The sequence below is a fragment of the Bos grunniens genome, chromosome 8 (assembly GCF_055505025.1).
Source record: "Bos grunniens cultivar Pamir isolate PY7600 chromosome 8, Bosgru_T2T1.0, whole genome shotgun sequence".
NCBI lineage: Eukaryota > Metazoa > Chordata > Mammalia > Artiodactyla > Bovidae > Bos > Bos grunniens.
This window is the reverse complement of record NC_141172.1, coordinates 106712178-106784266: the sequence shown is the minus strand read 5'-3', so window position 1 is coordinate 106784266 and position 72089 is coordinate 106712178. Positions and strand designations below refer to the sequence as shown.

Below are 72089 nucleotides of genomic sequence, written 5' to 3'. Positions count from 1 at the left end.
CATGTACATGTCTGTAAATTCCAAGTTGGTGGGTTTCTCTGATGGCAATAACGGTGTCATGATCAACTTTTGATTTCCTATGATGATTAACAGCTTGTCATTTTAAAGGCAGCAGCCACTCCAGTTTTGTTTTTGTTTTCTGAAGGTCAAAAGAGTGGGAGGAAACATTTCAAGCATGAAAGGGAGAGGAAGAGGAAAATATAAAAGATAGGAAGAAAGGGAGAGAAATGTTTAAAAGTGGTTTTTTATCATATTATAGGACTCCATTAAGACATCGGAGAAGGCGATGGCACCCCACTCCAGTACTCTTGCCTGGAAAATCCCATGGACAGAGGAGCCTGGTGGGCTGCAGTCCATGGCGTCACGAAGAGTCAGACATGACTGAGCGACTTCCCTTTCCCTTTCCCTAAGACATAGAGAGCACTTGATTATTGGTTTCCTTATTGTGTCTAAGCAATGATTACCTTTCCATATTACAAAAATATGGAAAGGTAAAGAACAAAGAGCCAAGTGAATATCAAATTGGAAGTGAAATTTTAAAATTTCTCACAATAGAAAGTAATCCAGTAAGAAAGCAGGACTTGCTTTACAGGAGAACACCTTTTGTAGGTGTACCTTTCTCCCGTAGAGCAGAGATGCCTTCGTGGCCCACATACATTCTTTTCTTTCTGCAGCATCAGGGGAACGACTCAGCATGCAGGCACCCCTGGTAGTGCTGTTCTTACTATTACCATCACTTTCCCCACAGCACAGCCTCCCCAGGACAGGTCCTGGCAATCGACACCAAACACCTCACACTTAAATCCATCAATGAAAAGGCTGTTACAGTAACAGCAGCAATTTTATGTGGCTACTGATTTCTTTGGGGCCTCCCAGACCCAAAGGTAGGAAATAATAACTGGTCATTTTTCATCAAGACAGACAACACAAGGAGACAGTTGGAGCAGAGGTGCTTCCTGTGAGCTGTGCTGCCCATGCAAGCGCTGCCCGGAGAAAAGATAAAAACCCACCTCCTGCTGGGTTTCTAATGCTTGTGTTGACGAAGAGCAGCAGTAGGCATCCTCCCCCACACAGCAATCAAAGAAGCCCCGTCCTGCGTCCCTGGGCAGACTCATCGCTATGGTTTAACATGAGCCTCCAGACGACGCAGTGTGGCTGGTAAAAGGAGAACCATCATCCTCGTTTCACAGATGGGCAGAGACTCGCAGGGGAGGGGGCTGTTAAGTGGCAGAACCCAGGCAAGAACACAGAGCTTCTTTCTCTTCACCCAGTGTTTTGTTCCCCCTTTGCCGCCTCACATGGAGCAACAAGGAGATGACCTAGTGATTCAGATCCAGACATTGATGGAGTCACACCAAATCGTGGCTTTGAGGAATATGTAAAGACCTGGGGAAATGTGTATGGTATAAAATGAGGTAAAAGGGGACCTATGTATGAATTACAATCCTGATTTTGTGAAAAGTTTATATAGATACACCACACTTTATATATTAGCCAAAATTATCTCCGGATGGTGACATAATGAGCGACTTCAGCTTCTTTCTTGTGTTTTATACATTTCTTATAGCATGCGTATGCATGCCTGCTAAGTCGCCTCCGTTGTACCCAACTCTTTGTGACGCCATGGATGCTCACCCACCAGGCTTCTCTGTCCGTGGATTCTCCAGGCAAGAATACTGGAGTCAGCTGTCATACCCTCCTCCAGGGGATCTTCCTGACCCAGGGATCAAACCAGCGTCTCTGTGTCTCCTCCATGGGCAAGTGGATTCTTTACCATCTGAGCCACCAGGGCAGCCCACTATGCATATAGTCCTTATGTTTCTGAAAGTTAATTTGAATGTATAATTTGAATTTATCATGTATCTTACACACACACACACAAATCAAAAGCAGATAATCTCAAGAAAAACAGAAAACAGTCTTTTTTTTTTTTTTTTTTTACCATTTTCTTTTGTTTTATCCTACAGCAGCAATAAAACCAGCAGTAGAATGCAATGACTGTGCTGGAACACATTCCCAGTTATCTCCATAATCCAAAAGTCGAAGGCTTTCTCTCTCTGAGCTTCACAGTCTTCACCTATCCGAAAAGCCATATTTCAATTTCTGGCCTAATTTATATGGTTTTTGAAAAGCAAATGAAGAACTAAGATTCTGTGGCTGGAGCCCAAGTGTGCAGGCAGACAGAAACAGGGGTGTGATGTAAGAGGGGGATCCCTGCTCTCGAAACCAAAAATGTATTCGGAATTTCTGTCTTCGCCAAGCTGTAATACGCAGCGGCCCCCATGATTATCTCCTCATAATCAAATGGGTGCAAATCTAGGGCGGCAGATGTAGCTCTACTGGAGGGGGTGGGAGCCTCTAATTGCAGGATTTACATGAGATGAGATTTCCCCAGAGGCAGAGGAACCTGCTGCCGTGGAGACAGCCGGAGCTATCTTTCATAACACAGAAGGATAGGGAGGCTTTGAGAAGAGGCTGTGTTAGGATCGGCCCTCCATGTTCTCAGAGGAAGGAAAGGAAGTTAAAACTGAGACTGAGTGGTGAGCAATTGAATTAAATTTAAGGAAAGTTTATTGAACAGCTAGTTTCTGCGAGGCACTATGAAACCAGGAGACAAATCAAGCCGTGGGGAAGAAATGAGAATTGAGAAGTAATATTTGTCTGGTGCTTTTTGTGGGTCAGGCCCTCTGTTAAACTCTTTATTTAAATTGTCCTATTGACTCATTACAATCAAGGAGGTAGAGATGAAGCTCAGTAACTGGCTCAATGCCTCAAGTGCTCCTTCAGCAAGAGCCTCCTAGAACCTTTGGGGTCTGTATAGATGCCAGGCTCTCCCGCACTTGGCTTCCTTTTCAGGGGCTGTTCCTTTTACCCAGGAAGGAAGCCCTTCTTACCTTCCCCACTTGAACTAATACACCTTCAAGAATTAGTTCAACTGTGACCTTTTCCAAGAAGCCTTCTTCCCCCTGCCTACTCTTAGGCCATTTGAGAGTCCCAACTCTTCTACTGCAGTTTCCACAGAATCATGTACGTGCTTGGGCTTTCCTTGGTGGTACAGTGGTGAAGAATCCATCTGCATTGCAGGGTGCAATCCCTGGGTTGGAAAGATCCCCTGGAGAAGGAAATGACAATCTACTCCTGTATTCTTACCTGGGAAATCCCATGGACCGAGGAGCTTGGTGGGCTATAGCCCATGGGGTTGCAAAGAGTCAGACAAGATTTAGTGACTAAACACACACACATGTGTACTCACTTGTCTGTATCCCTCACTACACTGCATGCATTTTTTTTCTTAATTCTGTTAGAATTCTGGTGCCTAACAGAAAACCAGAGGAAAAGCAGGTGCTCAATAAATGTTTGTTTTCTAAGACCTCGTGGAAAGAAAGGAAAAAGAAAAACAGATGGATAAATGGATGGGTAAATAAACGAGGATGTGAATTAAGCCATCAGTGAAAGACAGCATGAATGTTTCTGATACAGCTCTGACTGGTGCAGAATGTAGATGGTGAAAGGAGGTAACAGTGACTGGAAAGCCGCAGAGATGGCAAAGACAGAGGGGTCACAGATCCCAACATCAAAACAATGCCACATCCAGGAGAACCATGACTAGCTTTAGCTTGCCATTTCCCAAAAGTAGCGTCAGATTTCTTGCAATTGACTTGTGCAGTTTGGGAACGTCCTGCCATCCTGCCAATTTCTTATCTGGTGCATCCTTTGAGGTTCATGTAAAAGCTTCAGGCCCCGAAATCTGGACGAGGGGCAGATATCTGCCCCCAGCCTTCTGACTCGGACTGTGCATGTGAGTAATTTCCCAGCTGATTTTGACAGTCATGTTTGGGATTTTCTATAATGGAAATTCTTGCTGGAGATAAAACTATACCTCAGATAGTTTTTATACCTCATAAATCAGGCATTTCATGGTTTTGTAGTAAGGCAACCACCAATTATTAAAACCCTATTCTATTCTTTAAAAAGTCTTGCCATTCTATGAGAAGGAAGTACTGACACATGCTCCAACACTGATGAACTTGACAACATGATCCATATGATTCCATTTATATGAAAAGCCCAGAATATGCAAATCCATAGAGAGAGAAAGCAGATTAGTAGTCACCTAGGACTAAGGGAGGGGATGCGGGAGGGAGAAATAGGGAGTGACTCCTAATGGGTAAGTGGTTCCATTTTGGGGTGATGAGAATAAACCACAATTAGTAGTGATGCCTGTACAACTTTGTGAATATGCTAGAAATCACTGGATTGCCCACTTCAAAAGCATACTGTTTATGTACATGAATTATAGTTCAATAAAGTTGTTTAAAAAAAGTTTGCCATTGACAAAGCGTTAAGCTTATGTGTATTTTCTTTTCTTTTTTAAAAATTAATTTATTTTAACTGGAGAACAATTACTTTACATCTCATGGTGGTTTTTGCCATCCATCGACATGAAGCAGCCATGGGTGTACATATGTCCCACCATCCTGAACCCCCCTCCCACTTCCTTCCCTATATCCCTCTGGGTTGTCCCAGAGCACCAGCTTTGGGTGCCCTGCTTCATGCATCGAATTTGTGCTGGTCATCTATTTCACATATGGTAATATACATGGTTCAATGCTATTCTCTCATATAGTCCCATTCTCACCTTCTCCCACATAGGCCAAAAGTCTGTTCTTTACATTTGTGTCTCTTTTGCTGTCTTGCATATAGGGTTATTGTTACCATCTTTCTAAATTTCATATATATGCATTCAGTTCAGTTCAGTCACTCAGTCGTGTCCAACTCTTTGCAACCCCATGAATTGCAGCACACCAGGCCTCCCTGTCCATCATCAACTCCCGGAGTTCACCCAAACTCATGTGCATCGAGTTGGTGATGCCATCCAGCCATCTCATCCTCTGTCATCCCCTTCTCCTCCTGCCCCCAATCCCTCCCAGCATCAAGGTCTTTTCCAGTGAGTCAACTCTTTACATGAGGTGGCCAAGGTATTGGAGTTTCAGTCTCAGCATCGGTCCTTCCAATGAACACCCAGGACTGGTCTCCTTTAGGATGGACTGGTTGGATCTCCTTGCAGTCCAAAGAACTCTCAAGAGTCTTCTCCAACACCACAGTTCAAAAGCATCAATTCTTCAATGCTCAGCTTTCTTTACAGTGCAACTCTCACATCCATACATGACCACTGGAAAAACCATAGCCTTGACTAGACAGACCTTTGTTGGCAAAGTAATATCTCTGCTTTTTAATATGCTGCCTAGGTTGGTCATAACTTTCCTTCCAAGGAGTAAGTGTCTTTTATTTTTATATATATATTTTTCCATTTGCTTTTTATTTTTATTTATTTTTTAAATTTTATTTTATTTAACTTTACAATATTGTATTGATTTTGCCATATATAAAAATGAATCTGCCACAGGTATACATGTGTTCCCCATCCTGAACCCTCCTCCCTCCTCCCTCCCCATACTATCCCTCTGGGTCGTCCCAGTGCACCAGCCCCAAGCATCCAGTATCATGCATCGAACCTGGACTGGCGACTCATTTCATATATGATATTGTAAGCATCTTTTAATTTCATGGCTGCAATCACCATCTACAGTGATTTTGGAGCCCCCAAAAATAAAATCTGACACTGTTTCCACTGTTTTCCCATCTATATCCCATGAAGTGATGGGACCAGATGCCATGATCTTTGTTTTCTGGATATTGAGCTTTAAGCCAACTTTTTCACTCTCCTCTTTCACTTTCATCAAGAGGCTTTTGAGTTCCTCTTCACTTTCTGTCATAAGGGTGGTGTCATCTGCATATCTGAGGTTATTGATATTTCTCCCAGCAATCTTGATTCCAGCTTGTGCTTCTTCCAGCCTGTGCTTCTTCCAGCCCAGTGATTCTCTTGATGTACTCTGCATAGAAGTTAAATAAGCAGAGTGACAATATACAGCCTTGACGTACTCCTTTTCCTATTTGGAACCAGTCTGTTGTTCCATGTCCAGTTCTATCTGTTGCTTCCTGATCTGCATACAGGTTTCTCAAGAGGCAGGTCAGGTGGTCTGGTATTCCCATCTCTTTCAGAATTTTCCACAGTTTATTGTGATCCACACAGTCAAAGGCTTTGGCATAGTCAATAAAGAAGAAATAAATGTTTTTCTGGAACTCTCTTGCTTTTTTGATGATCCAGCAGATGTTGGCAATTTGATCTCTGGTACCTCTGCCTTTTTAAAAACCAGCTTGAACATCTGGAAGTTCACAGTTCACGTATTGCTGAAGGCTGGCTTGGGGAATTTTGAGCATTACTTAACTTACATGTGAGATGAGTGCAATTGTGTGGTAGTATGAGCATTCTTTGGCATTACTTTTCTTTGGGATTGGAATGAAAACTGACCTTTTCCAGTCCTGTGGCCACTGCTGAGTTTTCCACATTTGCTGGCATATTGAGTGCAGCACTTTCACAGCATCATCTTCAGGATTTGAAATAGCTCAACTGGAATTCCATCACCTCCACTAGCTTTGTTCGTAGTGATGCTTTCTAAGGCCCATTTGACTTCACATTCCAGGATGTCTGGCTCTAGGTGAATGATCACACCGTTGTGATTATCTGGGTCATGAAGATCTTTTTTGTACAGTTCTCCTATGTATTCTTGCCACCTCTTCTTAATATCTTCTGCTTCTGTTAGGTCCATACCATTTCTGTCCTTTATTGAGCCCATATTTGCATGAAATGTTCCCTTGGTATCGCTTATTTTCTCGAAGAGATCTCTATTCTTTCCCATTCTGTTGTTTTCCTCTATTTCTTTGCAATGATTGCTGAAGAAGGCTTTCTTATCTCTCCTTGCTATTCTTTGGAACTCTGCATTCAAATGGGACTATCTTTCCTTTATTCCTTTGCTCTTGGCTTCTCTTCTTTTCACAGCTATTTGTAAGGCGTCCTCAGACTGCCATATTGCTTTTTTGCATCTCTTTTCCATGGGGATGGTCTTGATCCCTGTCTCCTGTACAATGTCACGAACCTCTGTCCATAGTTCATCAGGCACTCTGTCTATCAGATCTAGTCCCTTATATCTATTTCTCACTTCCACTGTATAATCATAAGGGATTTGATTTAGGTCATACCTGAATGGTCTAGTGGTTTTCCCTACTTTCTTCAATTTAAGTCTGAATTTGTCAATAAGGAGTTCATGATCTGAGCCACAGTCAGCTCCCGGTCTTGTTTTTGCTGACTGTATAGAGCTTCTCCATCTTTGGCTGCAAAGAATATAATCAATCTGATTTCGGTGTTGACCCTCTGATGATGTCTATGTGTAGAGTCTTTTCTTGTGTTGATGGAAGAGGGTGTTTGCTATGATCAGTGCATTCTCTTGGCAAAACTCTATTAGCCTTTGCCCTGCTTCATTCTGTACTTCAAGGCCAAATTTGCCTGTTACTTCAGGTGTTTCTTGACTTCCTACTTTTTCATTCCAGTCCCCTATAATGAAAAGGACATCTTTTCTGGGTGTTAGTTCTAAAAGGTCTTGTAGGTCTTCATAGAACAGTTCAACTTCAGCTTCTTCAGCGTTACTGGTTGGGGCATAGACTTGGATTACTGTGATATTGAATGGTTTGCCTTGGAAACGAACAGAGATCATTTTGTCGTTTTGAGATTGCATCCAAGTACTGCATTTCAGACTCTTTTGTTGACCATGATGGCTACTCCATTTCTTCTAAGGGATTCCTGCCCACAGTAGTAGATATAATGGTCATCTGAGTTAAATTCACCCATTCCAGTCCATTTTAGTTTGCTGATTCCTAGAATGTCGACGTTCACTCTTGCCATCTCCTGTTTGACCACTTCCAATCTGCCTTGATTCATGGACCTAACATTCCAGGTTCCTCGCAATCTTGCTCTTTACAGCATTGGACCTTGCTTCTATCACCAGTCACAACCACAACTGGGTGTTGTTTTTGCTTTGGCTCCATCCCTTCATTCTTTCTGGAGTTATTTCTCCACTGATCTCCTGTAGCATAGCATATTGGGCACCTACAGACCTGGGGAGTTCCTCTTTCAGTATCCTATCATTTTGCCTTTTCATACTGTTCATGGGGTTCTCAAGGCAAGAATACTGAAGTGGTTTGCCATTCCCTTCTCCAGTGGACCACATTGTGTCAGACCTCTCCACCATGACCCGCCTGTCCTGGGTGGCTCCACACGGCGTGGCTTAGTTTCATTGAGTTAGACAAGGCTGTGGTCTGTGTGATCAGATTGGCTAGTTGTCTGTGATTATGGTTTCAGTGTGTCTGCCCTCTGATACTGTCTTGCAACACCTACCGTCTTACTTGGGTTTTTCTTACCTTGGACGTGGGATATCTCTTCACGGCTGCTCCAGCAAAGCGCAGTCACTGCTCCTTACCTTGAACAAGGTCACCCCTCCTGACCTTGAACGTGGAGTAGCTCCTCTCAGCCCTCCTGCACCCACGCAGCTGCTGCTCCTTGGACGTGGGGCTGCCTCTCACGTATATATATGTGTTAATATACTATATTGGTGTTTTTCTTTCTGACTTACTTCACTCTGTATAATAGGCTCCAGTTTCACCCACCTCATTAAAACTGACTCAAATGCATTATTTTTTATAGCTGAGTAATATTCCATTGCATATATGTACCACAACTTCCTTATCCATTTGTCTGCCAATGGTCATCTAGGTTTCTTCCATATCCTGGCTATTGTAAACAGTGCTGCGATGAACACGGGGGTACATGTGTCTCTTTCAATTCTGGTTTCCTCAGTGTGTATGCCCAGCAGTGGCATTGCTGGGTCGTATGGCAGTTCTATTTCCAGTTTTTTAAGGAGTCTCCACACTGTTCTCCATAGTGGCTGTACTAGTTTGCATTCCCACCAACAGTGTAAGTGGGTTCCCTTTTGTCCACACCCTCTCCAGCATGCATTGTGTATAGACTTTGTGATGGCAGCCATTCTGACAAGCGTGAGATGGTCCCTCACTGTGGTTTTGATTTGCGTGTCTTCAATAATGAGTGATGTTGAGCATCCTTTCCTGTGTTTGCTCACCATCAGTCTTCACGACACCATTAGCGCGGTAGGTGAGACCCTTCCTTGGAGAGATGAGAAAACTGAAACTGAGTGAGATCGCTTAGTTTTCCTTTGTCCTTGCCCTTCAAAAAGGTTGTGTTTCCTCTCCTTTCTCTTTCCTCTTCACTTTCCTCTGAAACTATTAGTACTAACACAAAGCTGATCCTCTCCACTTTCTGGATACATGGAAGGGCCGACCCTTCCTAGCTCTTTATACTTAGGATGAGCCATGTGACTGCTTCTGAGCAATGAGCTGTGAGCAGAAGTACATATGGCATTTGCAGACATAAAGCATTTTCATTGCTGGTGCAGTATTCTTCATCATCCCATCCCTCTGTCAAAGATCCATGCTCCCTATGCAGCCCACACTTAGTGAACACAGAGCAGACTGATTTCAGGACCAACTCTATTACACGCTCTTGTTCACTGAACAGCCTGCCCATCTGGAAGGGGCAACCCTATTCAGAAATAAGGAGTCCGCCATCTTGTTTAACTAAACCATTATAGTGATTATTAAAAAAAAAAAAAATGCTCCCATCTTTCTCTGTTGAAGCTTCACGTTGATAAAATAGTCATAAGACTAAAGCTGCCTGGATAGCTTAGCTTTTGCCCTAAAGAGAAGCATGGATTTTATATAACTGAGAATTAAACTTTATCAGTGTTAATCCTAAAACCTTTGGAGGTTGTCTGTTCACCCCTTTACACCTAATAAATGTAGAAGCTCCTATGAAGAATAGCAAACCTAACTTCTGCCCTCTAAGCACCCCCCACTCAACCCTGCTAGATCAGAATTTCTGTGCCCACACTTTCCAGAGCTTTTTCCTGTTCTCTACACATAGTGCTCCCCTGGTGAGCTTCTACAGACCATTAATCATGACCCTGTAATCATCTCTGAAAGAGCACTTAAGTTCAGTCCCTGATCAATATTCCTCCCCATTTCTCCCCGCTGACTGCCCCCCTCCTACTCCCTTCTCCTGCATCACTGAAATAAACAAGTTAGGCTATCCCCAGATGGCCCACCTTCCAGGTGGCTTTGCTTGCCAGATCCCCACCTGCACCACTGCAGACCCACTGACCTAGGAATTGCGAAAGATCACAGTCTAGAAAGATCTTTTGCAAATGTGAACACCTTTGGAGCTGGAAGATGTCACCCAGGGGTAGAATTAAGAATATGGGGAATGAAATCTACATGCTTGCCTGCCCTTTACAGCAGAGCTGCAAGGAAACATTCAGTCTCCCACAATAACACCTCTAGGGGCAAGGCATTCACTAATATCACAAGACATCCTCTTTAACCTTTGGGCATTTCTGATTCTTCAGATATTCTTCATTGTCTTGTGCTTGTGTATGCCATCCAGGGCCCTGAATGTACCACTGTAGAGTCAAGTAGGTAGATCTGTTCTTCTTCCTCACAACAGTTCTTTAAGAATTTGAGAAAAGATGTAGGCTCTTCTCCATCTGGCCACAGTAGCCCCCCTCCTTTGAATTTAAGCCTTCTCATTTATACATCGGGCTTCCCAAGTGCCACTAGTAGTAAAGAACCTGCCTGCCAATGCAGAAGATGTAAGAGGCATGGGTTCAATCTATGGGTAGGGAAAATCTTCTGGAGGAGGGCATGGCAACCCATTCCAGTGTTCTTGCCTGGAGAATCCCATGGACAGAGGAGCCTGGCAGGCCATAGTCCATAGGGTCTCAAAGAGTCTGACATGACTGAAATGACTCAGCACTCACATTTACACATGAGAAAAATAACCCCGAGAGAGAGAAAGTACTTAACCAAGATCACATGGCTCCCAATCCAGTGATCTTTGTATTTATATATCTGTTTAATAAACATTTTTAAATAATGCAGGACTTTCAACTTGAATATGAGTCAAGCCCCGCCATAGAAGAGCAAAAATTCTGGTAAGATATGTGGACAGTTAAAACTTCTGTAGTTAAATGAGGTGGCAGAAATTATATTTATTAAATGTCTTCTAAATGTCAGGCATTGTCAGGTACCTCTCATTGATTATTTCATCTAATTTTTCAACTACACTCCAAGGCTGGCACTATTGCCCAATCTTGCTGATTTAAAAACTTTAACACTGTTCTAGTTATCTTTTGCTGCAGAACAGACCATCCAATATTGGTGGCATAAAGCCATTTTATTCTGGTCATGGATTCTGTGGGCCAGGAATTAGGACAGAGTACAGAAGAGATAGCTTGTCTCCAGAAAAGCTGAAGTGAGTTGAGGTTGGTTCAGCTGGGACTATCAAACACCTACATGCAGCCTTGGGCTTCTGATGGCAGCTGTGTTTTACTGACCTAGCGCTGGAAGTCATGCAACATCACTTCTATTGGTGTCTAAAAGGCAAGCATGGATTAATTTAGAAATTAGACTTCAGTTTATAATTGGCAAATGGCAAAATCACCTGCAGAAGAAGGTATAGGAATGGAAGATATCACTATGACATATGAAAAAGTTAAAATGTTAGTTGCTCAGTTTTTGTGACCTCATGGACTGTAGCTCGCCAGGTTCCTCTGTCCAAGGAATTCTCCAGGCAAGAACACTGGAGTGGGTAGCCATTCCCTTCTCCAGGGGATCTTCCCAGCCCAGGGACTGAACCCAGGCATCCCACATTGCAGGCAGATTCTTTACCATCTGAACCATATATGTATGGTTTAGGCTGTATAACTGGCAATTGGTAGAAGCAGGGTGTGATCCAGGCCAATCCAGTTCTGGCAGGTTTTGCTATGAGACTTCAGAAAATTGGTAGATCGCTGTGTTGTCAAAGATGTCTCCATGGAGCAGATGTCATTTGGAATGGACTTCGAAGGAAAGGAGAGATTTGCGTGTGAAGACAATATGCATTCTGGATTTGGAGTAAAGCATGGCTAAAGACAAAGGCAGCTATCATGTACTTCCCTGACCATCTCTGGGCTATTTCTATCCCCAAAGTGGAGTCATGGATAATTACCCTCCCCCACCAGCGACCAGGAACACTCGGCACTGCAGAGTTCTTGCAACTAAGAGCTGGCCTCATTTGTCAGGTGGCAAGCTCCCCACACGGCTACTGTCCATTGCACGGGCAACTGAGCGTTGACAGCATCCAGCTATAGACAGAGGATAGGTCTAAATGGAAGAAAAGAAGGAAAATAGTTGGATTTTGGAGGCTCGGGGCAAGCTGAAATCCTACATGATGAGGCAGGTTTTGATGACAACTACAGCCCCTTGTTCTGCGGCAGTAACTTCCTGAGCCTCTAAGTAACCAAAATTAGCTCAAAAGCATTTGGAATGAGAACCTTAGAAAATTTTATGAGTTAATGGTCTCCTCATACTCAGGAAGTAAGACAAAATTTCTTTTCAAACCTAAATTATAGAGGAAGAGACTTTCAAGAAGATTCTATAAGAATCAAAATTATAATTTCCAATGTCTGCTTTTAGCAATCCCTCACCTACTCCAGACTTTCCTGTAGCTGACAAACCAGTATCTGAGTCCATTATACCATACACATATTTCATCATTCCTTTACTGACTATTAACCTCATGAGAATGTGAGTTTTATATGGAGGGTCTCTTGATTCTGTATCCTTAGCATCCAGGAACATGCCTGCATATAATCACTCAATGTTTAAGTCAATGAGTCCCCAGGGAGGGGAAAGGGGGCTGACAAGTTTGTGGCTACAACCTTCCTTTTTGGTCTTGAGGGGACACATGTGACCCTGTAACACTGTCAATAGTCAAGATTGGCTTGTCACCCACACACCCATTCTAGATTTTGACATCAGGCATATTTAGGATGCAACCTCAGATCTTCTATTTCATGTCTATGTGTTCTTGGCTCATCTCTGAACTTTTTGGAGCTTTAATTTTCTCACACACACTTGCATCACCAGGTCAGTGTGAAGATCAAATCGTGAAGGTGTTTTGAAGGTCACAATAAGGCAGGAGGCTCAGCCGTCTAGTCCAGCCAACCCCAGGTTACTTCCTGCCAAGCTTGGATGATGAAAGGAAAAGGAGAAAGAAGAGAAGAAGCAAAGAGGGGAAAAAAAAGGGAACAAAGAGGAATAGGAAGAAGGTGAAGAGAAAGAGGCCAGGGCGTAGGAAACAGAGAAACACACACACACAAGAAAGAAATGGGAGAAGAAGAGAGAAAGGGGAGAGGAGTCGGAAGATGAGCAGTGAGGAGGAAGCAGGTAAGGGAAAAAGGAAGAAAAGAGACAGGAGAGAGGGAAGATGAGCGGAAGAAGCAGAGGGAGATAACCAGGCTGACAGGCTGAAAGAAAAGAAAAAGGGGGGAACAGAGAAAGGGAAAGAGAAACAGGAGGGAAAAGGATGTTGGAAAAGATTGAGGAGAGAGGAAAACATGGGCCAAAGAGAGGGGGAAGAAGAACTGGAGAAGCCTCCTGGGGTTCCCACACTGACTGCAGGGCTCAGGGGTCAGTCGCTGGAACCAGAACCCAGGCTGCACCCCGCCATGCAGGAGCACTGCCCCTCTCTCTGACTGTCCCTGTCGCCATCAACCCTGCTGCTGAGGAGCTCCAGCCAGCCCGGAGGCAGAGCCAGGACCCCCAGAGAGGCTGGGGGCTCACCTCCCAGAACTAATCCTTCATTTCATGCTCCCCAGCCCCTCTGATTGGCTCTGACAATTAGCACAGCCTTGGCTTCCTGTCGAGGGCATGATGTGGGCTCCAGCAGACACCATTAGTCCTGACTTGATGGGGATTTATGCAGACTGTTACCATGACTCAGACTTTAGTAATGAGGTCTCTCATCCAGGGGCTCAGTGCTCTGCTGCTGGCGTCCCGCCCCCTGCCTTCCCACAGTGACATCCTTTTCCATCTTTCCTCTGAGATTTTCCTAGCTTCCCTCCCAGGTTTTCAGCCAGACTTTTTCAGCCAGGCTTCAGGGGTGGGGAAAGAGAGTGGTTTCTGTAACTCCTGCTTGGCAAAGAATCAGAACCTCGAAGGGCTGCCCAGCCAGTCCAACAAGCAGTGAGAAAACACACAGTGTAAAGAGTTGGTTTATTCTTTTTTTTCTAGAGAGACGGGAGACTTTTCTGTTTTTATAAATTACTGATTTATTTTGGTTTGTGCCGGGTCTTGGTCGCTGTGTGCAGGCTTCCTCTAGTTGTGGTGTGGGGGCTTCTCCCTGCAGTGGTGTCTCTTGTGTTTGGAGCACAGGCTCTAAGCCTCAGGCTTCAGTAGTTGCGGCGCTCAGCGGCAGAGTGCAGGCTCAGTAGTGTCGGCATGTGGGCTGGGTTGCTCCGTGGCACGTAGAATCTTCCTTGACCAAGAACGGGACCCGTATCCTCTGCATTAGCAGGCAGATCCACTGTGCCACCAGGAAGTCCAGAAGTAAAGAACCTACTACCAAAAGCCCAGGTCGTGGAAAATGTTTCTGTCCCTTTACTCTGCTTGATGCAATTTGGAATGGCCTTGCCCATGAGACAGACAGGTCTGTCTCAGTGCAGAGACAGGGAAACTAAGGTCCAGGGCGGGGAGAAGACCTGCCTGAGATCTCACAAGGAGTAGTACTTAGACCTTGAACTTGTAACGTCTGACTTTCTTCACTGTGCTTTCAGCTTATTAATTCAATCTATTCAAGCAAATACCCGAATCAAGGATCAAGGACCAGCTTTGTTCTGAAGCCTTCCAAGACAATTAGGGCTGGCTTGGTATTACCTCCGTTTGTATCTCCTGAACCCTGAATACACAGACCAACATGATGGGCTTCAGTGCTGCATTTACAATGTTGTGTCTCAGGGGGCTAGAATCTTCAGGGTGGAGTGCTGGTCTTATTCACGTGTGTAGCCCTGTCACTGACCCCAGGCCTGCCTGGCACAAAGTAGATGCTGCGTACATGTTCCACGAAGGAACGAATGAACAAGCTTCAGTCTCCTGGTCACCAGCAGTGTGTCAGAAAGAGCTGTAGATTCAGATCAACCCCCGTCCCAACTGTCCCCTGGATGGAGTTCCTTACCCTTCTGTGGGAAGCCATCACCCTTTCTCTTGTCCCCCTGCTTCTTAAACTTGCCAAACTCCCTGGGCAATGTGCACCACCTTCCTCTTGAGAGACCCATTAGTACCGATTTAGACGTTTATAGAGATTTATTTGCGGAGAAGGCAATGGCAACCCACTCCAGTACTCTTGCCTGGAAAATCCCATGGACAGAGGATCCTCGTAGGCTGCAGTCCATGGAGTTGCTAGGAGTCAGACATGACTGAGCGACTTCACTTTCACTTTTCACTTTCACTTTTCACTTTCATCCATTGGAGAAGGAAATGGCAACCCACTCCAGTGTCCTTGCCTGGAGAATCCCAGGGATGGGGGAGCCTGGTGGGCTGCCATCTCTGGGGTCACACAGAGTCGGACACGACTAAAGTGACTTAGCAGCAGCAGAGATTTATTTGAACCTGAAAGGGGAAGCAATAAGCCTTTGACCAGCCCAAAAGCTGATATGACCATCTTCAAAGTTCAAAGTTCCCTTTGCCTACTTCAGTGAATCACTGAGGGCTTTCCTAGGCAAACTGAGACAAATAATAGCTTTTAAAGCTGGGTTATTAAATCCCAGAGGGGAAAACAATGAGGGAAAGGAAGGAACTAGAAGGAAGTTTAAAACACCTGGCTATCTGATTTGTATGCTCTCAGAGCTACCTGATGCCTCTTTAGTCCAAGGTGGGGAAATGACCCAGGGGAAATGAACCCACTCCCAAGACAAAGACTCTTGGTGGGCTGTGAATGGGCAAGATACAAACAGGCAGCCGTATCCGCCAGGTAGGCTATAAATCCAACCTTTATTACCTTTTATTATGTTGTTTCAACAGACTCTTAAAGACAGCACCACAGTCGGTTGATAGCTGCACTAAATCTCTTTCATTTTCTCCCCATATTACTTTTCGCCTCCTGGATTTTTTTCTTCTCTCTCTCTCTCTCTCCATGAGTCAAATTTTATCGGTCTTCTCTAGAGGATGGTAGTAGAATAGAAACATTGTTTATGATTGGGAAACAAAACCCAGCAACTCCCAAACCCCAAAACTGTGAGCAAGCAATGAATGTGTGTGTGTAACCTATATATGTATACATTTTATTTGTGGATAAAGCAGAAAGCAGAAGAAAAGCATAAAATGGCAAAACGAGGTGGGGAGAGGGGGATTGGCAGGAACGAACTTAAAAGCAATTTACTGCCAAGATGTCAAAGCCTAAATTGGAATGAAAATAAACTGAGGCCACAATTTCTAAAAGCCCGGCTTAAAGAACAGAATTCTGTCACTCGCTAAAAGGTAGTTCCAAGAACATTGTGAGGTGGTGAAGTGTGGCAGAGAGGTAGAGAGAACAGAAAATGAACGGGAGCTAGGAAAAAGTGAATTCTGGAATCTTTCTGTCTGAGCTCTAAAGTAAGGCTCAGAAACATTTCCATGGCATTTGATGAAACCATCATTAAACACATATTGAAGAAACATCTTCAACTAATGTTTTCCTTCTTTTATTGATTAATTATTAGTGTCTCTTAGGAGAATTGACTACGAGGTGCCCATTTCCTTACTACTTATCCCTAACTGTGACTCACTTACATGCAAACAGCAGATGTTGACAGATGACAATTGCCTTTTTTTTTTTTGAAGATCCCTTAAGTTACCCTCCACTTATTTTTTTTTAACTTTTTATGTTGTATTGGAGTATAGCTAATTAACAAACAATGTCGTGATGGTTTCTAGTGAACAGCAGAAGGACTCAGCCAGACATATACACGTGTCCATTCTTCCCCACACTCCCCTCCCATCCAGGCTCCCACGTAACACTGAGTAGAGTTCCATGTGTAAAACAGAAGGAGCTTGTTGGTTATCCATTTTAAATATAGCAGTGTGCACATGCCAATCCCAAACTCCCTAACTATCCTTTCCTCTGCATCCTTCCCTGCCTCCAGTAACCATAAATTCATTCTCTAAGTCTGTGAGTCTGTTTCTGTTGTGTAAGTTTATTTGTATCATTTGTTTTTATATTTCACATATAAAGGATGTCATATAATACTTCTCCTGCTCTGTGTGACTTACTTCACTCAGTATGACATTCTCTAGATTCATCCATGTTACTGCAAATGGCATTATTTCATCCTCTTCGTGGCTGAGTAATATTCCATCATATATATGTACCACATCTTCTTCATCCATTCCTCTATTGATGGACATTTGCTCCTCTGCTAAGTCACTTCAGTCATGTCCGACTCTGTGCAACCCCATAGATGGCAGCCCACCAGGCTCCCCCGTCCCTGGGATTCTCCAGGCAAGAACACTGGAGTGGGTTGCCGTTTCCTTCTCCAATGGATGAAAGTGAAAAATGAAAGTGAAGTCACTCAGTCGTGCCCGACCCTCAGCGACCCCATGGACTGCAGCCTAGCAGGCTCCTCCGTCCACGGGATTTTCCGGGCAGGAGTACTGGAGTGGGGTGCCATTGCCTTCTCCGGATGGACATTTAGGTGGCTTCTATATCTTGGCTACTGTAAGCAGTGCTGCAATAAACATTGGGATCCATGTTTCTTTTCGTATTATGTTTTCCTCCAGATATACACCCAGCAGTGGGATTGCAGTGTTATGTATGCATGCGTGTCCAGTCACTCAGACTCTTTGTGACCTCATGGACTGTAGCCTGCCAGGCTCCTTTGTTCATGGGATCGTCCAGGCAAGAATACTGGAGTGGGTTGCCAATTTTTCCTCCAGGGAATCTTCTTAACACAGGGATCAAACTCACGTCTTCTGTATCTCCTGCATTGCAGGTGAGTCCTTTACCACTGAGCCACTGGGGAAGCCCACAGTAGCTCAATTTTTACTTTTCTAAGGAACTTTCATACCGTTCTCCATCGTGGCTGTATCAATATACATTCCCACCAACAATGTAGGACCCTCCACTTATTGTTAAAGAGTCAACTGTTTCATCTCATTCTTGAAACTGCCTCGACAGCTCTCGCTGATCCTTCTCTGAGCCCCTTGCCCTATGTTTCCGCTGCTCTGTGAAGTCTCTGGTCCACCCAGACCCAGAATACTTTTTTCACCTTTATACTGCCCTTATTTTAGATCTAATTGTTAGCTCCTTGAGAACTAGAGTCATGTTCACCCTTGAGTTAGGTTGCCTTGTTCACAGCTTGACTCTTTCACTTACTGCCTGTGTGATTTTGGGCAAGTTACAATCCCCAGAGAACTCTGTTTCTTCATCTGTTAAATGGGTAAAAATACTACCATCTATATCATAGAGTTTTAACAAGAATAAAATGAGATGACAGATGAAAAGTGCTGGTCCTGCTATGCCACTTTCTAGCTAGGAGGCAATGGGCTCTTTCTCCTAAAGGTACCCGCACTCCATCCGGATCTTTCCTAGACCTTGTGCAGAGGCCAGAAATGCCAGGCAGTTTTATTGTCCTCCACCTGCTACCCCATCATCTATGTCATAGCCCTTAGCCAGTGACAGATGGGAGGTGGGGAATCCATGCCTCAGCTTGGGATGATCTTTGGCATATGCTAGACTGTTGGGCTTCCCTCGTAGCTCAGTTGGTAAAGAGTCTGCTGCAATGTGGGAGACCTGAGTTCGATCCCTGGGTCAGGAAGATCCCTGGAGAAGAAATTACTGGCTCCCCACTGGCTCCCCACTCCAGTATTCTTGCCTGGGAAATCCCACGGATGGAGAAGGAGCCTGGCATGCCATCACAAAGAGTCAGACACGACTGAGCAACTTCACTTCCACTTTCATATAAAATGATGTGCATGAAGGTGCATAGTAGGAATTCTGTAGAGTGATCATCTTCGTTCAGAAGGTAATGTCTTCCTACTCCCAGGACTAAAGTGTGTTAACTCAGATAAAGCATGACACGGAAATGGAATTTTTATCTCCTGCAAGGTACATGTTAGGTCCTATCATTACCAAGCATTTGCTTTCCACTGGCATTCCTTATGCCTCAGTATTTTGTTCAGGCAAAGCTACCCCATCAGATAAGTGCCCAGAACTTGCATATTCACCAGATAGGAAACTTCCCCTTGTTTCTAATGAGGAAACCGATTCTTCAAGCCTTGTTAGAATTGCCAAACAGGATTTCCTGCTGGGCTGTTTCATTTACTTGGCATCTCCTCCTGAGAGACACCGGTACCATTCACGGAATGAGGACCAGAGAAGATAGACAACTGAATGAGAAGTACCAACTGAAATTTGTCAACACCTTCTGGAGTACAGGAACAGACTGTCTTTCAACAAAATGAATTTTAGGAGTTAGACAACTCATTGCATTTATACACTTTGAAAATGTCAGAGTTAAACAATGAAATTTTATTAATAGAAGTTATCTAATCCTACCGTAGCTAAGTGTCAATTGATTAATAGCAACTGCCGGGAGCAGTGAGGAAAGAATGATTCCAAGGCTACTTCCTAGCTCAGTGAGAAAGCGCTCTTTCCATTAGTGATGCCTGCCACGAGCAAGGAGGTGAACAGTGTTGGATCAACTTGCCGTGTTCTTTCTAATCCTCATCTAGTTCAACTTCCTAATTTTACAGAGGGGAAAATGAAGTCCTACTAGTTTGCTGATGTTTTAAAATTCCCAATGTTGGGAAAAGAAGGGTTTAGACTATGTTTTTAAATGCCACTTTAGTACATGAAAATTTACTGCAATATCCAAGACTGAATATAAATAAGAATGATTTGTGTATTATGGGCAAGGATTTGGATGCAGCTAAATAGATTTTATGAGCTCTTGAATAATGTCTGATTTCTTGAATAGTTTAAACCATCTTTTTCCTGCCCTCATTGGTAACTTTGTTTTCTATCTTTATTGACTAGAGAATCTATTAAAAATGGTCTGGTATTTATTTTTAAATATTTACTGATTCCAAAATATTAAGACGTATAAATAAATTAGACTTTACTAGGAATTTAGGAATAAACATAACATGCATATATTATATCCATGGACATTCTCCTAAGAGTTTTAACTTAGATGTTTTCCAGTGAGTTCATGGATTCATGGATTTTTGTTGTAATTTTTGCTGTTGCCCTAACAATTATACTAATTATAGGACTTTTAAGGCACTTTTCCTTATATTGTCTCATTTGAACTTCACATTAGCTCTGTAAAAGAGGCAAAAAAAATCTTTTTATTCCCATTTATTTAGCAGAAGAGGAATGAACTTCAGAGAGAATTGGTTGGAATATACCAATTAAATAATTTTACCTCTCTTCTCTCTCCTGGGAAGGAAATCAGAGATTGAAAAGAAACTTATGTCACTGATTTGATCCTAAATTTCAGCCTCCTACATCTCTCCCATCAACTCTAATATCCCTGGACAAAAAAAACAGGTGTAAGTTAAGTCACCAAATGTTAAATGCTAGTTGAAGTCACAGGAGTCTGGGGTAATAGAACGAAGGAAGTTACTTCCATTAACTTCAGAGGAGAATTCATGGGTTAGAAGGACTGAATTTGATCCTCAAAATTAGATAAAATGAAAAGAAAAAGAAGGAAATGGAAGACAACTCAGAGAAGTTGACGAATAGTAGTATCAACTCCTTATCTTGAAATTAGTAGAGAAGATACTACACAGACTCCTTGGAATTAAACAAATGAAAGGCTATTTCCAATGACTTACATTTCTTGGTTGTTGTTTCCAAAGCTGACATGTAGCCACCATCAGGTCTGCTGTAGACAATGAGCCTATTCAAACATATGCATGGCATTTAGTGACAAACAAACCTGTTTCTGATTTTATTCTTGGCCATTTTCTGCATATGTGATTTCAAACATATGGTTTCACTCCTTTTCTTTTCCTTTTCCCCTTGCTTTTTGTTTAATCTGACTGAAAGGAATAATGATATCTATCTCCTGGCATTAGTGTGAGGATCGTTACTGATACACAGACAGTACCTGGCAGTTAGAATGTGTTCAGTGCATTTGTTTTCTCTTTCTCACTGTCAGGAATATCTATCTGGTTCAAGAGGAAAGAAAATATTTGATTTTCCCTAAGTATAACCAAACCTGTAGATGAGAGGATCAGTGCTGAAATTGAACTTTGTGTGTCTTTGTGACACAGAGTAGAACATTTCATCAATTTCTAGGACTGTTCAGCCAGGGATTTGGGGTAGATCTACAGGAGAGTATGGGAGAGACAAAATTAAATCAGCCTGGTGAATCATTCAGGGATAGTGATACTTTGCCATTTAAAAAAAAATTTATTTTAAATCCCAGTAGTTTCCAAGTTGATCAACCAGTCATCATTCTTTAGAAATGTTACTAAATGCTTATTTAATGAGCATGAGGCAAGTGATACAATATAACATGAATAAGAACAGATAATGCAGGTTGTGATAAGTCACTTTGAATAGGACAAAACTTATTTCATATGAAGTCTATAGGGTAAGATGGGAAAAACTGTAATTTCATGGAAAAAAAAACAATTACACACATGCATCTTTGCCTTCATCCATACTTTTAAATGTACGTGTGCATTTATTTTTTTTCAGGTACAAGTGGCAAATCTACCTACCAAACCAAAATATTTTCTCAATAAAGATCCTTGTGGATAGATTAGATGCTATTAAACACACCACTTAACATCATACATGCAAATGTTTCTAAAGTTCAGAGAAGTAATTTCTTCTCATCATCACCTACCCCACAATCTTTTAGATGCTATATTAAAAAGACTTGCTAAATAAAACATTTTTAATAGTATGTGTGAACATTTAGGGCTTCCCTTGTGGCTCAGATGGTAAAAAATCTACCTGCAGTGCGGGAGACCCAGGTTCAGTCTCTGGTTTGGGAAGATCCCCTGGAGGAAGAAATGGCAACCTACTCCAGTATTCTTGCCTGGAGAATCCCATGGACAGAGGAGCCTGGTGTGCTACAGTCCTTGGGTTGCAAAGAGTTGGACATGACTAACCAACAAAGCATGCGTGCGTGCACGTGAACATTTATTTCAGCCACCAAGCTACGGTCGTAGAGATTGACCACCTCTATGAACACTGTTGCTGGATACAAACATTCAATTAGATATCAGAGTATAATTTCTCTTTAGAGAAGTAGCATCTTGGTCTGTTTTTATTCATTAACACTACAACTTGAAGAGGCTTATTGGTATCGTCAGGGCCTTCAGTTCAGTTCAGTGGCTCAGTCGTGTCTGGCTCTTTGTGACCCCGTGGACTGCAGAACACCAGGCCTCCCTGTCCATCACCAACACCTGGAGTTTACTCAAACTCATGTCCATTGAGTCGGTGATGACATCCAACCATCTAATCCTGTCGTCCCCTTCTCTTCCCACCTTCAATCTTTCCCAGCATCAGGGTCTTTTCAAATGAGTCAGCTCTTCGCATCAGGTGGCAAAAGTATTGGAGTTTCAGCTTCAGCATCAGTCCTTCCAATGGATATTCAGGACTGATTTCCTTTAGGATGGACTGGTTGGATCTTCTTTCAGTCCAAGGGACTTGCAAGAGTCTTCTCCAGCACCACAGTTCAAAAGCATCAGTTCTTCAGCGCTCAGCTTTCTTTATGGTACAACTCTCACATCCATCCCTGACTACTGGAAAAACCATAGCTTTGATTAGATGGACCTTTGTTGGCAAAGTAATGCCTCTGCTTTTTAATATGCTGTCTAGGTTGGTCATAACTTTTCTTCCAAGGAGCAAACATCTTTTAATTTTATGGCTGCAGTCACCATCTGCAGTGATTTTGGAGCCCCCCAAAATAAAGTCTGTCACTGTTTCCCGATCTATTTGCCGTTAAGTGGTGGGACCACATGCCATGACCTTAGTTTTCTGGATGTTGAGTTTTAAGCCAACTTTTTCACTCTTCTCTTTCACTTTCATCAAGAAGCTCTTTAGTTCTTCTTCGCTTTCTGCCATAAGGCCTTAATAGAAGTGAAAAAAAAAATAAGAATAGATCATTTTTCTCTGGGAGGATTGTGGAAGATACAAGTCCCCAGAGAAAGTCAAGTGGATGGGAGGCTGAGATAGTCTTGATCATCTGATGTAGAAGAGAGATGAATAGGAGGAGAGGACTTAGCCCCATGGATACAATTAGAGGGTGGGCACAGGTGGCCACCAAGTTTCTTTCATTTATTCAAAAAATATTATGTGAAAGTATATGTAAAAAATATATGTGCTTTTATAAGAGCATCTGTATGTAACAATAATAAATGTGAAAAGCAGAGTCCTCGCCCTATACAGTCTATGACCTAATGATCTCCTAGACCAGCAGTATCAATATCACCTGGGAATGCTCAAAGCCCACCCGAGACCACTGAATCAGAAACATTGAGAGGCCCTCTAATCTGAGTTTTAATAAGCTCTTCTGGAGAGTTTGAGAACCACTGGTCTAATGGAGAGTGTTCTGTAACTTCAGCCCCTCAAAGCTGTCCTGCTGCAGAAAGTGTGAACAAGACACAATTGTAAGGGGCCAGAAAGTTATCAATATGTTTTTCTCAATTCCTTGCTCGTCCCTTTGCCTACACAAGCTACTTGGTACTTCTGTGACATTATCTGGTACACGGGGTCCTGAGATTTCTGCTCATCAGAATTACCAAAGAACTGTTTATTCATTCACTCCTTCCTTTATTCATGTGACAAATATTTGTGGGGCGTTTATATCAGGCACCGTTCCAGGCATGTTGATGCAGTGGCAAAAACACAACCATTATCCTTGCTCTTCTAGAGTTCACAGTCAAAACGAAACTTCAAAATATAAATAATCATAACAACAAAATAACCACACATCTTACAAAAGAAGATAAAATGTTGGAACAGAACAATCTATGTGTTGAGTGTGGCAGGGGGCAACTTAATTTGAGACTCAGTAAGTATCTCTCTGAAGAAGTGTTATTTAAACTAAGCTAAAGGATAAAGAGGCATTAAGAGAGCGATGAGCCTGTGCAAAGATCTGCAGAGAGGCAAAACCTCAGGGTGTTCAAGGAACCGAAAAGGGCAAATGCAGAGAACAAGGGAGGAGGTGTCACCTTGAGACCGAAATTGTACAGGTTGGAAGAGACCAGGGCATGCAGCTCGGGAGGACACCATGAGCAGGAAGAAGATTTCGTTTAAGTTTAAAGCTATTACCATGGTTGCACAGAGGAAAAACAGATTAGATTAGAGCGATGGAAGCAGGAAGACCACTGTGGAGGAGGCTGCCTCTCAAGTGCCCGAGTGATGGATAAACAGCCTGTATGTGAAGGGGACCAACAGGTAATGCAATGGCTTAAAAAGCAGGATTCCTGCATCCGGAGCAGGTTATCGCTCCCAGAAATGGCTTCCAAGCTGTTTGGGCTCAGAGGTATCCCCCACTCCCCCTGGACCCCAAACCCTGACAACTGAATGGATAGAAGGGTTTTTACCCGCAAGGTGCCTCTTTCAACTGACCTTGCTCAGAAGCCCCTTTTCCCTTGTACCACCAATTCACTCTTACCTTTCACTTTCTTTTTCCTAAAAGTGTTGCCCTCTCACTGTTCTTTTAAAGTGCAAATTTCCTGGGGAATTAAAGCTCTGAACTGTCTGTGATAATGCTGAGCACATCAGTTCCCTCTTGACAGAGGCAGGTTACAAGGTTCCTTGGTTACGAAGCTAAATGCTCTGACATGACCTTGGTTTCCTTCTGACCCAGGTCAGGACAGGGATGTGATGTGACTGACACTTCTTACCCCACACTTGGCCTCTGGTGACTGGAGGTTGACACCCTCACCAGCCCTCCCCCCAGGGTGCCCAGTCATCTCTCCCTGTGGAGCTGACAACACATTGGCATCGCTGACAAATGACTCATTTCCAGCCACATAAAATGGCTTCAATCTTCTCTTCTTTGAAGTTTCACAGATTACCTCCTCCGCCCCCAGCTTTTCTGACAACTTCACTCCAGCAGTGCATTGTTAAAAGCCACACTTATTATGCCAGTGTGGCACAATTAGAGTTCAGCTTTAATTATAGAAGTGGATCTACTGCAGTGCTTGGACTGATGCTCCTGCGGGCCCATGACTCCCACACTGGAGGCTGTGGGACTTACTGTCCTCCCCATAGCACGGCCCCTCCCTGGAGGGTTGAGGGGTGCTGACCTTCCTTCTTTAGTCTTAATTTTAAATCACCCAAGTCGGAAATCAAGGTACGAACTCAGAATCCTTCCCCATCTTTTTTCCTCTTGGCCAACCAGTCACCAAGTTTTCTTCTTTCTTTCCCTTTGGCATTTCTCCAGTGCCCATTGCCCTGCCTATGGGTTACACTGTCATCACCTTTTTTTTAAAGAATATTACAAAATCCTCTGGTCCCTCTCTCTACCTCCTGTTCTGCCCCTTCCAAAACAGTCCTCCAGGCAATTGTTCTACGCGTAGATCAGTTCATCTGATTCATTGTTCTAAACTCTTTGACAGCTTCTCATTGACCCGAACATAAAGTCTTCAGCTTGGAAGTCAGTGTTCTCTCTAACTGGCTCTCCCGCCTCTCTGCCTCAGGCCACCTTCACCTGAATCCTCTTCTGCCTTTGAGGAACCAGGTCACTTGGAGATCTTCCCATAATTCCTACCGTAGGATGCCTTCGCACCTTTGCTCAAGCTCGTTCTTATCTGGGATACCTGGTTTTCTTCGCATCCTGCAGGGCTCATTTCAGGGCCAAGGAATCCTTCACAACCTGTTATCCCAAAGCAACTGAGGGCCCCTTTCTGAGGTACAAACGCGCTGTGCCCCCCTCTCCCCTGTTGTGACTCTCATTTACATACTGGTTCTTTTGCTTGTTTTCCATTCTGCTGAACAATGAACTCCTCGAGGACGCAAGTGGTGCCTTAGGCAACTGTCCAGGTAGAGACACGCACAGTGAAAGGTGGCCGGCTACGGTGTGTGTCCTCCCAGCCTGCAGCACCGCTTTGATAACGCTTAGCATGTGCCTCCTGATCCTCCGTATAGGACCGGTTTAAGCATCGCTCACCCCATTTAATCTTCACAACAAACATAAGGAAGTCATTGTAGCTGATTTTACAGAGGAGAAGAGTGAACCTTGGGGAGGTCTAGTAATTTGTCTGTTTTCATTCCATTAAGACTAGTGGTGCTTCTGTACCTGCTACAGGAAATCTACATGGATTGGGGTATGAAAGATATGGTTATAGAGCTAGGCCATAAAGGATCAGAAGGAATTTATCAGTTCAAGTGGAGTGATTGAGGAGTTTATTCCAAGCAAAAAAAAAAAAAGTCCCCACACATTGACAGGGCTATAAATGAGGGAGATAGTTAAGAAAAGGACGAAATGGATGGATGGCATCACGGACTCAATGGACATGAGTCTGAGCAAACTCCAGGAGATGGTGAAGGACAGGGAAGCCTGACATGCTGCAGTCCATTAGGTCACAAAGAGTCAAACACGACTAAGCAAAAACAGTCTAGTGTGTTACATCTGTGCTAATTAGGAGCTGTGTGATCTAAGACAGTTTCTTCACCGCAACTTCCTCATGTGGAGAATGAGAATAATAAAAGCTCCAAAGTCCTGAGATTATTGTGAAGATACAATGAAATAATGTATATAAATGCCTAGGAATGGTCATTGACAAACAGCAATGGCTCAGTATATCATAGCTATTTCTAACACTGCTATTCCAGTTATCAATCGCTGTGTAAGAAACTACTCCAAAACTTAACACTCTCAACCACTTTACTCTGAGCATCAGTTTTCTCAGGAAGAGCTCACCTGGGCAAATTGTCTGCGTGACACTGACTGGCACATCCACGCACAGGATGGCCTCTTCACTCGCTTGTCTGGCACCTGGGCTGGGGTGGCATTTTGTGTAGGAAAGGATGCCAGTTGTCAGCCAGCTGCTAGCTCAGGCTGTAGACCAGAGTGCCTACAAAGACAAGGTGAGCCACAGTGGTCTCTCCAAGGATGTGAGCGTCTCACAGACTCGCAGCTTGGTTCCCAGAGAGGAAAGGGGTCTGAGCAGAAACTCTTATGAGACAGCCTCAGAAGTTGCAGAAAGCTGCCTGGGACACATTCTCCTGTTCAAATACTTCACTGAGGCCGGTCCAGATTCAAAGGGAAGTGATTAAACTCCACCTTCCAATGGCCTACCATATAGCTAGTACTACTGGCAGTATCGTAACAGTTAGAAACAGTCACAGATGCTCCACTGCTATGAACGCATAGAGTGTGCATGAAAAAGGGATGATTAGGGGGCATGGAGCTGCTGAGAAACTACAGCACCAAAGAGGCAGAGTAGGAGGAAGAACACTATTCCAACCTCTGTGGCACACCCAGCAAAGCCAGGCTGAACTAAGCAAGTGGATTTCCCAGCCCCAGGGGGTGCTTGTATCAACCAAGGACTCAGGGGCAGCACTCTCTGAAAAGGAGTGAGGATGCCAAGAGCATCCTTGGGATTTCTTTCCTGAATCACCTGAAATGAAGCAGCCAGCTCCCTCCAGCTGCCTCTTTCGGTCCCTTACATGACGGAGGTCACGCTGAGCTATTTTTCCAAACTGTGGCAGTAAGAGGATGAAAGGTCTCAGCTATCTTGGCCATCACAGGCTGGAGTTACTCGTGGGGAACAAGGCAGGAGGCATAAAGAGGACACAGGAGAGTGGATGTTGCACATGAAAGGCACTCTGCAGCACAATGTAGTTCACATTTCTCCTCCTCACTGTCTGTGCTCACTTTTTTTTTTTTTTTTAACCATATAGGTTTTTGTCACCATAAGATGTGTATGGCCTCTTTTCTCAGCTCATTGATCTGCTTTAAAAAAAAAGAAGAAGAAGAAAAACACATCTTTTTGTGGCTGACCTGCTCTTACTTGTTAATTTTATTAATGCCTCTATTATATACCTACAACCTGGAAAGACCTGAATAATTTCACAACTTCTACTGCTCTGTTGGCTTCCCTGGTGGCTCAGAGGGTAAAAGCATCTGTCTACAATGGGGAGACCCGGGTTCGATCCCTGGGTCGGGAAGATCCCCTGGAGAAGGAAATGACAACCCACTCCAGTCCTCTTTTATTCTTATGAATTCTTGACACCAATACACACAAAATTAAATACACACAAATGTCCATTCAGAAACATACACGACATGTACACACATATGGGTGTTAAAATATTCTGGATTTCCTGGGTCAGCCATGGGTCTCACCTGTTTTGCAGGTGTAATCATCAATCAAACACACACACACACACACACACACACTTCATTTTCAAATATGTCCTATACTAGTGAAAGTCACTCAGTCGCGTCCGACTCTTTGTGACCCCATGGACTGTATAGCCGGCTAGGCTCCTCTGTCCATGGGATTCTCCAGGCAAGAATACTGGAGTGGGTTGCCGTTTCCTCCTCCAGTGTTCTATATAAATAGGGCATATTTGAGATAGGGCAAATCTTATAGTTGTCTTAAATTTCCAACTTTCACAGTACACACCCCAGTAAAACATATGAACAAACATGTATTGACACACTGAATTCCTCTTCTCTACACAACACACACAAAGATATTCAATCATTCTAAAATGCACACAGCAGACACTTAACCAGAATGCACAGATGCCCTCAACTTAACGTACATCAACACTTTCCCCACTTGAAGTGGGCGTGGACTACAGCATGCTAACAGTTAACAATACTTATTTTGATTAGATCAAGACACTGAATGCTTCTGTCTGAGTGGTATAGGAAAAGGCATGCAAAATCTAGAATTGAAAAATCTCAGTTCAAATCCTTGCTCTGCCCTGAATTAATGAAATAAGTCTGTAATTGTTTATCAGCTACCATGTGCCAAGTGCTATTCTGGGTGTGGAACAAGAGACCACATCTGAAACAACCCCAATCTTCATAGTTTAGATGTAGAGAAGGACACCTCAACAAAGGTCCTGGGTGTAAGTTATTTAAACACTATGGAAGAGGACTTATCACATATAATAATAATTCAAGTCATATTGCTATGTTATATTTGCCATATTATTACCATGTTGTCACATCTACAAAAATCCATGTCTGTCTTCTTTTTCACATTCTCCCACTTTTTGCTTACATACATCTCTACCTCCGAAAAGCTCCAGGCAAGCTTCAAAGTGTCTCCCCAACCCATCCACATCTCAGCATCTCTGATTCTCATATGACAGGAAAGGCTGAGTTGCCCATAACCCATTCTTGAAGTTGTGCAGCATCGCATAGCACTGATATTTAATTGCATTACTTTTATTCATCCAGCCTTGGGTCCTTGAGCTCATTGGGTTCCAGCCGCGATTAATTGGTGGAGCTCCCACTGGCTCCTGATTAGCTGCTTTTGATTAGAGTCTAATGACTTCATTCGGTCCCTAATTCAGGGGGATGAGTTGCAAAACTGCCAGTAAACTGCTCAGACAGAATCACGTTTTCCTGAGCCCTGAAGACAGCACTTAAGCTCTGCACATGCGACGTTCTCCCACCCGTGTTCTCTTCATCATTGCCTCCGGACCTCACTGCACAGAAGAAAGCAAGGAAGGAAGCTTACGACCCGGCTCCTGGCTGCTCGAGCAGATGTCACAGGGAAAAAGGCCTGGAAGCAGACAGCCTGGCTCCTAGGAGGAAAGCGCCTGCCACAGTGAAAACCCTTGCCTTGTGCCCGAAGGGAAGACTTGGTGTGTAAGACCTTCCTTGAAGCCTTCACCTTCCACACCTGTTTCTTGCCTTATTCAGGAACAAGATCCACCTCTGTGCTTTGCCTTGATCTTTGGCTACAAATACCTGGAAGCCCTGACCTATTGCAAGTTCAGAAGACCTATAGAAAATAGTCTCTACCCAGGATCCAAACCAACCGTAACTGCCCCTGGTTCCCATTGCTGACTCTGACCTCCCAGGCCACACAGCCCCTAACATCCTACACTAAGAAGCAGGATGGTCAGAGATACACACTTCTTCCTAAGGATGCAAAGCCCCTTGGGGTGCACCTTTTTTATATAAGTTTATTTCTTTATTTAGCTTGCTGGAGCTTCGTTGTGGCACGGGCTTTCCTCCAGTTGTAGCGAGCCGGGTCTACTCCCAGCTGCAGTGTTCGGGCTTCTCATTGCGGTGGCTTTCTTGTTGTGGAGCACAGACTCTAGGGTGCTCAGGCTTTGGTAGCTGCAACGAATGGGCTCAATAGGTGCAGCTTCTGGGCTCCAGAGCACAGGCTCAAGAGTTGTGGTGCATAGGCTCAGTTGCTTTGCAGCATGTGGGATCTTCCTGGATGAGGGATGGAACCCATGTCTCCGATAGTGTCTGCAGGCAGACTCCTCACCACTGAGCCACCAGAGAAGCCCCTGAGGCACAACTTTAATATACAGACTCCCAAGCTCTGGAAGCCCACTTCCAAAGACTTTTTCGTAATCTAGTATTTTATTCTGGAGATTTATATATTTTTTCATGATTATAATTTAAAATTTTTAAGATTGATGTATAGTTGATTTAAAGTGTTATATTATTTTCAGGTGCACGACATAGTTATTCAGTTTTTCAGATTATAACCCATTAAAAGTTATTACAGGGTAACGACTATGAATCCCTGTGTGATACAATATATCCTTGTCACTTGTCTATTTTAGAGATAGCAGTTTGTATCTCTTAGCCAGGCACCCCATCTTGCCTCTCCCCTCTCCTCACTGGTAACCACTAGTTGGTGTTTTATGTCTGTGTCTGTTTCTGCTGTGCTATGTACACTCATTCATTTTTTTAGATCTGGCACATAAATAACATCATACAGTATTTGTATTTCTCTGTCTGACCTATTTCACTAAGAATGATATTCTCTAGTTCCATTCATGTTGCTGAAGATGGCAGAATTTCATCCTTTTATGGCTAAGTAATATTCTGTTGTTGAAGCTGAAACTCCAATACTTTGGTCACCTGATGTGAAGACCTGACTCATTGGGAAAGACCCTGATGCAGGAGGAGAAGGGGATGCCAGAGGATTAGATGGTTGGATGGCATCACTGACTCGATGGACATGGGTTTGGGTGGACTCCAGGAGTTAGTGATGGACAGGGAGGCCTAGTGTGCTGCAGTTCTTGGGGTCACAAAGAGTCAGACACGACTGAGCGACTGAACTGAACTGAATATTCTATTGTATCTGCTATCCTCTATCCATTCCTCTGTTGATGGACATTTAGGTTGCTTCCATATCTTGGCTCTTGTACACAGTGCTGCTAGAAACACTGGAGTGCATGTATCTTTTCAAATTAGTGTTTTCTCTTTTTTTCTAGATATATAGCCAAGAGTGGATTTGCTGGACCATATGCTAGTTTTATTTTTAGATTTTTTATGAACTTCCATAGTATTTTCCATGATAACTGCATCAATGTACATTCCTCATGAGAGTATGCTGCTGCTGCTGCTAAGTCACTTCAGTCGTGTCCAACTCTGTGCAACCCCATAGACGGCAGCCCACTAGGCTCCTCTGTCCCTGGGATTCTCCAGGCAAGAGTACTGGAGTGGGTTGCCATTGCCTTCTCCAATGGGAGTATAGGAATATACTTCTCCATGGAGTATACTTCTCCATGAGAGTATAGTAGGGTTCAATTTTCTCCACATCCTTGCCAACATCTATGATTTGTTGACTTTTTGGTGATACCCATTCTGATAGGTATGAGGTGATACCTAATTATGGTTTTTATATGCATTTCTCTGATAATTAGCAATGTTGAGCACCATTTTGTGTGCCTGTTGGTCATCCACATGTCTTCTTTGAAAAATGTCTACTAAGTTCTTTTGCTCATTAAAAATTTTTTTTTTATTCTGAGTCATATGAGCTGCTTATGTATCTGTTTATGTATTTTGTATATTAACCCCTTGCTGGTCAAATCATTTGCAAATATTTTCTCCTATTCTATAGATTGTCTTTTCATTTTTAAAGACGACTACCTTTGCTGTGCAAAATCTTTTAAGCTTAATTAGGTCTCATTTGTTTAATTTTGCTTTTATCTCTTTTGCCTATAAAAATACCCATAGCATTTTCCATACAACTGGAATAAATAATATAAAATTTACATGGAACCATATAAAACCTCAACTGCCAAAGCAATATTGAGGGGAAAAAAAGAACAAAGCTGGAGGTATCACCATCCCAGACTTCAAAGTATATTACAAAGCCACAGTAATCAAAACAGCATGGCAATTGCACAAAAATAGACATATAGATTAATGGAACAAAATAGAGGGCCCAGAAAAAAAATTCAGGCACCTATGGTCAATTAATCTATGACAAAGGAGTCAAGAATACATAGTGGAGAACAGACAGACTCTTCAATAAGCCATACTATGAAAACTGAAAAGCTACATGTAAAACAGTGAGATTAGAACATTTCCTCACATTATCTACAAAAGTAAATGCAAAATGGATTAAGCACTAAATGTAAAACCATAAAACTTCTAAAGAAAAATATATGTCATAGAACACTCTCTGACATACGTTGTAGTAATATATTTTGGATATGTCTCCCAAGACAAAAGAAATAAAAGAAAAATTATATATTTTAAAAAAGTAAAGCATTTTATAAACATTTAACACTTACCATGTTCCAGATCGCATGAAAGGCTCTAGGGACAAATTCTAGACAAGGGACCAGTTCTTCATTCTTGCCCTCTAAGAGCCACTGTTCACTGGGAAAACAAATCCTTTGAACACTTACACACTTATACTGTAGTTAGTGTCTAGAACATAATAGATGATAACTGTAATCAGATCTAAAGTCTCTCTCTCTACATGCAAACACACACACACACACATATGATACATATACATGCTGCTCAGTCGCTTCAGTCGTGTCCGACTCTGTGCGACCCCATAGACGGCAGCCCACCAGGATCCCCCGTCCCTGGGATTCTCCAGGCAAGAACACTGGAGTGGGTTGCCATTTCCTTCTCCAATGCAGGAAAGTGAAAAGTGAAAGTGAAGTCGTGTCTGACTCTTTGCGACCCCATGGACTGCAGCCTACCAGGCTCCTCGGTCCATGGGATTTTCCAGGCAAAAGTACTAGAGTGGGGTGCCATTGCCTTCTCTGACATATACATGAGGATATGCTAAAATGGAATCTATTTAAGATGCAATGAAGAAGGACGTAATTCTTCATCCCCCCAGCACTCAAAGTGCTCACCCCACAGTCAGCTGCTGTTAGCAGTCACTTGTGTTCCCCCTGTTTTATTTGTATGCAGATATTTTAAAATGAGGGAAGGGAGACTCAGAAGCAAGACAAAACAGTGACTTGTGCACAGTCACAGAGCAATATGACAGTGACAGAGCCCACTGTGTCCTGTGTGCTCAGTCTCAGTTGTGTCTGATTCGTGATCTTGTGGACAGTAGCCCACAGGGCTCCTCCATCCATGGATTTTTTCCAGGGAAGAATACTGGAGCAGGTTGCCATTTTCTTCTCCAGGAGATCTTCCCAACCCAGGGGACCGAACCCATGTCTCTTGCATCTCTGGCATTGGCAGGTGGATTCTTTACCACTAGTGCCACCTCATGCTTTTCTTCCAAGAAAACTCTAGTAGCTCAAGAGACTTGGCTCAAGAGACTCACCCAGCTTATCTTAATGTTGGTAGATGTAAGCTCCAGAGCATCAGATCAGATCAGATCAGTCGCTCAGTCGTGTCTGACTCTTTGCGACCCCATGAATCGCAGCACACCAGGCCTCCCTGTCCATCACCAACTCCTGGAGTTCACTCAGACTCATGTCCATCGAGTCAGTGATGCCATCCAGCCATCTCATCCTCTGTCGTCCCCTTCTCCTCATGCCTCCAATCCCTCCCAGCATCAGAGTCTTTTCCAATGAGTCAACCCTTCACATGAGGTGGCCAAAGTACTGGAGTTTCAGCTTTAACATCATTCCTTCCAAAGAAATCCCAGGGCTGATCTCCTTCAGAATGGACTGGTTGGATCTCCTTGCAGTCCAAGGGACTCTCAAGAGTCTTCTCCAACAACACAGTTCAAAGCATCAATTCTTCGGCCCTCAGCCTTCTTCACAGTCCAACTCTCACATCCATACATGACCACAGGAAAAACCATAGCCTTGACTAGACGAATCTTTGTTGGCAAAGTAATTTCTCTGCTTTTCAATATGCTATCTAGGTTGGTCATAACTTTCCTTCCAAGGAGTAAGCGTCTTTTAATTTCATGGCTGCAGTCACCATCTGTAGTGATTTTGGAGCCCAGAAAAAAAAGTCTGACACTGTTTCCACTGTTTCCCCATCTATTTACCATGAAGTGGTGGGACCGGATGCCATGATCTTCGTTTTCTGAATGTTGAGCTTTAAGCCAAATTTTTCACTCTCCACTTTCACTTTCATCAAGAGGCTTTTGAGTTTCTCTTCACTTTCTGCCATAAGGGTGGTGTCATCTGCATATCTGAGGTTATTGACATTTCTCCAGACAATTTTGATTCCAGCTTGTGTTTCTTCCAGTCCAGCATTTCTCATGATGTACTCTGCATAGAAGTTAAATAAACAGGATGACAATATACAGCCTTGACGAACTCCTTTTCCTATTTGGAACCAGTCTGTTGTTCCATGTCCAGTTCTAACTGTTGCTTCCTGACCTGCATACAAATTTCTCAAGAGGCAGATCAGGTGGTCTGGTATTCCCATCTCTTTCAGAATTTTCCACAGTTTATTGTGATCCACACAGTCAAAGGCTTTGGCATAGTCAATAAAGCAGAAATAGATGCTTTTCTGGAACTCTTTTGCTTTTTCCATGATCCAGAGTATAGCAGCTTGCAAAGTAACAGAGAGCTAAGAGAAGGGCGTGGCAAAAACAGAGGGAGGTAGGAGGTAGAACACTGAATTTAGAAAGAGTTCATGACTAGCAGACACTATCCATAGGAGTTCTTCCAGAAGTGCTAGCAACCTCTGTGGTTTATGTCCATTTCATTTTTGCCAAGATGTAGCCAGGCACTGGGCGGATCCTCAGAGCCGGGTGCCCACTCCTCCCTGGCCCTGACGTTTGCAGCTGAGCCTAGGCCACCCATCCACAATGCTGATTGTCCCCACCATTGGATGATGATGTTTCATCCGTGCCTCTTATATATCCCTAAACTCCAGGCAGTGTTTGTGAATTCTCTGTGTGTGTCTGGGTTCTGACATCTCACAAAGAGCCTCTAAGTTAAGTGATTGTCCCTGGAATAGATGATATATATAATAGCGCTACAGTGAATAAAGTATCACAGTGAGAGAAGCATAAGTTTTAAAAACATACAGACCTGGTCTCTAATTCCAGTGTTGCCACTGCAACTGATAAACATTGGGAAATAACAGAACTTCTATAAAATTCAAATTCTTTGTATAAAAAGAGAATGATCATATTTACTTTTCAAATTCTTTTGAGAATTTTGTAACAAAGAATTTATAGTGAATCTGATACATAGCATATGCTCCATAAATAGTAAATATTTTAATATTTTATTTTAGTTTTACATATTAATGTCTATCTCACCTAGTACAACATAAGCTGTCAAGGCCGGGAACTACAATATTTAATAGACTCGTCTCTATCCAGCATTGAACACTGTGCCTGAAACATAGAAAATGTTTAACAAATATCCACTAAAAGAAAGAATGAATGGGAGAATAAACAGATGTTGGTTTCTAACTGCCAACTCAACCTGAACTAAAATTATAAGTCTTGGTTTTGGTCTAGGGGAAGAACAGAAGGCATTTCAAGCTAGGGGAAGTTAACAAGCAAAGGCAAGTTCCTGTAAGTAGCCAAGGCATTTAAAGGGATTGTAAGAGAATCATCTCATTTGGGATAGAAGATACACCTTATTAATGAGTGAGATGTTGCCTGTGACACATCCCATACAGAACAGATCCTCAATATATGTTTGATAAATTATGCTGAGAAAAAAAAGATACCCCAGACTGATAAGAAAGCCTGAGGTCACCACAGCAGCCTTGTAGGATTCACCCAAAACACCCAATGAAGAAGCCACAAATTGGGCCCACTTTGTGTCACCACCTAGGATCCCAAGAGATTGAGACAGTGCTCCAGGTGAATAAGTGGGAGCTGCACATGCCAGGCAGTGGTGGTGCAAACAGAGGAGCCATGGTTTCTGCTGGGATTGGCGAGGGATAAGCATGCATTTGGGCCCCGTGAAATCTTACACATGCTACAGCTTGCTCCCCACGTCTTTACCTCTTCTTCTCTGCACAAATTGAGCAGTTGAGATGGCAATAAACTGATGAAGTGTACCAAATTGCCTTTTCTTCCATGTGCACTGAATTAAAGTTTCTCTCGTAGCAAATGAAACTAGGGGGATTTCAACCAGGCACTATCCCTGGGGGAATTAGTGATGCACTCTTAGCAGATCAGAGACTGAATATTGACGTTTCGTGATAGTTGGAGACAAGCTGGGGGCGGGGGGAAGGTGAGGGGCTGCATGGGAAGGATGAGAAGAGATACAAGGGGTTGAAGCAAATAAACTGACTTTGCCAAACCTCTGCTATGACTCTGCAATGACTCATGTCTTCTTCAATACATTATTATAATTATATCTGTCATTTACGGAACACTCACCAAGTGTTCTTAGACTGCTAGGAACGGCACTAAGCACTTTGTGCACGTTATTTAACTTAAATCTCCATAACTACCCTATGAAGAATACATTGTCACCTCCAGGTAACATAAAAAGAAACACTAAATCTGAGAGGCCGATTAACTTCCTGGTGCCACACTGCAAACCAGCGACTAACTGGGATTCTAATGTGGGTCCTTATGGTTCTGAAGCCTGAGTCCTAACGCTTTCACTCTTCTGCCTTCATTGCAAGGCTAGGTGTAAGGTCTTGCTTTAGGGCAGGGTGAAGGTGTTTGCTAAGGAAGAGAACAGACTATAGTAAGGAATTATATATTTGTCTATATCCTACTTTGTAACCCAGCGAATTTGAGACAGCTTTCAAAAATTACTGCCATGAAATCAAAAAGCACAAAATCAAGCAAAACAGAAGGACCAAACCAAAGTAAAAAATACTGGAACTAGATATGCAGTATCTAGTGTGTAAAGGTTATTAAATTTAAGCAGTAAATTCAGCTTGATCATCCTCTCTGCTGAAGCAAAAAGGAAAACACAATTGTTTTTATGATGTCTAATATTTTTTTTTAAGTATACCAATTATCTGGAGGAAATACGGTGATAAAGTTTATCACCCAGGAAAAGATGATAGTATAGTCAACAGGCATGCACTGAGAGTTTATTACATGTCAGTCACAGAGGGAGGGACTAGGGATATACTGAGGAACTGAACAAGCCTGGTACCTACCTCTTAGACCCTTCAGTCTAGTTGGTAGATAGCCTTAAAACAAATATAATAATTATTTTTTCAACTCTTCAATAAGGTATTGAGACAAGATTAAATAATTCCATCTGGGAGGATCATAGAAGATTTCCTGGTAGAAGTGATATTTAACTAGAGGCAGGGCTGGAAGAATGAATATTATTTCAGTTCAGTTCGGTTCAGTCACTCAGTCGTATCCAACTCTTTGCGACCCCATGAACCGCAGCACGCCAGGCCTCCCTATCCATCACCAACTCCCGGAGTCCACCCAGACCAATGTTCATTGTGTTGGTGATGCCATCCAACCATCTCATCCTCTGTTGTCTCCTTCTCCTCCTGCTCTCAATCTTTCCTAGCATCAGGGTCTTTTCAAATGAGTTAGCTCTCCACATCAGGTGGCCAAAGTATTGGAGTTTCAGCTTCAACATCAGTCCCTCCAATGAACACCCAGGACTGATCTCCTTTAGGATGGACTGGTTGCATCTCCTTGCAGTCCAAGGGACTCTCAAGAGTCTTCTCCAACACCACAGTTCAAAAGCGTCAATTCTTTGGCGCTCAGCTTTCTTTATAATCCAACTCTCACATCCATACAGGACCACTGGAAAAACCATAGCCTTGACAGATACAAAGTAAGGGCTTAGGGCATTGGACAAGGGGAGTGTGACAAGTAAAGGGACAGTATTTGAAAATACCTGGAGATGTGAGAGAGCATGGCATGTTCAAGAGTCAGGGAAGTCTAGTGACTGTAACACAGTAAGAGAGAGACGGACAGATGAGACTAAGTCACATAAAATTGGAGTGTTCTGTGGTTAGCTTATACCAGTGGCCAAGAGTCCATTGTACACATCCATTCCAACTAGGGTAGTAGCCTGAAAACAGCCCTAGTTGGAATATTTATACCATAGGAATTGTAAACCTTATACATGTAGAGCTCTTTATTTACTTCACAAGCATTTACTAGCTCACCACTGCATATAAACATATTTCAAGATGGTCATCCTGCCAAGGACATGCCTTTCAGGGAGAACCAGCTGAAACTTAAGGAATGAGAGAAGGCTTCTTGGAAGATATGGCATTTGGACTAATGATAACAGTGGGGGGAAAAAAAATCCAATGCAGCCAGTTGGAACACCAAATCCAGAGAGCTAGCAGCCAACAGGTGATAGGAAAGCACAGATGATCAATCTTAGAGAGAGGCGATGTGCAGAGACATAGTACCCTGCCTAGCTCTAAAGGTATTCAAAGAGAAGTCAGTTTTAGGAGACTTAGTAAGCAATCATCACAAAATCAGTCAGCGGTCCAGTGCTCCAGGAAAGAAATCTGGTCTTGTGAAAAGAGAAGGAAGGACTATGAGACACCAGGCAAAAGTCAGTTGTGCAGTAATGTCAAGCTGTGCAGGTAATTCAGACAGGGACCCAAGGATTGTATCTGGGACCTAAGGGGCAACTCTGCCTCTTAAGAAGATGTAGGAACTCCAGAGCTAGGCCATAAGGAAAGTGTGAAACTCAGTTGGATGCAGAATGCCCTAATCTCTGTTTTGCCTCTTCTTGCTTTGCAATGTATCAAATAGGGTGGGCTGAAGCTGCAGATGAGCTTCCCGGAGCCAGGAGGTGAAGCAGGAGCTGACTAGGATTTGGTGATCTGCACATAGGGAGGTCAGATGAACAAAGTAGCCAAAGCAGGGGAGAGCAGGGGAAATAAGCAGTTTCTGTTGACAAAGAACTGCAGTTCTAGTGGCTAAAGTTAGGAAGGTTAATTAGGGCTAAGATGTTAAAGGCCTTAAATACTTGGCTAAGATGCTTCGACTTCACTTAATAGGCAAGAAAGGAGGAATGGGGGCAATGAGAATGCCCAACAGGGCATCCGCGATGTGCCCAGAGTCACGGTTCGAGTCTACTCTGGTGCTGGTGCATGTCTGCACAGGAAGGAAGCAGGGCCTTGCACTCCTACAGAGCTCAAACAGCACCACATCACAAGATAAACTAACAGTGATGAAGAAGATGGCATTTGAATTTGGTGTGCACCATTCCTCATTGTTTTTTAATTAATTTATTTATTTTTGGCTGCTGCTAGGTCTCCATAGTTTAAGGCAAACTTTTTCTTTAATAGTTGCGGTGAGTGGGACCTTCTCTTGTTGCAGAGCACAGGCTCTAGGGCATGCCAACTTCAGTAGTTATGGCACATGGGCTTAGTTGCTCTAAGCCATGTGGAATTTTCCTGGACCAGGGATTGAACCCACCTCCCCTGCATTGGCAAGAGGATTCTTATCTGTCAGGAAGCATTTAACAGGAGACTTCCTGTGTGCTGTTTTGGATCTGTCATGAATCCTCTGTCCCTTATTAATTCCTGAATATTCAGGAATTAAGTGGCATAGCAAGCTACTCCCAGGGGCTTAGGAATGCATGCATTCCTTCGTTAGCTTTTCCATACAGTGATAAGTAACTATTTACGACCCTCTTCCTTTTTATGAACCGTATAGTAAATATGATTATTTACAACCCTCTTTCATATGGATGACCTCATGTTTCCCTCATAACTTGTAAGTTTTGATTTTATCTCTGCTGAAAATAGCTACCTTGTAAGACAGTATAAATACCCACACAATGTTGAATAAAACACCTTTGCTCCATCAGAGCTTGGGTCCCCATGTCTTCTTTCTCTCTCTCTCTCTCAGGCTATTTCTCTGGAGCACAGAAGCCCGCTGTCTTCACTTTCCTGCCTGGGCTTCTAAGACTCTCTAGAGAAGGTGCTCTGTGCCTTCATCCCATCGAGAGGGCACCAGATGCCTTCGTGAATAGCACAAGCCCCATGTCAGGAGCTTTATTGGTTTTCTTTGTAAACCAAGGAATATCAGCCTCTTTCTCTCTCCTTTACTTTCTTATCATTGACTCCAGACCATCAGGTTCTAGTCCATTAAAGGACCTCAACACTTATCCACTGTGGCATCAAGGAAGTTCCCTCATCATTTTTAACCTTTTTGCTCTTCACCTGTATCCTTAATCTGTCCCAACCCAGCCATCAACCTACTGAGATCCTTTTCTCAATCAGGATATTATTATATAAGACACAAATGTCCTAGAAAACCTGACTGTCTCATAGTTTCAAATGTTAAATTTTACTCTGAATGTGACCATGTTTTTTTCCACAATTCATTTGTCATTTTTCTGTTTCTTTCTCTTTTTTTAATTTTTTAATTTTTTTAATTTTTATTTTATTTAACTTTACAATATTGTATTGGTTTTGCCATATATCAAAATGAATCTGCCACAGGTATACATGTGTTCCCTATCCTGAACCCTCCTCCCTCCTCCCTCCCCATACCATCCTTCTGGGTCATCCCAGTACACCAGCCCCAAGCATCCACTACTGTGCATCGAACCTGGACTGGTGACTCGTTTCATATATGATATTATACATATTTCAATGCCATTCTCCTAAATCATCCCACCCTCTCCCTCTCCCACAGAGTCCAAAAGACTGTTCTATACATCAGTGTCTCTTTTGCTGTCTCGTATATAGGGTTATTGTTACCATCTTTCTAAATTCCATATATATGTGTTAGTATACTGTGTTGGTGTTTTGTTTCTTTCTTTTTTAAACTGAGAGTAATGTGGTTGATTTGACAAGGAACCATTTTTTTTTCCTTCTAAAATGCTACAAGGAATGTCCTAGTATAATTTCACTGAAATAACTTGTAAGCAACTTGACCTCACAGCTCCATCCTTGGCAAACTTAGATGGCATCACTATGGAGATAAATTCTCTCATAAAATTAAGCACTGATGGATATAGCAATGTTTCTGCATTTGAGTCAGAAGGTCGGGATTTAAATTTTGACTATGCTATTTCATAATTGTGTGATTTTAGGAAAATCACATAGCCACATTGAACCTCAATTTTCCCTTCTGTGAAATGGGGTGATTATCTCTCTATTCCCTTAGAGAATTACTGTCAGGATCAAATGAGATAAAGCACAAAAAAGCTGTTTTTTCTTTTTTTTTTTTCTCTGCAAAATGTTGTTCAGATAACAAGGAGCGATTTACTCATCAGTGGCTGCTTTACTTTGGGGGTTCCCATGTACTTCCAAGCCCGAATGAGAAGCCTCATGCTGCACAGTGCATGCTCACCTAAATTTGAGGGGCCAGCCGACATTCTTGTTGACTACAGGGAGGCCATAACTGTCCTTTCATCCTGGTACAGCCTCTTTTCTCACTTGAAAGGCTAGTTTCAAAGGAGAGAAGGAAGTGGCCTCAGATGATAGATCTGCCTCCCTCCCCCACTCTCCCGTCTCTGAGCTGTAGATGGCCACAAGGGGCTTGTTCCTGCCCCTGGAAGCTCTTCCCTCAGCCACCGTTGAGCCAACAGTGCTTATTTCAGCCTCTTTCTTGAATGCTCAGGGAAAGGGAAGGGCATAGCCTCCGGACCCTCCTCTCTGGTTGGATCTATTGTAGGCTTTTCTCCTACAACTCAGCATCTCTGTCTCAAGAACTAAGGGAACATCTATTTTCCTGAAACAAACTAATATGTCAGCCACAGATGAAGATACTAGACAGCATACTAAAAAGCAGAGACATTACTTTGCCAACAAAGGTCTGTCTAATCAAAGCTATGATTTTTCCAGTAGTCATGTAGGGATGTGAGAGTTGGACTATAAAGAAAGCTGAGCACAGAAGAATTGAGGCTTTTGAACTGTGTTGTTAGAGAAAACTGTTGAGAGTCCCTTGGACTGCAAGGAGATCCAACCACTCCATCCTAAAGGAGATCAGTCCTGGGTGTTCATTGGTAGGACTGATGCTAAAGCTTAAACTCCAATACTTTGGCCACCTGATGCGCAGAGCTGACTCATTTGAAAAGACTCTGATGCTGGGAAAGATTGAAGGCAGGAAGAGAAGGGGACGACAGAGGATGAGATGGTTGGATGGCATCACCAACTTAATGGATGTGAGTTTGAATAAACTCTGGGAGTTGGTGATGGACAGGGAGGCCTGGTGTGCTTTGCAGTCCATGGGTTCACAAAGAATCGGACACGACTGAGCAACTGAACTGAACTGATGGAAGACAAGGGGGTAATGAACAGGAAAGGAAGGGGAAATGGCCATTGCAAGGGGCAGAAAGAACATTCCTTGGATCATGCATTTTCCTCCCACTTTCATGAGAGGGTCAACTGATGGAAGGCTGGCCGAGGTGGAGGGCCAAGGCCGGGAAAGCACAGTGGCATGCATGGGAAACAGAGTAAGACAGCTTGACCTCTGCTCTCAGCCCTGCCACTTCTCAGCTGGGCGACTTCTCGGAATGTCAGGCTCCCAGGCCACACAGTGGGTGTGCTGCTGGTGGTGATGCGACTTTCCTAACATCACAGGTTGGTCAGACAATACCGTAATATAAGAGGTGTGGAAGCATCCTCCCATGCTTCTCTGTGCCACTATCATCCCATAACCCTGGACTGTATCTTAGTCCTTCCGTCAGAACTGACCGGCAGTGAGGTGGATAAATCTGCCAGTGCAGACTCTTTTGTGAGTGATAGTTGCTCAGTCATGCCTGACTCTTTGCAACCCCATGGACTGTAACCTGACAAGCTCTTTTGTCCATGGAATTCTCCAGGCAAGATTACGGGAGTAGGTTGCCATTTCCATCTCCAGACTCTTTAGTATGTTGGTACAAATGGCTACTATTTCACAATTCTACTGAAACAAAGTTTTACATTTTCAACAACCTTGTGCTGTCTTGATACTTTCATTCCTAAACTAAAAGGAGGTTCTCCAGAATCCCTGCAAGACTGTCATAGGATAATAGACAGGATACAGACCGAATGGGCTGACTCCCTGAATCTTACACCACAGGTCTAGAACAGACTGCAATGTTTTACATGTGGAATTTCAGAGCAAGAAGTGTGCTGAACAGAAAAAAAGATGCTACAAAAGGAAAAAAAACAAAACAACAAAAACTAACATTTGAAAACTATGTTAGTAATGCAGTGGAAGTAAGGGAAGACCTCTCCAGAAATTTTTTCCAGAGCTGAGTATATCAAATATGAATGTGTTACAAGAAGACGGATGAGTGAGTGCATGTTTGAGACAGGGATGCATCCCAAACTGGAGGCAGGGAGACTCATGCGTTACTGAGGTGATCACGTGTTGCTCCCAGCATGCGCACTCTTCGCCTGGTCACGTGCTGCTCCCAGCACGCACGCTCTTCGCCTGGTCTCGCACTGCTCCCAGCACGCAGCACTCTTCGCCTGGTCACGCGCTGCTCCCAGCATGTGCACTCTTTGCCTGGTCATGCACTGCTCCCAGCACGCACGCTCTTCGCCTGGTCACGCGCTGCTCCCAGCACGCACGCTCTTCGCCTGGTCACGCGCTGCTCCCAGCACACAGCGCTCTTCGCCTGGTCAAGTATTGCTCCCAGCAGGTGTGCTTTTCACCTGGTCACGTGCTGCTCCCAGCACGCACACTCTTCGCCTGGTCACGTGCTGCTCCCAGCATGCCCGCTCTTCGCCTGGTCACTCGCTGCTCGCAGCATGCACGCACTCTTCGCCTGGTCACGTGCTGCTCCCGGCATGCCCATTCTTCGCCTGGTCACGTGTTGCTCCTAGCAGGTGTGCTTTTCGCCTGGTCACGTGCTGCTGCCAGCATGCCCGCTCTTCGCCTGGTCACGTGCTGCTCCCGGCATGCCCGCTCTTCGCCTGGTCACATGTTGCTCCCAGCACGTGCACTCTTCGCCTGGTAACATGCTGCTTCCAGCATGCCCGCTCTTCGCCTGTTCCTCTGGCTCTTCCAGATGTCACTACTGCTGTCCTTTACACATGGGCTTCCAGCTCCCCGACAGGAGGTGATGGAAGGGAAATCTAAAGCACCAGCAGTTTCATTTCAGGCTGAAGGTTTCCTCCAGGAAAGCCCACTTTTCAGGTTTTCTCTTGTGAGAGCATCAGAGTATCCATGATTCCTTAGAAGACACAGGGGCCCGTAAACAGTGCTATCCAGCTGGGTCAGAACACACCTTCACAGACGAGTTGTAGTAATAAAAATGGCAACCACAACAGTGGTGTGCTGGGACCTGTTCTAAGTACATAGAAGCATTTTCTCTTTTCCCACGTGCCTCTACAAGATAGATATCAGCACCTCTTTCTTATAAAGGAGAACAGTGAGGCTCAGAGCAGTTAAGTGTCTTGCCCAGAGTCAGAGAGCTGCTAAGTAGCACTGCTAACATTTGAACTCAGTTTTTTTCTTTCTCTCCAAAAACTAAATTTTTATATTACACTAAGCTGATTTGCTCTGTAAATACCACCTTAGACCTTCAAACAACCTTGGGTGAACCCCTCTCTGGGAAAGGCAGTGTTACACAGATTTTAGATGATTGCATCTGTTCCCTCCAGGTATTTTCATTAATTCAAACAAGCACACGCATGCAGGAGTCCTTATATTTCTGTGATTCTGGTCAACATATTACAGATGATGTCTCCTTTGGCTCAGTCAATCAGAGACAGAAAAGGGGACAAGAAAGAAAGTGAATGCCTGAAGAAATGCATGGATTAGTGAGTGAGGAAGAAATTAAGTGAATGGATGAATGAGCGAGTGAATGAATGAATGAGGCATCCCACAAAACACTGAAATCCAGTTAAGTCAGTGAGTCATAAAGCTGCAGCTGGGATTTAGAACAGATATGAGATAATAATACAGAGTGGGAGGGAGCAGTTCTAGAAAGGAGGCATAGAAATTCTCATAGAAATATTTGCAAGCTAAGAACACAGGCCTGTATCACAGAACAGGGAGACGACCACAGAGATCAGGCCTGGGGCTTCACTTGCAAGCGACAGATAAGCACACACAGGAAGGGCTTTCAGTGTTGCTAGAAAGAAGGAAGGAGGCAGGCAGCTCCAGCATCCTGCTTGGTGCCTTTGGCACAAGTCTGACTGCAGGCTTCGCTCCAACCTGTGTCTTCAGCAACAGGACTCAGGTGATGGGAGAACCACAGGTCCTGGGAAGATCAAAGACACGGGCTTTTATGCCTCAATTAAGGTTCTGCTTGTAAACTTTCAAACAATGTAGCCTTTCTGTGCTGGGCTGGGCAGAGACACAAAGTAAGACAAGAGCTGCTCTTTTTGCAACAGGGAGCCCAGGAGCCTCTGTAATTAACAGTTCCTTGCTGCTAAAGGGAATACGCCCTTGGTACACAACGCAGCTTGTGTATGAGAACGGAAAGGTCTACTCACAGGAAACTGAGTGGGCTGTCTGCCCAGGACCGCCTGTCACAGCCTGATAAGGATTCAGGGCACACAAAGTTCGAGGTAAAGAATTAAGAGATAGAATTTCTCCCAGGAAAAGAGGGGAAGAGGACTAGGAATGAGGAAGCTGACAATCTGCTCTGTGTGGAAGGAGCATCATCGAGTCAGAAATCCTCCATTCCCCGTGTTCTGGCTTCTCCACTTTCTGTGTTGCCTTGGGAATTCATGGAGATCCTGAAATCCCACTTTCTTGTAAGAAGGGATTAACAAGACTGCTCTTGAGGACTGCTACGTTCAATCTATATTCCTGTTCTGAGAAAGTTTATTTCAGTATGCTCTTCCAGGCTTATGCTGATTCGTTGATAAATTTCCTATGAAGCCCTGAGTAAAAAAAATTGTTCTTCCAAACCAAGGAGTACTTAATTACATTTCCTTTTAACCCAGTAAGATGTCCTGAATGACTTTGGATGACCTAGAGGCGGAGTCATACTCCTAAAACCAAGAATTGGGTCTCATATTGACAGGGACGGTTTGGAACAAATAGATATAGTTTATAGATAGATAGAGTTTATAAGAATATTAAGCATTTATACTAAGGAAAAATCCCATGAACAGAGGAGCCTGGCAGGCTACAGTCTATGGGGTCGCAAATAGTCAGACACGACTGAGCATCTGAGTATAGCATACCATGTAGTATACTAAGGAAGGATGTCACAGTAAGTGCTGGTGCAAAGGAAAGCCCTGGAGACCTTGTGCAGTTAAATTTCCAGCCTTTGTGCTGGAAAGAACCTGCACAAACAAGAGCGAGCAGAAGCTCAAGATGCAAAAGCAAAGGGCCAGTTTCTGGTGCTGAGGGAGAAGGCTGGACAGTTGCTATGTGTCACACATCTTCTCACAGTTAAGCCACTGCAGAAAAATTCAGACTCATCTGGAGAGTTGCAAAGCCTGCATTCCATCCACTGAATTCCCTACCCCTTCTCCCATAGTGTGGAAAGACTGCTCATTCAACCGGGGCCAGGAGACCAGGGTCAAAAGCAAGAAAAAAGGGGGTTGTGTGATAGCAACATCCTAACTCTACATGTATCTGCGTGTTTTCCCCCTGCCCCAATCAGATGCCTAGGTAAAAGAACATCACTGAGTTTGAGCAAAGAGAGACAGAGAGAATATGTAGGTATGTATGTATGTGTATATATATCCCAAAGAGAAACGTTCAATGCTCTCACTTCAAACAGCCCATTCATCCCCCCAGTGGCCAGTGAGAACTCCAGGAGTCCGAACGTTTCCTCTGTAAATAAAGGGATGGAAACCATGCACACGAACACCCGCCAGACAAAGTCTTCTTCCTTTTATTCTCGTGTGAACGAAGGCGAGCGCCTCAGAGGCAGGCACGTGTGAGTCGGTCCGGCCTCCCTGCAAAGCTAAGTTCCGTCCTCCAGTACAGAGCCAGGGGAGTCCAGCCTTTCAAAGCCCCGTTTTGAAAGCTACCGGCGACTTGAAAGGCGGTCAGATGTAATCTGCTCGCCGTTGCTGGCTGCACAATCGACTCTGCGCCCGCCGGGCCGGGGGCCACCCCGACCCCGTGAGCTGGCGGCCCCCGCTGCCCCGCGCATCCCTACCGGGGCTCAAAGCCAGGGAGCCACGGTGTGGCCGGCCTGCGTGGCGGCGGTGAAACAGCCGGCACTAATGAGTTCCACCCAGAGTGGTTACTGCGGCAAGGTTGCCCATGGGACTTCCGGGCATCGGGCTGAGTTTTCAGTTCTTTAAAAAGCTCACTTACTTCAAAGTTTTACATTTGAAGCTGTTGAGAAAGCCTGATACACGCAAGGAAAGAAAGAACAGCAAGGTTTAAAAAAATAATAATTACACATACTCATACTCTGAAAAAATACTTCAAAAAAGGCCGGGGGAGTATTTTAAGCAACTGAGAAGAAAACCATGAAAGCATTAAGAGCAGCCCCCATCCACCCCCATACCTGACTCACTGCTTTATAGCTACAGTGAGAGAGGCTTAAGTGAAAGATGGAAGCTTTGGGCTCCCCAGGAATTGGTGGTGGTTCACTAGGAAGTGGTGTCCACTCTTGCAGGAATTGAGGCAAAGCCAATTCAGGGGAGCTAAGAGGGTGAAGTCACAGACAAGGATTACAGGGGCTTTTCAGCTTAATCCACGTCATTTCCCCCTTGCTAGTTCTGTAGCTCAGCAAGTAAATGTAAACATTTTCCATCCCCAAAGAAGTCTCTTCTGTTAAGCACATTCCCTCTATGACTGTTTATTCATCAAACTTAGGTTTTATGTTTGGAGAAGGCATGGCACCCCACTCCAGTATTCTTGCCTGGAAAATCCCATGGGTGGAGGAGCCTGGTAGGCTGCAGTCCATGGGATCGCGAAGAGTTGGACTCAACTGAGCGACTTCCCTTTCACTTTTCACTTTCATGCATTGGAGAAGGAAATGGCAACCCACTACAGTGTTCTTGCCTGGAGAGTCCCAGGGATGGGGGAGCCTGGTGGGCTGCCGTCTATGGGGTCACGCAGAGTCGGACACGACTGAAGTGACTTAGCAGCAGCAGCAGCAGCAGGTTTTATGTTGCTTCCATCACAGACCAGGAAACAAAGCAAAAAAAGGTTAGGTTAACATGGCCTGGTGTGCCAGAGACCTGGATTCAAACACAGCCCCTGTGTTTTTCAACATGTTATTCTGCCTGCAGATGTATAATTAAATATATAAATAAATAAACAAATGAAGTAAAAGAAGAAACAGGTGCAAGTCGGCTGAAGTTGATTCCAATCCAGTACTCTGAAACAGATGTCCTCAACTTCTGGGATCTGATAGCTGGTGATGTGAGGCGGAGCTAATCCAATCCAGTACTCTGAAACAGATGTCCTCAACTTCTGGGATCTGATAGCTGGTGATGTGAGGCAGAGCTGAGGTAATAATAATAGAACCAAAGTGCACAGTATATGAAATGCGCTGGAAGCATCCCCAAACCATCCTCTGCCCCTCACGTCTGATCCTTGGAAAACTGTCTTCCATGAACCCGAGTGTGTTATATGTGAACTTAGTCGCTCAGTCAAGTCCGCCTCTTTGCAACCCCGTGGACTGTAGCCCGCCAGGCTCCTCTGTTCATGGGATTCTCCAGGCAAGAATACTGGAGTGGGTTGACATTTCTTTCTCCAGGGGATCTTCCCAACCTAGGGATTGAACCCGGGTCTTCCACATGGCAGACACATTTCTTTACTGTCTGCACCACTAGGGAAGCCCCATCTCCTGTGTAACCTGGTGCCAAAAAGGTTGGGGACTGCTGCTCTAAAGAGATCGGGGCCTGAATGAAGGTATCTAACATGTAAACAATATCCGTCAGGTGCAAAGGCCATGCAAGACTCCATGGAAGGAGAAATAAGAAATCAAACAAAACCTCAGTCCCTTGGGCATTCGTTGTGCAGTAGAGTAGTATGTATGCCCGCATGTGGCAGAAGTAGCAACGAGAAGAAAAAACGGAAACAAAATTTGTACTGGAAGATGGGTGGGAATGATAGTAACACAGAGATGATGGTCAGTGCTTATGAAGCAGTAGCTAATAGGGATCAAGAACATCAGCTCAGAATCCTTGTGCTGCTGTTTCCTCACTGTGTGACCTTGGGCACATCACTTAACCCCTCTGTTCCTTAGTATCATATTCAACAATAGAGTTATCATGACTCTTAAATGGTATGTGCAAAATGCATAGAACCGTGCTTGGTATATTTTAAGTGCTGAATAAATGTCCACTGCTTTTTTTGTCAAGCCGTGTTGTAGGCATTTTGTGTTTATAATCTCATTAAGTCTTCGCTGCAGTGCCATGAGGTGTGTAAACGTATCCCTGTTCTATCGACAAGGAAACTGGGGCTCTGAGCGTTTATGCCGCCTGTCCAGGGTTCACTCACCTCGAACACGAGGAACCAAGGTGTAGACTCTGCTCAGTCCAATTCAGGTTTTTCTCTTCAAAACTGTGTAATGTTGCCTCCCAGAACTCACACCAAAAGTGCAAGTTTAAATTTGACGTAATAAAAAGCTTTTCAAACATGTCTCAAATATTCACTCTCTGCAGAGCATCTGCTAAGTATTGGGATGCAGAGAAAGCCAACCTAGTTCCAAGTTCCAAAGAGAGTATTAGTTCTATCCTATCCTTGTGCCAATTGAGGATTTAAAAAAAAAGTAGTCACCATTACCTGTCTCTGCTCTCCCCCTATCTACTCCTATGTTGTCTCTAAAATTGAAAACCTTGAAGTAAGTCAAAGGTGTTAGTAAAACAAGACCCTAAAGAAGGGTGACTACCTATCCAAGAGATTTTAGTTAACCTCCCATCCAATACAAAGATTGCCTTATAACATCCTCAGAGATTCTTGGAAACCTCCAGAGACAAGAGACTTGACTCTATTTGGGGGAATCCCTTTCCATGGGCACACAGTTCCAAGTCCCAAGAATTTCTTTTTCTATGAAATGGTAAATTTCACTCATAATTCCACTGGAACATAAAAAATAAGTCTTATCCATTTTATTTTATTTTATTTTTTTAATTGCACCCATTCCTTCCCTCCACCTAAACTTTTTCTCTGAATTCAACATCTCTGTGAATTCTCTGATCCTTCCTCAGAGAATATGATTTTCAGGCATGTCAACATCCCAGTGACTCACTCAGTAAGGCTGAGTTTATCAGTATGCATCTTAAAGTAAAGATACCAGAGGGATAAGCCGGGGTCCTACCAGAGCCTTATAGCCAACCTTCTGTTTGGGCATTGAACTTTCACGAGCGCTGTCTGAGTTACCTTTGGCTTTCCTCCACCTTCGTGAGAGAGGATTTGGTGCAGCAGCAATATTGTTAGTTCATCTGCATCTCTGCTGGGGACAGGAGAAGCAGGTAATTAATTGTTTCTCTTCGGCATTAGGCAGCAGGCTTTCTTTGGAAAAGTTGAGCATCCCTCAACCAGGAATGGCTTCTGCAATTAAAGCTATCCACCGCCAGGAGTTTGATTAATAGCTGGGAGGTTTCTCCTTTGCTGACAAATGAGAAAAAGAGAAATCAGATAGGGAGAAGCTGAATGCATTTGCTTAGCACATGGCTTGGCTAATGTTCTTTCCAAAGAAAGAACTGCAGCAATTTTCTAGGGACCGAAAGGGAGGAAAATCCCTTAAAAGTTTGCAAAGTAATGGATCCCAAAAGCAGATGTGCCAGTTCCTTGGGAGGCAGAACAGAAAAGGCTGAAATTAGAGGTCTCTGGAGCTGGAGATGATTACCATTCACATGGCACGGGTGGGATAATAAGGCCCGGAGAAGGGGACCCGGGTTTCCCAAGGTCACACGACTTGCCGAGTACAGCAAGGTCAGCTGCTGCCAAACTTCACGTTTCCCAAAGTCATAGAGCTACTTCATTCCAGCAGAAGGGAAGATGAGAAAGTTGGGCCTTCATATCGTGTAGAAAGCAACTGAAGACCTGAATCCAGAACCCCTAACCCCTGGCCCAGTCCTCTCTCCCCTGTCACAGCTGCCTGTGGTGGGAGGTGTACTGAGCGACCTGGACTGAGATCTGTAAGAGAGACAACTGCCACTTCATGAATTCTCACTCTTCCTAGTTTTCCCCTCCAGGACTGTCCTAAGCAACTAAAATCTCCTGCCTCCTTGGAGATTAGAAGACAATGGCCCTCTGCCAGGAGCATGGAGCATTCTCTCCCTGCCCAGCATCCCGAATTCCCAGAATCTCTCCCTGAAGGGCTTGGAGGGGATGGGATGGTGAGTTGAGAAGAGCCAGCCAAGGAAGGAAATCTGAGGACTTTGGTGCTAAGCGATCAGCACCAAGACAGGCCAGCAAAGGCAGGGAAGAAGCAGAGGCTGGAAAAGCAGGTGGAGGGCACCCAGAAGTCTGAGGGCTGTTCCTGGGGCACAGCCAGAGCTGGGAGCTGGAAAAGGTACATATGGCATTATGTAGTCAATGCAAGAGTTAATCACAAATTAGGACCATTTAGGGGTGGTCAGGAGGCTGAGCAGCTGGGGTCCACAAGGCCATTCCCGGTGAACTCTTGTGTGTACTGCATTGGGATGACTTTTGAAAGCCCCAGGCCTTGTTCTCACAGGTGTGCTTAAGATCGCTGACAGTAGGGTGTGTCAGAATCTGGTAGATGCAGAAACTGACCCCTCAACGGAAAGGAAAGCCATGCCGTATCTCTAAGCTACAGGTAGACCCTGTGCCTGCATGTCTGCTCTTAAAACCGCATGACCTGGAGCAAGTCAATTGCTGAGCCTTATTTTCCTCATCTATAAAGTGTATTTTAGTGATGATTAAATCAGATGACCTACTTGCAGGACTTAATATAGTGCTTGACACACAATAAAAACCAAATAGTATTCATAGAACTTCATACTACATATAACAACAACAAACTAAAGCAGGTGAGAATGAGGAAATGCACTAGAATGCACTCCTATGTGGGAGAAAGCGATGGCACCCACTCCAGTGCTCTCGCCTGGAGAATCCCATGGACGGAGGAGCCTGGCGGGCTGCTGTCTATGGGGTCGCATAGAGTCGGACACGACTGAAGTGACTTAGCAGCCGCAGCAGCAGCACTTCAATGCACCGGAATGCATTGTTTGTGGCATAGATTAAATGAGGAACTGCAGACTTTCAACTACAGGCCAAATCCAGCCTACCACCTATTTTTGAGGAATCCGAGAACTAAGAATGGCTTTTAGTTTTGTTTTGTTTTCTTAATATTTATTTACTGTATATTTATTTACTAAGAGCTGTATCGGCTCTCAGTTGTGACACATGGGATCTTCGGTGCATTATGTGGGATATTTCGTTGGGGTGCATAGGCTCTCCAGTTTTGGCGTGTAGGCTCAGTATTTGCACCACAGGCTTGATTGCTCCACAGCATGTGGGATCTTATTTCCCCCTACCAGGGATCGAACCCTGCATTGCAAGGCAGATTCTTATCCACTGGACCACCAGGGAGGTCCCTGGTCTTTACAATTTTTACTGAGGGGAAAAATCAAAAGAATAATACTGTTTCATGACACACTGAAAAGTCTTCAAAATTCAGATTTCTGTATCCATCAATAAAACTGTACTGGAATACACCTGTCCGTTCATGTGCATTGTGTCTGTAACTGCTTTTGAGCAGCAAAGGCAGTGCTGAAGAGTTGCAACCAAGATGATATAGCTCTTGAAGCCTAAAATATTTCCTGTTCAGTCCTTTACAGGGAAAAGTTTGCTGATCTCTGGATTAGATCCTCCACCCTTGCCTCTAACCTGCCGTGTCTCTTGGGCTTCGTGCTGCCCTGGCTTCCTGGGTCTACAGGGAACTAAGATCCTACATGCCCTGAAGCCATCGAGCCCTGTGGTGGGGAAGGGGTGGGTGGGTGGCAGGTGCGAGCTGTGGATGTTTGCATGTGCTCTGTACCTCCCAGGCACAATGTCTGCGCCCTCTGACACAGTTTGGTGATAATTCTCCACGTGAATGTGGACTGATAGACGAGGGTCTTCAACTCCCCGCAGGGAGCTGAAATAAGTGTTTTCCCAGGAGTGCTTCCCCCCATAACTCCCCTGTGCAGAAGCACGTGCTCTTTGCAAAGTCCTAACAATTCAAGTCATAATGGAAGGGAATCTCACCCATTTTATTGCCATAGTTACCGAGATTGCAAGTTTAGATGCTGTATTAGCAGTAAGTGCACGGTAATAATAGAAGTCAGGGAGGAGGGGACGAAAAGGATTCTGGCTCCTGTTTCTCCCTACAGCATCCTTCAGGGCAAATATACCAGAGACAGTTTGCATTAAATTGCAAAGTTGGCGATTTTCTTTAAAAAAAAAAAAAAAAATTCAAATAATTGCTTTAAAATCTCCTGTCTTCCCCTGACTGGTTAACCCTCATGCAGCTCACCTCATCCTGAAACAATGAAAAGGAGGTTAAAAGAAAACTAAGTGGCCAGGGTTACCATGGAAACCAAAGGGGAAGGCAAATGAAAGTCAATTTGAGGTTTAAACGCATATGAAGCAGATGTATGTATGCGGACGTATTTGCATATAGATATCCATCTCCCCTCCTCTCTGCTCTCTGTAATGTGTTTTTCCTTCCGGGCCCACCTCATGGCCCTCTGTCTCCAGGGAGATTGTCCTGACAATTTCAAGCCCCAGTAATCTCTCTCTTCTGGAACTACATTTGAACCGTAGTCTAGACTCAGGAATCAACCTCTTCATATACAAAACCCTGGTCAGGAATTGTAAGAACCTTTGAGGTCGCTGAAGACTTCCTGCGGCCTCATCTCTGGGCCTCTCCTCTTGCTGTCCATGCCACCTGGAATGTCCTCGTCCACTCCTTTCACTTATGAATATCTGTTATCCTCCCAGCCTCTGTGTAGACGGCAGTTGCTCCACCCTGCTCTTCGCTACCCCTTTGCCTCTTTTCAGTACCCCCCATACAGGGCTAGGAACCTTTTTTTGGCCACACCTCTTGGCATGTGGGATCCTGGTTCCCCCGACCAGGGATCGAACCGTTGCCTGCTGCATTGGAAACCTGAAGTCTTAACCCCCACTGGATGGCCAGGGAAGCCCCTGGGACCTCTTTTCAGTGCTGGCATAGCCCCCATCAAGGCTCTAATTACATTTAGTTGTGATCACTACTTACTTGGTTACTGCCTTCATCCCACCCCTGCCCTCCAGACTGGGAAACACTGGAGAACAGGAACTGTGTTTTATTTTGTGTACTTTCCTTGCTCAATAGACATATATATGGTAAATGCAGGAATAGTAGAATAAATCACATTGCACAACCCAGGTCAAAACATCCGTTTCCATATGCCAAGACCAGTTTCAGCTGTTATCGTTGCTAATTGTGATTGTTATTTTTAAGTGCACACTGTACTCTCTCCCCCTGTTGATTATAAGGGGAATCTTGACTCTTCAAGGAAGGTACAGAAAGACAAGATGGAGAGAGTTGAGATGGGAGAAACCATAATGCATGAAAAGTGAGTAAAGGACCCTGGAACTTTAGCACAGATAAGAAGCTCAAAAGATGTAATTCACTGAGTTCAATTCTCAGAAGGGAGTCCTGGGACAGAACGTATTCCATGGGACTCCAGAGAGCAGATACAGGGTGGGCAACAAATAAAAGTTATGAAACAGAGTTTGTGGTTCATAGGAAAGAAAAGTTTTACAACTGCTCAATAAAAAAAAAAAAAAAAGCTGTCATTTGAGGTAGTGCCTGGTAGTGCCTCCCAGCATGGGAGGCATCCAAGTGAACACTAATGACCTTATATATCAGAATATTAGGAAAAGAAAAATCCAGTGTATGGTCAATGAATTTAAAAAGAGAAAACTGGAGGTGGTGGTGGCAAGAAGTGATGAGAAATACACAGAACTGAGTGGAAGAAGCTGAAAATGTAGCTGACAGGCCGAGCACAGAGGACTCAGTTGGGCATTGATGTTGGGCATTAATTTTCCTACAAGAACAGGGAGCCATGCAGGGGTTCGATATGGAAAGTGACCTGATCATTGATAGGCTTTCTGAAGACCATTCTACCAGTTGTGAACAAGGTAGATGCACAGAGGACTCAGTTGGGCATTGATGTTTGGCATTAATTTTCCTACAAGAACAGGGAGCCATGCAGGGGTTCGATATGGAAAGTGACCTGATCATTGATAGGCTTTCTGAAGACCATTCTACCAGTTGTGAACAAGGTAGATGGAAGGGACAAGCTTTAAGGAAACCACACAGCTCTTGCAATAGCCCAGGAGATGGAGGCCTGGATGAAGGCAGGGGTGGCAGGGACAAGGAAGAGCAGGAACATGAGGGACACGTGTGAGAGCAGAAGAGACAGGCTGCATCAACCCGTCTGACTAATTACACTTTTGGACTGGCTCTGCACTGGTTCCACTCACTCTCTGCCATCCCTACACCTGCCATCCTGGAAAAGAAACCTGCCTTCCTTGTTTGCAAAAGCAGGCTTGGACTGTCGACTGGGCTTCGAAGGTTGCAGTCACCTTGAGTGGATTCCCCACGCAGCTCAGCGAGAAGCAGAGCCTTCCCTCTGCTGCTCTGTCAGCTCCACTTTACATCAAAACTGCTTTGTATGTCACCACGTTATTAAAGTTGCGGATTGCAGTGCTGTGTCAGGCGATGTTGTGCTGAAACTGGGTCAGCGAGGGCTGCCTCTCTGGCAAGACGTGGGCTCCTGGAGTCCCCACCTGCCAGTCCTGGTGGCAATGGCTTCTTGGCTGCCTCTCCCTGGCCGGCTTTGAGACGAGGACGTAATAACCCCACAGCTTGGCCCTTCTATTCACAGCTCCAGTGATAAATAATTCCCAACACGGAGATTGAAGGGGCTCCTCTGTTCTCACGGCCATCGTTTGTGCTCCCGGGGATGGCGAGGTCCTGCTTTTTCAAGTCTCTTTTGAATCATTCTTTTTCAAGGCTAGAATAGCTATAAGAAGGGAAGAATCTGCTGTTTCAAAACCCAGGCATGCATGCTTCCCCTCTGCTGCTCCAGGCAGCTCAGGAACAAAAGGGGAAGAGAGGACCACAAAGAAACAGACAGTAGAAACCTGGTCAAGGAGAATGGGAGCACTTCAGGAAGAGACACAGAACTCCATGGTGGAGGAGTGGTCACACAGCATGGGGGACACAGGAATGAAGAGTAGGGGTCAGAGGCAGGAGGAAGTTCCCAATGGTACTGTCAAAAGACAGAGGGAGCTACTTCAATTCAATGTTTCCCAATTCAGCCCAGTGCAAATTTATCAAACACAAATTATGTAGCAGTTGTGGGATGAACAACACAGACAGAATAAAGCCCTGTTCTCACAGACTTTGTATTCTAGCAGGGGAAAAAGGGAAATACATGATAAATATAGTAAATAAGTGTTGTTGTTTAGTTACTAAGTCTGGAGAAGGCAATGGCAACCCACTCCAGTACTCTTGCCTGGAAAATCCCATGGACAGAGGAGCCTGGTAGGCTGCTGTTCATGGGGTTGCGAGGAGTCGGACACGACTGAGTGACTTCATTTTCACTTTTCACTTTCATGCACTGGAGAAGGAAATGGCAACCCACTCCAGTGTTCTTGGCTGGAGAATCCCAGAGGGCTTCTGGTGGGCTGCCGTCTATGGGGTCACACAGAGTCGGACACGACTGAAGCAACTTAGCAGCAGCAGCAGCAGTCACTAAGTCATGTCCTACTCTGCGACCCCATGGACTGAATGTGCCGGACTCCTCTGTCCTTCATGATCTCCCAGTTTAGTTCAGTTCAGTTCAGTCACTCAGTTGTGTCTGACTCTTTGCGACCCTGTGGACTGTAGCACACCAGGCCTCCCTGTCCATCACCAACTCCCAGAGCTTACTCAAACTCATGTCCATTGAGTCAGTGATGCCATCCAGCCATCTCATCCTCTGTCGTCCCCTTCTACTCCTGCCCTCAATCTTTCCCAGCATCAGGGTCTTTTCCAATGAGTCAGCTCTTTGTATCAGGTGGCCAAAGTATTGGAGCTTCAGCTTCGGCATCAGTCCTTCTAATGAATATCCAGGCTTGATTTCCTTTAAGATTGAGTGATTTCATCTCTTTTCAGTCCAAGGGACTCTCAAGAGTCTTCTCCAGCACCAAAATTCAAAAACATCAATTCTTTAGCACTCAACCTTCTTTATGGTCAGACTCTCAAAACCATACATGACTATTGGAAAAACTGTATCTTTGACTATATAGACATTTGTTGGCAAAGTGATGTCTCTGCTTTCTAATACACTGCCTAGCTTTATCATAGCTTTCTTTCCAAGGAGCAAATGTCTTTTAATTTCATGGCTGCAGTCACTGTCTGTAGTGATTTTGGAGTCTAAGAAAAGGAAATCTAATAAATCATAAATAACTATCAAAATAATGCTTATTTTAATAATAAACAGTTTATTTAAAATAATAAATAATTAGGCAATATAAATTATATTGTATGTTAGAAGGTTTGAAATGAAGTGAAAGTGTCACTCAGTCATGTCTGACTCTTTGCGACCCTATGGGCTGTAACCTGCCAGGCTCCTCTGTCCATGGGATTCTCTAGGCAAGAATACTGGAGTGGGTTGCCATTTCCTACTCCCAGGGATCTTCGCAGCTCATGGATCTAACCAGTGTCTCCTGCATTGCAGGCAGACTCTTCACCGTCTGAGCTAGCAAGGAAGCATATGTATAAATACAGCGAGACAGAGAGGAACAGGGGCAGAGAAGGGGGAAGAGGAATATCAAGGACCAAGGTTTGTAACTTTTAAAAGGGCACTTTAAGATGAGTGTCGTTGAGAAGGTGATATTTCAATGAAGAAATGAAGAGGATAAGAGAGCTGGCCAAGGGGACCATCTGGGGAAGCTGATCCCACACAGAGGGAAGAACCACCTCAAAAGCCCTCAGGCGGATACAGGACACAGCACAGAGGGCGCTGAAGCTGAAGCAACATGCGGGACAAGAACAGTAGGAGACGAGGTTAGAGAAATTCTGTGGCAAGGGCAGAGAGAACCTTACAGGTCCATGTCAGGACTTTTTATCTTTCACCAAAAGTCATATGGAAAGGCACTGGCCAAGAAGACCGTGAGCTCTCAGCACAAGGTAGAACATCACCTAGAAAGAATATTCTAAAGCAGTATTTCTCAGCCAGGAATCATTTTGCCTCCAAGGAGACCCTGGGCAACATTGGGGACATTTTTTGTTGTCACATTCAGGACGAGTCTACTACTAGCATAATGCTCAAACTACCGCACAATTGCTCTCATCTCACACGCTAGTAAAGTAATGCTTAAAATTCTCCAAGCCAGGCTTCAGCAATATGTGAACCGTGAACTTCCTGATGTTCAAGCTGGGTTTAGAAAAGGCAGAGGAACCAGAGATCAAATTGCCAACATCCGCTGGATCATAGAAAAAGCAAGAGAGTTCCAGAAAAACATCTATTTCTGCTTTATTGACTATGCCAAAGCCTTTGATTGTGTGGATCACAATCAACTGTGGAAAATTCTGAAAGAGATGGGAATACCAGAACACCTGATCTGCCTCTTGAGAAATTTGTATGCAGGTCAGGAAGCAACAGTTAGAACTGGACATGAGACAACAGACTGGTTCCAAACAGGAAAAGGAGTTCGTCAAGTCTGTATATTGTCACCCTGTTTATTATATGCAGAGTACATCATGAGAAATGCTGGACTGGAAGAAACACAAACTGGAATCAAGATTGCCAGGAGAAATATCAATAACCTCAGATATGCAGATGACACCACCCTTATGGCAGAAAGTGAAGAGGAACTCAAAAGCCTCTTGATGAAAGTGAAAGTGGAGAGTGAAAAATTTGGCTTAAAGCTCAACATTCAGAAAACGAAGATCATGGCATCTGGTCCCATCCCCTCATGGGAAATAGATGGGGAAACAGTGGAAACAGTGTCAGACTTTATTTTTCTGGGCTCCAAAATCACTGCAGATGGTGACTGTAGCCATGAAATTAAAAGACGCTTACTCCTTGGAAGGAAAGTTATGTCCAACCTAGATAGCATATTGAAAAGCAGAGACATTACTTTGCCAACAAAGGTCCGTCTAGTCAGGGCTATGGTTTTTCCAGTGGTCATGTATGGATGTGAGAGTTGGACTGTGAAGAAGGCTGAGTGCCAAAGAATTGATGCTTTTGAATTGTGGTGTTGGAGAAGACTCTTGAGAGTCCCTTGGACTGCAAGGAGATCCAACCAGTCCATTCTGAAGGAGATCAGCCCTGGGATTTCTTTGGAAGGAATGATTCGAAAGCTGAAACTCCAATACTTTGGCCACCTCATGCAAAGAGTTGACTCATTGGAAAAGACTCTGATGCTGGGAGGGATTGGGGGCAGGAGGAGAAGGGGACGACAGAGGATGAGATGGCTGGATGGCATCACTGACTCGATAGACGTGAGTCTGAGTGAACTCCAGGAGTTGGTGATGGACAGGGAGGCCTGGCGTGCTGCGATTCATGGGGTCGCAAAGAGTCGGACATGACTGAGCGACTGATCTGATCTGATCTGAGCATCTAGCGGATAGAGGTCAGGATGCTCTTAAACATCGTACGATGCACGGCCCGCACCCCCTACAGCAAAGACTGCACGGTGCAAATGCCAAGAGTGCCAAATTTGAGGAGTTCTGCTCTGGAAGGGAGGTAAGATTCAACTGGCTGGCAGGCTCAATGTTCTCTAAGTAAAATGTGCCAGCACTTTTAGGAGAACTTAGCAGGGCCGGCTTCTCCATTAGACACATTAAGAGTAGTGCTTATGGTCCGGGATAATTTTTAGAGCACCTAAAAATTTTACTTAAAAGAAAAGAAGGTGATTTATCTTCAATTATACCCATGTTTGTATCAATACAGTCACAAAATAAGCTTTTTTTTTTTTTTTTTTAATTGAAGAAGCGACCCTGATATGCCTAGGTCTCGGTGGTCATAATAGCCTCTTCTGACATTAGAATTAGAACATCTCTACCTTCCCAAATGTTCCATCTATCTGCTGTGTGTCTAGGCATAAAGAATGCAGTCTTGCTCTGTCTGTTTCCCACCCAGGTGGTTAGAGCTATAAACATAACATCATCAGGTTCAGTTATCTCAAGGAATCACAGAACGTTGTCAGAACTAGAAGGCTGTTTAGAACTCATCTGATCTGGCCACCTCATTTTACAAGATAAGGAAATTGAGGCAGACAGGGGAGATGAACTGACTATAATTACACAGATAATTTGTACCAGAGTCAGAACCTGGAGGATCATCTTTGAGTTCATATTATCAGTTTCCATTTGAGTCTCACATTTGGTTTACATCAGTTTCCTCAGATTAAAGCTCATATTCTTCACTGGGAAACAAACAAACAAGCAAAAAAATCAAACCCTTAATGCCATTCTTTGCAATTTCTTAACATTTTTTAGTTTTCAAGGCCCTTTAAAATACTATTTCACTTGATCTTTACAATAACTCTATGAGAAGCTGAGAGTTGTGTAGAGAGGAGGCAATTCTTATCATGCCTATTTTTGAGATGCAGAAACTGACTCAAGCGTCCATGTGACATGTTCTGGATTAGACAGCCCACAAGGGAAGGAATCACAAGGGGTGGAACTTATATTGAAAGTTCTTGACCTCTTTTTCAAGACTGTCTTCTGAGTCATCAGTTTTGTTTTTTTTTTTTTTTTTTTTAATTTTTTGATAGGTCACACAGGTGACTACATCTTACCTGGTAGTCTGTAAATACTTATTAAATGAAAAGCTGATCTGTTCTGTTTCATAGCTGAAATCATGCTTCCAGAAATATAACCCATGTAGTGAAGGTTTGACACATCATAGAAAGATAATGGTCTTATTCATAAAAGCTTCAGCATAGAATAGGAGGGGAGCTTCCCAGGTGACTCAGAGGTAAAGAACCAGCTTCCAAGGCAGGAGACATGGGTTTGATCACTGGGTTGCGGAGATCCCCTGGAGGAGGGAATGGCAAACCCACTCCAGTATTCATGGAAAATTCCATAAACGGAGGAGCCTGGTGGGCTGCAGTCCCTGAGATTGCAGAGTCAGACACCAACTGTCAGACACGAACTGAGCAATGAACACCAGCAAAATAGAGTGGAAGATGGGTAGCGTTGTGATTTTAGTTCACTTTCATTTAAATAAATCCCATTATAGTTTAGTATTTTCCCCTGTGTCATTTTCATAAGTATAAGTGTGAAAAAATAAGTACAAGTATAAGGGAATAAAATGAAAGATGATAAGGTGTCAAAACTCCAAATTGTCTGGGAATTACTACTTCAAAGAGCCAAACAAACCAGATTACTCTGCTGACTTGTTTGTCTTCCTGCTCTGAATTGCTCTTATCTTCTAGGCTGGGGCCGTTTAACCCTATTTCCAGGCTACAACCTACTGCACACTTGGGAATAAGCCTTGTGCCTGGCCTATAGAGACGAGAAAGGGTACAGCCAGCAGTTCAGGGTCTTAGAAGTAAGGCAGTCAGCCTGTTGGGCAGTCTGACCTGGTCCTACACACTGGAGTTGAAGCCTTCATGTCCTTTGTATATAACCCTGCCTTATAGCCAATTCTAGACACTGGGTCTTTGTCTTCATTCATGTATTCATCACAAATGTAGAGTGAACACCTACCATCTGTCCATATCCATTCTCCCAGGTATTTACAAATACATATTGAGCACCTACTAGTTGGTAAGCGTAGTGTCTGGTGGCTCAGACAGTAAAGAATCGGCCTGCAATGCAGGAGGCCCATGTTCAATCCCTGGGTCAAGAAGATATCCTGGAGAAGGAAGTGGCTACCCATTACAGTATTCTTGCCTGGAGAATCTCATGGACAGAAGAGCCTGGCAGGCTACAGTCCATGGAGTCTCAAAGAGTCAGACACAACTGAGTGACTAACACTTTCACTTTTTCACTTCTGGTGCTGAGAAACCAAGAAAAAAAGGCATAGTCTAGCTTTCTAGAATTTCAAAGTCTATAAAAATGTGTAAGAAGTATACCTATAAGTAAACTGACAGCTACAAAATAAGGTGATTAGAACTACAAACAGCATGAACAGAGTCCTCTGAGAATAGATGGTGGGGAATGACTGGGTCTATATAGCGCAATGGGGTGCTTGGAGAAAGCTTTGCAAAAGACGCAAGAAAAAAAAAAAAAAAAAAAGATGCATGGAAGACACTTTTTGGAGTGAAGTAAAAGAACATTCCAGGTGGAGGGAACAGTAAAAGCCAAATCTGACACATGTAAGAGGCCATGTCACTTCTGAGAAAGGTAGAAGTGTTCTAATAACAATGAATCCCGGGGCTGAATGTTTATGATGGTAAAGACAATGGGTTGAGTATTTTATACACATGATTTTATTGAGTCCTCCCTTCAATTTTGAGATTTACCTGCTTCATAGATGAAGAGGTGCTTGTCAAAGTGGGTGACCTAAGACTGCATAGCTTGTAAGATGAACCGGTAATTGAGCATTGATATGTCAGTCTCCAAAGCTTCATTCTTAGACCCTGCGCTGTGCTGCCCCCCATTTTATCGATGGAGAGAAAGGGCCCTGGGGAGGTGAATGCCTTTTCTCAGAAGCACGATGGCTATGACAAGCTGAATTTACAGAACTGTCATTCTGTGCAGGAATTTATTAAAGATATCTCAATATAGAAACAGAAGTATTTCTCCCTACACGTTAGAGATGAGAACCCAACTACTCAGCCCCCAAAACCAGTGTTAGCCTTATGGCACAAACAGATACATCAATGCAGATTACCCCAAGTCCATTGCACTGTGTGAAGGGAAACCACCCACCCAGAAGAGTTTCAGGGAAAAATGAAAGGGAAAGGCAAATAATATGCTGATAGAACATGAATTTGAAGGTCTTTGGGGAAGAAATGGAGAAAATAAAGACAATGGATTTCAAGCTGAGGTAGTGGAAGCCCTTGAGAGTGGAAGGAAAATGTAGGCAGGAGTGAGATACAAAACAGAGAGCACAGGCGGGGCTGCTCCTGTGGAGAGAAGCGAACAGAACGTGCATCAGTCCAGGCGGCTTTGTGTGAAATCCACAGAGGAGAAATAGGGAGGGGTTTTGTGAGAAATTCATCGAGAAAAAGCAAAAAGTTGAGACCAAGCATCCCACGGCGATGGAGCGCACACCCCAGTAGAAGAAATGCATGACTTGAGGAAGTGACAGCCTGAGGGAAAAAAGGAGGAGCACAAAGGGGAAAAGCTAAGAGGCTTAGAAAGGAGACCTTGAAAATAGACTTGTACAGATACAGAGAAATCACAGCTCAGAGTAGGGGCCATGTAATACAAACAGGAAACAAGGCGCTCGGGCGCCGAGCAAAGAGCCATGGAGATAAACTGAGCATTATAAAGGAGGCAACGTGGATTGAGAAAATATAAATGATTCATGAAAGGAGCGAGAGGCGGTAGCTAACGTTTATGGATCGTTTGTAATGTGCCCGGGATTTTGCATATGGTCTGTCATTTAATTCTCCTAACAGCCCTGTGTTGTCAGCATGGTTAGCGGTAGTGGTATAGTCCAGATCCAGCAGAGACTGCGTGTCTTGGCTGAGATCACACCTTTATTAGTACTACTGGTAGGACGGGAATTCTAGAACTGAGGTGTGTGTATGTCCAGAAACACCCTTTCTCCCTATTTCAACCTGCCTCCATCAGGATTGTTGGGTTAAAAACTGGTCAGTGGAGAAGAGCATCGCAAGCTTGGAAACTCTAGTTCACATAGTCTTTGATGTTAAAATACAACCAATGGTAATGTTAAGCTGTATCAAATGATTTACATACTCCCTGGAACACTGAGATCAGTCCATAAATATTGGTTTCTATGATTTTACTTGTGCTTCCAAGGTGATACTGGTGGTAAACAACCCACCCGCCAATGCAGGAGACATAAGAAATGTGGGTTCAATCCCTGGATTGGAAAGATCCCTTGGAGGAATGCATGGCAACCCACTCCAGTATTCTTGCTTGAAGAATCCCATGGACAGAGGAGTCCGGTGTACAGTCCATGAGGTCTCAAAGAGTCAGACATGACTGAAGCAATTTAGCACACACACATGATTTTACTCAGCCACAGCTGGACCTGGCAAATTGATGTGATTTGTGTGTGTGCAAGAATAGTTAAGTATTTTAAAGTGTATAGAAAAAATGCTACCATTTCTGATCATTTGACTACTGAGAGCTGATTATAAGCGTCTCTACTCAATTACATGCTTAGTGACTTCATATTAGTATCTTGAAAACAGTCATGGTGGAAATATTTACACTGAAGAAATTGGCAATCACAGCATCAAGGCTTTCTCTTCCTCACCCCTGTCTCCAGAGAGCTGGTGGTTAAACTTTCATCAGCACACCAACGAATATTCTCCACCTGGGTGGGAAGAGGTGTTATCTCAGTTATACAATAGGAAAGGACAAATATATCATTTTTATTTTTTTAAATGAATGCTGTCGTTGTTGTTTAGTAGCTCAGTAGAATGTCTGATTCTTTGTGACCCCATGAACTGCAGTACACCAGGCTCGAGTCCTTCACTATCTCCCAGAGTTGGCTCAAACTCATGTCCATTGCGTCGCTGATGCCATCCAACCATCTCATCCTCTGTCTCCTCATTCTCCTCCTGCCCTCAATCTTTTTCAGCATCAGAGCCTTTTCCAGTGAATTGGCTAAGTGACATGCTAAATCACTTCAGTCATGTCTGATTCTGCAACCCCATTGATTGTCAGTCTCCAGGCTCTTCTGTCCATGGGATTCTCCAGACAAGAATATGGGAGTGGTTAGCCTTGCCCTCCTCCAGCTGATGTTCCCAACCCAGGGGTTGAACCCTTGTTTCTTATGTTTCCTGCATTGGCAGGCAGGTTCTTTACCCCTAGTGACACCTGTTGTTGTTGTTGTTGTTCGGTTGCTCAGTTGTGTCCCACTCTTTGCGACCCCACGGACTGCCGCACTCCAAGCTTCCCTATTCTTCACCATCTCCCTGAGCTTGCTCAAACTCATGTCCATTGAGTCAGTGATACCACCCAACCATCTCATCCTCTGTCTTCCTCTTTTCTTCCTGCCTTCAATCTTTCCCAGCATCAGGGTCTTAAGGGCCGGCTCTTCACATCACGTGGCCAAATGATTGGAGCTTCAGCATCAGTCCTTCAGTGAATATTCCGGGTTGGTTTCCTTTAGGATTGACTTGTTTGGTCTCTTTGCAGTCCAAGGGACTCTCAAGAGTCTTCTCCAACACCACAGTTCAAAAGCATCAATTCTTTGGTGCTCAGCCTTCTTCATGGTCCAACTCTCACATTCATACATGACTACTGGAAAAACCATAACTTTGACTAGATGGACCTTTGTTGGCAAAGTAATGTCTCTGCTTTTAAATATGCTGTCTAGTTTGGTCATAGTTTTCTTCCAAGAAGCAAGTGTCTTTTAATTTCATGCCTGCAGTCACCAACTGGAGTGATTTTGGAGCCCAAGAATAAATAACGTCTGTCACTGTTTCTATTGTTTCCCCATCTATGTGCTGTGAAGTAATGGGAATGGATGCCATGATTCATTGAATGTTGAGTTTTAAGCCAGCTTTTTCACTCTCCCCTTTCACTTTTATCAAGAGACTCTTTAGTTCCTCTTCGATTTCTTCCATAAGAGTGGTGTCATCTGTTTATCTGAGGTTATTGATATTTCTCCCAGCAATGTTGATTTCAACTTATGATTCATCCAGCTTGGCATTTCTCATGATTTACTCTGCATATAAATTAAATAAGCAGGGTGACAATATACAGCCTGCTGTACTCCTTTCCCAATTTGGAACCAGCCCGTTTTTCTACTTCCGATTCTAACTGTTGCTTCTTGACCCACATACAGGTTTCTTAGGAGGCAAGTAAGGTGGTCTGGTATTCCCATATCTTTAATAATTTTCTACAGTTTATTGTGATCCACACAGTCAAAGGCTTTGGTGTAGTCAATAAAGCAAAAGTAGATATGTGGTCTTTGCTGAGTTTTCCAACTTTGCTGGCAAATTGAGTGCAGCACTTTAACAGCATCATCTTTTAGGATCTGAAATAGCTCAACTGGAATTCCATCACCTCCACTAGCTTTGTTTGTAGTGATGCTCTGTAGCACCACTGGGAAGCCCTTTAATGAATGTGCCTTTCCGCAAATCACACACACACAAATACACTTGTAGAAACAAGGTGATTTTCTTGAAATAATAAAACAAAATTTGGAAGAAGATTTTTACTGTCTTAGGAAAAGTAAGGCATTGGAAGGTGGCTAGGTATGACATATGAAGTTGCATTTTAAAACTGGAATTGGACAACTGATATTCAGTGATATTTATGCTACTACCTTCTAGAATCGGAGAAGGCAATGGCACCCCACTCCAGTACTCTTGCCTGGAGAATCCCATGGATGGAGGAGCCTGGTAGGCGGCAGTCCATGGGGTCGCACAGAGTCGGACACAACTGAGCAACTTCACTTTCACTTTTCAGTTTCATGCATTGGAGAAGGAAATGGCAACCCACTCCAGTGTTCTTGCCTGGAGAATCCCAGGGATGGGGAAGCCTGGTGGGCTGCTGTTTATGGGGTCGCAGAGAGTCAGACACGACTGAAGTGACTTAGCAGCAACCTTCTGGAATAAACGCCTCAGGCTTTAAACTCTGGCTTGACCATTCACTAGCCATGGGATCCTAGGCCAGTTAATTAACTTCTGTGTTGCAATTTCATCTGTAAAGTGAGGATAGTGCTAATGCTTCTTGGAGGAAGTCAGCAGGACTCTGAGAAGCAACACAGGCCAAGTAATTCACACAGTGCCTGGGCTGTGGAGATCACTCACTAAATGCCGGCTTCCAGGATGACACCAAAACAGAAACTAGGCCGGGAAAATTGGTACAATGTATGTGCAAGCGAAAAATAGACACTGTAAGAGTTAGAGAAAATGGTACTTTTTGTTCCTGATTATTCTAGGGTAATAACTAAATTTGAGGGCTTCTCTGGTGGCTCAGACGGTAAAGAATCCACTTTCTATGTGGGTGACCTTGGTTCAATCCCTGGGTTGGGAAGATCCCCTGGAGGAGAGCAGGGCAATCCACTCCAGTATCCTTGCCTGGAGAATCCCCATGGACAGAGGAGCCTGGCAGGCTACGGTCCACGGGGTCACAGAGTCAGACACAACTGAGCAACTAAGCACAGAACAGCATGATAACTAAATTTTATCCTTCAGATGTGGGAATGTTTGACCCCAACATATAGGAGATGCTTCAGCTCCTCTTAGAGGAGGAGGAGACTGAAAATGTACTGTGAAGTTCTCAGTTTCGTTTCTGTGTTGTGAGGTGGGTGGATGGGTTCTGCCAGTGCTTCTCTGATAAGGATTATCAGAATCACCCTATGTGCTGTGTGCTCAGTTGCTAAGTCCGACTCTTTGTGACCCCATGGACTGTAGCCCAACAGGCTCCTCTGTCCATGGGATTCTCCAGGCAAGAGTACTGGAGTGAATTGCCATTGCCTTCTCCAGGGGTGTTCCCACCCAGGAATTGAACCCTTGTCTCATATCTCCTGCATTGGCAGCAGGTTCTTTACCCTAGTGCCGCCTGCTGTGGTGGTGCTAGGGGTAAAGAACCCAGGCCTGCTGCATCTCCTTCACTTGTAGGCGGATGGTTTACCACTGTGCCACCTCGGAAGCCGTATCCTCACCTTACTCGGAAACACTGAGCTGAGGAAGACAAGGTGACTGTTTCAAGGTCATGTAGGCACATAGTGGTAAAATTCAGGATTCACACCCGGGCTGGCCTGTCTCTAAATCTCAGGAGCCTTGAACCATATGATGGAAATCCAGACAAGCAGAGAAAAAGGTGACAAAGCAGTCATTTGCTGAGGAAGACCATGTAGATTAAAAAAGGAGAGAGGAAGGAAAAAAAACCAGAAACACACACATACACAGAGGAGCCTTTCCAGTGCTTATTACAGTCTAAGCTGGCTTCTCCCACTGTCCGCTGGCTAATATATTCTGCAGTGAGTTTCAGGGATCTGGGAGAGAATGACATGTCAGCTCATAGGAAGTAAATGATAGCGAGGGGATTACCCACAATCCTACCTTCCTCTTTGCAACCCTCCAAGGGACTGAGAGGCCTATATATACCTTTTCTTTTCTTCTGAAGTTTCTTTCCTTTTGTAACCACTGACCTAGATTGTGTCTTTTCCCTCTAGTGTTTGGCCAAATGCAACGGGAGCCATGACAAGACTGAGCCTTTGCAGTGGGATACAAAAATAATAATAAAAATAAAGTTGGGCATGTTACATTTACATTCAGAAGGCCTCCCGTCTCTTACACTTGGGGCCGTTGCTCAAATTAAATTACCGCCTGCCTGTTGCCACTGGTGGTCTCTATGTATCTAGCGCTTGGCTGCTGAGCTGAGTGAGTAGGGCCTACGTTGGCAGGTCAGACCACAGGAGACATCACTGCTGCTGCCTTCTCCCCAAAAGAGCAGACTCTGTTTCTGGCCCTGACGGTTCCCTTCTGTGCTTTGTGAGATGGAGCTCGAAGGGGCCAAGGATTCTGTGGCTCCTAAACTTTTTGTTTCTTCTGTAACACGACCAGGATTGTCTTTGACATGCATCAGAGCGGTTGAGGTTAGGACCTTCACGTTCTCTGGATTGGTCTTTGGCTTCCATCTTTTGCCTTTTACCCCATCTGCCACACCACCCCCTGAGTTGGCAGAACTAAAGCTCATGTCTGAGCTTATCCCTTCTTAGAGTACAGTCTCAACATTTCCCAGTATCTTAAGCAATTTCAGGCCCTTCAGATCTGGTCCCCTGCAACCTTTCCAGCTTTCTCTCTCTCTCTTTTTTTTTCAATCTATATTTTTATCACTAGAAATAATTATAATAATAGGTATCACATATTGATGGGCTTCCCTGGTGGCTCAGATGGTAAAATATCTGCCTGTAATGCAGGATACATGGATTTGATTCCTGGGTTGAGACGATCCCCTGGAGAAGGGAATGGCTACCCACTCCAGTATTCTTGCCTGGAGAATCTCATGGACAGAGGAGCCTGTTGGGTTACAGTCCACGGGGTCACAAAGAGTCAGACGTGATGGAGGGACTAACAGTTTCACTTTCGTCACATATTGAAGACTTACTATGTGAGGGTGTGCTACTCACTTTCTCTTCATTATATCCGTCTATTTTATCCCATTGTAATTCTCTGCGGCAAGTAGCTTCATTGTCCTCATTTCCCAAGCCAGATGCTGAGACTTAGGAACAGAGGAGTTCTGTAACCTGCCCCGGGTCACACAGCTTCTGCGTGATGGATTTAGGTCTGTCTGTCACAAAACCACCCACTTTTTTTTTTTTCTTTTCCTCTGCTGTGATTTTATTTGCAAATATATTGGATTTATAGACTATTATGGGGAGAATTGACATCTTGAAAACACTGGATTTTTTTTTTAATTGGGGCATAATTCCTTTACAATGCCCTGTTATTTTCTGCTGTAGAGCAAAATGAATCAGTTATGCATATACATATACATCCGCTCTTTTTTGGATTTCCTTCCCATTTAGGTCACAACATTGGAAAAGACTCTGATGCTGGGAGGGATTGGGGGTAGGAGGAGAAGGGGACGACAGAGGATGAGATGGCTGGATGGCATCACTGTCTCGATGGACGTGAGTCTGAGTGAACTCCGGGAGTTGGTGATGGACAGGGAGGCCTGGCGTGCTGCGATTCATGGGGTCGCAAAGAGTCGGACACGACTGAGTGACTGATTTGATCTGATCTGAGAAGCATTAAGTAGAATTTCCTGTGCTATACAGGAGGCCAAACCACCCACTCTTAATCACTAATCTGCATTATGTATATCATGCTGCAGTGTAACCCACAAGTTCACAACTCTCTCTCTCTCAACTAACTCAGTAACTCGGACAGTTGGAGAGTAGTGCTTTTGTTCACTGTTCTCACCCCTAGCTGTAACAGACCTGGCAGATACCAGAAAACATTTTCTAAACTGTATTACATTCTATCCTGTCTCCTAGTGGTGGATAGAGGCATGAAGAGAACTACTCTCTAGATCCAGACTAATTCAAATTGCTTTCCTTTGGTCTCTGGACTTGCCATGATCTGGGGCAGAGTTGTTAGATGCTCTGTGACTTACTTTCCTATGTGTGTAATGCGACTCGAGTGCAAAGTAAATGAGTAACTTCACTGCAGGCTGTTAAAGAATGCCAGGCATAGAGGAAGTTCTCCACAAAGGTAAGCCTTAGTTCTCCGTTGGCTGCCCACCGACCCACAGCACTCTGCGGGCACCTTTAGGAATACGCCCATCAGGCTCTGCTTCCCCTCTACTCTGCTAGACCTTGGCCCTTCTGGCTGTGGGTGTCATACTTTTATTTGGGTTTTTATATCACTCACCTTCAGGGCCTGGCAGGTAGTGTGAGTTCAGTAAAGGTTTTCGAATGAGTAAGCACAGAATTGTGGAATTACGTCTAGTCTGCCATCCCGGCTACAGGGGACTAGAAGGCTACCTGACAAAGATTCTCAGTAGCCTTCTCCAGTATTCACACCTGTCAGAACTACATTCAACGGTGTGCCGAAGCCACGTTCAACAGCGAGTTACTGAAACTGACCACGTGGGTGACTGCAGGAACCAGGTGCTGGACACTGCTGAGTGCCCAACAGGCATCAGCCCAGTTCATGTGAACACGTTCTAGTAAGTAGCCCAGTGTACTGGAGACAGACTGGTGAACAACACAGACGAATAACATTCTTCATGGAGGTGGCAGAGGAGAGAACCTCTGCATCCATTGTTTGGCCTCTCCTACCACCTGGAGACCTCAGTCAGTGTCTTGGAGAAGGCCAAACAGGCAAGCTAGAAAAAGGTTCTGCAGGACGCTTCTCCCACAATGGTGTCTGTGCCCCTGGACAAAGTCTTTCTGTTCCAGGCCAGCCAAGAGACCCTTGAGCAAAGGGCAGGGTCTGGCTCCACGTGCCCTTCTGGACAAGACTTTATTTCTCACCCCAGTGCCTGTAAAGCACCAACTCTCAGCAATTTTTTCCGTATCACAGGTGAAAATGATGGACATAGTCTTATGCATAGGGAAGTAGATTTGGGCTCAATTTAAATATTTCTATTTATATATCTGTCAACAGAGTTGTCAAACAATGAAATGAGACACTTGGGGGAATAATCAACCCCATCATTGCAGTTTTGAGCATAATCTGAGCAACCATGAATAATAGATATTTGAGAAATGGATTTGAGAGCCCAGTCTTGGTGATCAGGCACATGTGATTCCAGCCTTACCACTTACTAGCTGTAATTCACGAGCCACATGACTTGGAAGAATCAGTTTCACCTCCTTAACCCTCAGTTTCCTCTCTGCACAACGAGGATTATGAAACCACCTACATCAGAGGGTCGTTGGGAACATCGAATGAACGTCATGGTACATTAAAACACCCAGCATAGTCCCTGGCACGTGGTAACTAGTCAGTCCCTGCTTTGTTAGTCTAAGTGGAATTAAGTTGCTTTTTTTTTTTTTTTTAATCAGTGTGGTTCTAACAGAGACCTAGTGTATAGCACAGGGAACTCTCCTTAATGTTATGCGGCAGCCTGGATGGGAGGGGATTTTGAGTGAGAATGCATGCATGGATATGTATGGCTGAGTCTCTCTGCTGTCCACTATCACAGCATTGTTAACTGGCTATGCATGCTAAGTCGCTTCAGTCATATTTACTCTGGGACCCTGCAGACTATAGCCCTCCAGGCTCCTCTGTCCGTGGGATCCTCCAGGCAAGAATATTGGAGTGGGTTGTCATGCCCCGCTCCAGGGGAATCTTCCCATCCTAGGGATCAAACCCACATCTCTTACATCTCTTGCATTGGCAGGTGGGTTCTTTACCACTAACATCACCTGGGAAGGTCCTACTCCAATACAATATTAAAAAAAAATTTTTTTTAATAAAATGAGAAAAAATTAGTGTGTTTTTTATTCTTATTTTAGGGTAGAGGAAGGAATTTCTGCACTAGATAGATTGTTGCACAAAAGTTTTAGAGCAGAGAAGAAAGAAAGTGAAAGAGAGAGGAAGGAGTAGAGAAGGAA

The 72089-nt window shown here is 44.1% G+C and overlaps 1 long non-coding RNA gene across 1 annotated transcript; it reads right to left on the bottom strand.

Annotated features, from left to right (window-relative positions):
* Nucleotides 1-21218: 21218 nt before the first annotated feature.
* Nucleotides 21219-50529, bottom strand: LOC147367883 (uncharacterized). Its single transcript, XR_015169338.1, has 2 exons — nt 50299-50529; nt 21219-22911 (listed from the first exon to the last, which is right to left on the bottom strand). It is a non-coding gene; the product is annotated as an uncharacterized LOC147367883 (long non-coding RNA).
* Nucleotides 50530-72089: the final 21560 nt, after the last annotated feature.